The sequence below is a fragment of the Candoia aspera genome, chromosome 7, assembly GCF_035149785.1.
Source record: "Candoia aspera isolate rCanAsp1 chromosome 7, rCanAsp1.hap2, whole genome shotgun sequence".
NCBI classification, from domain to species: Eukaryota; Metazoa; Chordata; class Lepidosauria; order Squamata; family Boidae; genus Candoia; species Candoia aspera.
The window spans coordinates 18,809,665-18,881,753 of record NC_086159.1 but is presented as its reverse complement, the minus strand read 5'-3'; the positions used below and the strand labels follow the sequence as shown (position 1 = coordinate 18,881,753).

General features: G+C 40.2%; 1 protein-coding gene across 1 annotated transcript; it reads left to right on the top strand.

Annotated features, from left to right (window-relative positions):
* The first annotated feature begins 46,874 nt into the window (after positions 1 to 46,874).
* FAM180A (family with sequence similarity 180 member A) lies at positions 46,875 to 62,745 on the top strand. Its single transcript, XM_063308670.1, has 3 exons — positions 46,875 to 47,125; positions 60,422 to 60,522; positions 61,817 to 62,745. Exons 1-3 carry the CDS (start codon positions 47,050 to 47,052, stop codon positions 62,144 to 62,146), a joined length of 507 nt encoding a protein of 168 aa, XP_063164740.1. The 5' UTR covers positions 46,875 to 47,049; the 3' UTR covers positions 62,147 to 62,745.
* The last annotated feature ends 9,344 nt before the right edge of the window (positions 62,746 to 72,089 follow it).

The window sequence follows — 72,089 nt, the reverse complement described above, 5'->3', positions numbered from 1 at the left end:
ATGTATTTTGTTGCCACCTCCTGAACAATGTTGCGAACTTCTGTCCATAGTTGTTCCGGGACCCTATCTACTAAGTCCAGTCCCTTAAATCGATTTTTCACCTCCATTGCATATTCCTTAGGAATATTAGTGAGCTCATATCTAGCTGATCTGTGGGTCTTCCCTAATCTCTTGAGTCTGATCCTAAATTGTGCAATAAGATATGGCTTACTCCCAGCACTAATTTAGGACTGGCTCACCAAAACCACTCATATTTTAAGTGAAGTTTTTTTCAAATATTTCAAGTTTCTTTCAGTTAAAATTTCTCTTTTATAGTTAACCCTGTCATTTATTTTACCCCCTTTCATTTTATCCTTACTGTTAAGGGAAACTTTTTATCTTTAAAATTTCTTTTGTTTAAAACTGCTGTTATATACTTATCTTCTGTCACTTATTTTAATCCTTTTACACTCATATTTAGACCTATTGTTTTATCTGCTTTGGGCTGGTTAATAAAGATTGATTTCAATTCCTAAGAGACTAGTCCTTCAACACTGAAAAAAAAAACCAAATTTACGGCCCCAATTACTCAGTGGATTGACGATTTGATGTTATTTCCAACTCATGAACAAGTTGCTTATAGACGTAGATTGTGTATGGATGATTAGTTATTTATATAAAATTTATAAGGCTGACTGACTCTATGAAGACTCTTGGTGGCTTATAGTAAAATAACAACAGTACAGAAACCATGTAACAAAGGAGAATGACTGACGCATGTCTGGAAGAGAAAAACATCCAGCCTACTCTAATAATCCGATAAGAGGCTCACTATCTACCCTAAGTCTTGGGGGAAAGGCCATGATTTCAATGACCTTTTAAATGTGATCAGGGTAGGTCCCATTCAGATCTCTCAGGGAATGCTGGGAATGCTGTTGCAGAAGGCAAGCATGGTGATGAGGAATGTCTTATCAGATCCCATTGTTTAATCAATGGGATCTGGAACACGTCAACTCTGTGCAATTTAGGAAGACACTAGATGGTTCCTCAGATAGCCTAGCCCTATGCCATGAAGGGTTTTAGAGTTGGTAACCAGCATCTTGAATTGCCCCCAGAAACTCACTGGCAACCAGTACAGCTCATGAAGCAGAGGTGTTGCATGAGCATGCTGTAACATGTGTTACTGCCCATGCTGCTGTGTGGCGGACCAGCTACAGCTTCTGAGTGGAGAAAAATTGAGTTCATTCCCTTTTTCCACTGGCCTTTCTGGGGTTCCCACTGCCTCTAATTGCTGGGTATTCCTGGAGAACCTGGAGGACCAGCATAGTTGGTAAGCAAGCCTGTCTCCTCCTAGGAGGGCCCCCTCATCAGTGAAGTGAAGTGAGGTGAGAGGCTAGACAGAACACACTGGCAAACTTGGCTGCTTCTGGACATGTCTCAGAAGAATGAAAAATGATTTGCCCTTGTGGGACAGTGTAACTTGGCTGTTTTTGATTGTGAAGTGGTTTGGGGTACCAGGAGTGTCCTAACAGCCAGGAACCATGCTGAGACAAGGAACTGGTCTCTAGTGTTTTATTGCTTGTACATAACAGGAATCCTAACAAACTGAAGAAGCGTGGGAAAAACCCAGACATATAAACCCCAAAGGTTAAGGCGGTCCCGATCTGTGTCTCTTTGAATGGCTGCCCAATTCCTCAGTGCTACGCATGCGCTTGACAGCCTGGATGGGAGCCCCCTGCTGGCCATCCTTACTCATGACAGGAGGGTTAGCAAAGTTGTTTGGTAAGCTGTAAAAGGACCCCTCACTGCTGGAAAGAATTTGTTGTGTCAGGGTGTGGTTAGCTAGCAATACTCAGGAGGGGTAGCAGAAGCAGGATATATACATATATAAATATACTGTATGTATGAAGTTTTATATATTATTTTCAGTAAAGGATAACCATATTTCAGGCATTTTGAACTTTCCTCTTTAGAGTTGCTGGCTGAACCTTTCTAAACAACCAGAACTTGAATTTCGAAATAGTTTGAATCAGACTGGGCTGCCATCAAATCTCAGTTAATGAACTCAAACTGATCTATGCCTTCTTCAAAACTCAAATTTCCAATTGAAATCAGATCAGGGCTGTTTCCCACATCCTTACAACATCCCCATTTTTTTGGGGGGGGGGGTCATGCAAACCTTTGAAAAGATGCTTTGCTTTCAGTCAAGATTCACCTGACATGTCCCTTTCGAAGCAGGGACCCCTGTTCTGGGCAGCAGAACAACTGCAACCCTTTGCAGGAGAAGCAATAGCTTTGGGGCATGAAGAACTCTGCGTTGGTTTACAACAGCATTTCAAAGTAAAAGAACTCTGGGTTTTGTCACTTTCCTAGTACCTAGCCAAAGAAGTCCTCAAGACTTCATGAAGGCATTCTTCAATTCCAACTACGGCACATTCAGAGCAACAGATTATCCAACATGACTCTAATGATCTCCAGCAAGGACTGGTTACAAGCAAATTGTTCTAACTGAGCAGCTTAAACTGGTAACTTCCCTGTAAAGCTGAGAACACTATGCCACCTCGTGGAGAACAGAAAATATCGGTCTTCTGATTAATGCCATAGCACATGCCAATTGATCCGTGTGCCCTCAGGTTAATATTTAATTATGTTGTGCAAAATGCATTGAGAATAATTGCAGGTTGTGAGTATCAGTCAGCATTACCTCCTTTCTAGAGAATTTATTTTTATAACCTGCCCTATTACAGAAATGTATGAAACTGAGCACAGGACCCAAAAGTCCTTCTCTAAGGAGAGATAAATTGTCAGAGCCACATTGGCTTCCCTGTGGATTTAAAGTAGAATATATGATTAGGAACATTGTGTTTCAAGATTTTTAACGTGGATTCATTCATATCATGGGAGAAGGGAAAGATTAATGAACTGAATCAATGTAATGTCACGCTTAATTAATATTACATCCAACATGTATTATTAATTGATATTAATGTGCTTTAATTTTGGGTTATGGCTATATTCACTTTTGGGGGCTATGCTCCATAGAGTGCCACTGAAATGCCGGTGTGACCTATGACCTGACAAAAACTGTGCATCCTTGCATCTGAGCATGATAAACAGGCAGACCAGTGGTTCATCTAGTTTGGAACTGTCTATATACACAGATCAGCTGGAACCCTTTAGGGATTCAGATACAGGTATTTCCAGCTGTTTGATTGGGGTTATTACACCTGGGCTGCAAAATTAATTGACTACTAGGTGGCACCAGAGTTGGGTGTTTCTGTTCCTCTCTCTCTTTGCTGCCATCTAATGGTTACCCAGATTTTTCCAACTTGGGTATGGCAATTCTTCTTGAGTTTGAGCCTAAGACATTTTGCAAGGAATGTGTTATACCACTTGGCTATAACCTTTCACTTCTAGAATCCCCTCAAAGCACTTTCAAATATTACACTGCATAATCTTGGTCAGCTAAGACAAACCTATCCTTTTCCTGGATAATACAACATGAATGTTTCGGAATATGCATTTTATCACACACTCACTGATGCTGCGAAGCTCAGACAATAGGACTATAGATCTAGAGCAGTGTTTTTCAAACTTGGCAACTTTAAAATGTATGGACTTCAATTCCCAGAATTCCCCAGCCAGCATGATGGTAATGCCAGAACAAAATATATCTGCCACCTCTTAAGTTTGGCCTTGCAGTCCAGTCTAGACTGTATTCATGCCTGTTTAGGGCATTTGTTAGAAAACTATTTTACAGCAAGCTCGATTCAGTATAGGTATATCTCTATGCAACTGCCTTAGAGCCAATTCAGATAATGTTTTTCCCCATTTGTGTGAGCTTCTGGACCTACGTGGCATGTAACCTTTTCCAGCAAAGGCAGAGCTATAGGCTGGCCTACTGGTGGGTCACAGCAGGTGACAGAACCTCTCTGATCTTATCCAGGCTTGGAAGCTAAGCACAGTTTGGCTGGTTTGTATCTGGAGATCTAGGGAGATCTAGGGCTGCAAGGCTGAAAAACATCTAAGACGAAAGAAATGGCAGAGGACTATAGGGATGCATTTTTGAAACCACCAGGAGCCAAGTTCATTTCCAAAGAGACCTGATCATTTTTTGTGGGCTTCTGAGAGGCACTGCCTTGGATGGCAAATGACTAGTGACTTTAAGACAAGCGAAGATAAAGACAAGAAAGGATGTCTGCAGATTTAGGGACAAGCTGGAAAAATCTAGCAAAGGTTTGCTATGAGGTTGATTTTGATGATGATGGGGATGATGATGTTGATGATGATGATGAGTATGGGGATGTTGATGATGATGAGATGATGATGATGATGATATGTACTCAGCTTTGTTTTCATTCCCAAAAGTTCACACAAGCCAATGTTACGCTATAAGGGGCATTCTTTAGAACATAGTTTTGCTAATGATGTGTCTTTTTCTGACTCTGAGCTATTGTGCCCTGCATGAAAGGAGAGATTTGCAGATATTGCTTTCTGCTGAGGTCTCCTAAGGACAAAACGTAATACTGTTCTGCTTTCTGTCCTCCTTTGGCCATCTTTTACTTTTGGAATTCATTAAAGGCTGGAAAAATAGTTTTATTTTTTTTAAAAACCGTATCATTTCTCCCTTTTCTTTACTTTAGTTTTCAGGGAAATGATTCTTCAGGCTGTGCTGGATATTTTTGTAGACCAGAGAGAGAACATCCAAATTTTCTGCACAATCCAATAAGTGTATATTAAGAGGTCTTGAATTTACTAGGGGTCATTCCCAGGGAAGTGGACACAGCCTTAAACTGATTTTACAGACGTTCTGTAGTTCTTTTCTCACTTCTTTCTTCAAGTAATCATGGGTAAATTAGTTTATTCCTACCCCAGATTTATGTTTATTTTTCAAATGCCATTTTAATAATAATTGCATGCACGTGTTTGCACACACCCACAACCCACCCACTCAAACATACTTACGTCTTTATGGAAATATTTTCTCAAAATGATATAATCCTCTATGCATTTTCCATGACTATTTATCTCAGTTTGATCTTTATCTTGGCCACCAGGAATCTGGAAAATTCCAAAATATTCTTTATCCAAATCTTCATGTTTTGAATAACTGCAGAACATTGTCTAGAAGAGTGCAGATTGGTTCCTAAGAGAAAAAGGCCTGTAAATGGCTTGAGTCCATATCAAGGAATCCATAACAGCCACACAGGAACTATGGTAAGGATATTAAGGTCTAATATCACAATTTTGTAAAATCATAATATAGTCAGATAGGCTTCAGCAAAGGATCATTACCTTGTCGTGGTGCTGGAACTTGAGCACTTCAATGATGCCATGAGCTAAACCGTGAAGGGCCACCTAAGACGGGAAGGTCATGACAGAGAGGTCAGACTAAATGCGATCCCTGGGGAAGGTAATGGCAACCCACCCCAGTATTCTTGCCGTGAAAACTAAATGGATCAGTACAACCAGAGATATGTCGGTATACCATCAGAAGATGAGACCCCCAGGTCGGAAGATGGTCAAAATGCTACTGGGGAGGAACAGAGGATGAGTTCAACTAACCCCAGACGTGATGACGCAGCTAGCTCAAAGCTGAAAGGACGGTTAGCGGCCGACGGTGCTGGTGGTGAACGGCGAATCTGATGTTCTAAGGATCAACACACCACTGGAACCTGGAATGTAAGATCTATGAGCCAGGGCAAATTGGATGTGGTTATTGGTGAGATGTCAAGATTAAAGATAGACATTTTGGGCATCAGTGAACTGAAATGGACTGGAATGGGCCACTTCACATCAAATGACCACCAGATCTACTACTGTGGACAAGAGGACCACAGAAGAAATGGAGTAGCCTTCATAATTAATAGTAAAGTGACTAAAGCAGTGCTTGGATACAATCCAAAAAACGATAGAATGATCTCAATTCGAATTCAGGGCAAGCCATCTAACACCACAGTGATCCAAATATACGCCCCAACCACAGATGCTGAAGAAGCTGAAGTAGAGCAGTTCTATGAGGATCTGCAGTACCTACTGGATAACACGCCTAAAATAGATGTTATTTTCATCACGGGAGACTGGGATGCTAAGGTGGGCAGTCAAATGACACCTGGAATTACAGGTAAGCATGGCCTGGGAGAACAAAATGAAGCAGGACATAGGCTGATAGAATTTTGCCAAGACAACTCACTCTGCATAACAAACACTCTCTTCCAACAACCTAAAGGATGGCTTTATACATGGACTTCCCCATATGGACAACACCGAAATCAGATCGACTACAGCCTTTGCAGCCAAAGGTGGCGGACATCTATACAGTCGGTAAAAACAAGACCTGGAGCTGACTGTAGTTCAGATCACGAACTTCTTATTGCACAATTTAGGATCAGACTAAAGAGATTAGGGAAGACCCACAGATCAGCTAGATATGAGCTCACTAATATTCCTAAGGAATATGCAATGGAGGTGAAGAATAGATTTAAGACTGGATTTAGTAGATAGGGTCCTGGAAGAACTATGGACAGAAGTTCGCAACATTGTTGAGGAGGCAGCAACAAAATACAACCCAAAGAAAGAGAAAACCAAGAAGGCAAAATGGCTGTCTGCTGAGACACTAGAAGTAGCCCAAGAAAGAAGGAAAGCAAAAGGCAACAGTGATAGGGGGAGATATGCCCAATTAAATGCAAAATTCCAGAGGTTAGCCAGAAGAGATAAGCAATTATTTTTAAACAAGCAATGCGCGGAAGTGGAAGAAGACAATAGAATAGGAAGGACAAGAGATGTCTTCCAGAAAATTAGAAACATCAGAGGTAAATTCCAGGCCAAAATGGGTATGATCAAAAACAAAGATGGCAAGGGCCTAACAGAAGAAGAAGAGATCAAGAAAAGGTGGCAAGAATATACAGAAGACCTGTATAGGAAGGTTAACAATATTGGGGATAGCTTTGACGGTGTGGTCAGTGAGCTAGAGCCAGACATCCTGAAGAGTGAGGTTGAATGGGCCTTAAGAAGCATTGCTAATAACAAGGCAGCAGGAGATGATGGCATCACAGCTGAACTGTTCAAAATCTTGCAAGATGATGCTGTCAAGGTAATGCATGCTATATGCCAGCGAATTTGGAAAACACAAGAATGGCCATCAGACTGGAAAAAATCAACTTATATCCCCATACCAAAAAAGGGAAACACTAAAGAATGTGCAAACTATCGAACAGTGGCACTCATTTCACATGCCAGTAAGGTAACACTCAAGATCCTGCAAGGTAGACTTCAGCAATTCATGGAGCAAGAATTGCCAGATGCACAAGCTGAGTTTAGAAAAGGCAGAGGAACTAGGGACCAAATTGCCAGTATCCGCTGGATCATGGAAAAAGCCAGGGAGTTTCAGAAAAGCATCTATTTCTGTTTTATTGACTATTCTAAAGCCTTTGACTGTGTGGACCATAACAAATTGTGGCAAGTTCTTAGCGGTATGGGGATACCAAGTCATCTTGTCTGCCTCCTGAAGAATCTGTATAATGACCAAGTAGCAACGGTAAGAACAGACCATGGAACAACGGACTGGTTTAAGATTGGGAAAGGAGTACGGCAGGGCTGTATACTCTCACCCTACCTATTCAACTTGTACGCAGAACACATCATGCAACATGCTGGGCTTGAGGAATCCAAGGCTGGAGTTAAAATCGCTGGAGGAAACATTAACAATCTCAGACATGCAGATGATACCACTTTGATGGCTGAAAGCGAAGAGGAACTGAGGAGCCTTATGATGAAAGTGAAAGAAGAAAGTGCAAAAGCTGGCTTGCAGCTAAACCTCAAAAAAACCAAGATTATGGCAACCAGCTTGATTGAGAACTGGCAAATAGAGGGAGACAATGTAGAAGCAGTGAAAGACTTTGTATTTCTAGGTGCGAAGATTACTGCAGATGCTGACCGCAGTCAGGAAATCAGAAGACGCTTAATTCTTGGGAGAAGAGCAATGACCAATCTCGATAAAATAGTTAAGAGCAGAGACATCACATTGACAACAAAGGTCCGCATAGTTAAAGCAATGGTGTTCCCCATAGTAACATATGGCTGCGAGAGCTGGACCATAAGGAACGCTGAGAGAAGGAAGATCGATGCTTTTGAACTGTGGTGTTGGAGGAACATTCTGAGAGTGGCTTGGACTGCAAGAAGATCAAACCAGTCCATCCTCCAGGAAATAAAGCCAGACCGCTCACTTGAGGGAATGACATTAAAGGCAAAACTGAAATACTTTGGCCACATAATGAGAAGACAGGACAGCCTGGAGAAGATGTTGATGCTAGGGAGAGTGGAAGGCAAAAGGAAGAGGGGCCGACCAAGGGCAAGGTGGATGGATGATATTCTAGAGGTGATGGATTTGTCCCTGGGGGAGCTGGGGGTGTTGACGACCGACAGGAAGCTCTGTCGTGGGCTGGTCCATGAAGTCACAAAGAGTCGGAAGCGACTAAACGAATAAACAACGAAGTCAGATAGGACAGCAGCTGCTTCTCAAAGTAGTGGGTTCTCAATTCTATCCGTCCAGTCTGCAATGGACAGGGCTTAAGTCCCACTGACAAAAAGGAGTATTCTCTTCCAGCATCAGTACTGGGGAGATAAAAAGGACAGGCAGAGAAATCAAAACAAAACAGTGGTTTAGATCAGTCAAACAGGTTTTAATAAACCACAAAAGAAAAACCCAAAGGCTTTCAAAACAAGAAAGGAATAAGGGAATGAACAAGGTGGAGTTCCCTGGTCAGTGAGTTCCAGAGTTCCAGGACTTTGTCTTTCATCTTTCTTGTTACCAATTCTAGACACAAACAACATCAATTTTTGCTATAACAGTCAAAGTTCTAACAATAGGAATATTCACAAACCACGTTGCAGAATCTAGCTTTAAGTGGCAGTATTAATATTTCCCCAAATTACCGTTCTTCCTTGGTTGCTCATCTGAACTTTCCAGATGTTCCAAAGTATATAGGATTTTATATGCAGTGTCAGAGCATAGGGAGCAAAGGTCCCACCAACCAAGCCAGGAACATGATCAATCATCTTCTAGCAACTTTCTTAGAGCATATTCTACAACCACATACACGTGTCCATTTGCATGCATATAATATACATACCAAAAAGGAAGTAAAGAAGAGAGTACTCTTCTCCTCCACCAGACCAGTGGAAGATGGAAATTTGGGAGATTCCAAAAAGCTTCTTATGGGAGAATTGCAGCATTTCAATAAGACATTCTATCTTTTATACTTCAATTGTTGTGAGGATAAGCACGGGTCTGTGCTTATCCTCGCAACAATTTTTCACCTTTCGTTCTCTACTTTTCCTTCTTCTTTTGATGTGTCAGTTCCTTCCTTAAAGAAATAAAGACTGGTTTATTAGTTCCAGCTGTGCAATCATAACAAACAGATATTTTCTTTAGTACTATGTTTCTATTTATCAGCTCTAATTGGCCACCAGTTGATGGCTTAGTCTGTATTTTTGAGCTTTCTTATATTGTTTCTTCCTTTGCTCCCTTTTTATGATCAGCCAGTAATAGAAGAGCATTGTAGGACTCAGAGAGAATGTAACAGAATATACAGCATAGAATAAAGAATGAAAATATGATATGATATATGTTATAAGAATATTATATATATGCCATATCTTAGCCTTCTGTTTCAATTCCGTATCAGTCCTCTTCAGGCACTCAGTTTTAAACAATCCTGTAGATAGGTAGAGGGGCACCTGCAAGATCTCCATGGGTATGAAAAAAGTGTGGAAGTGTAATTGTATTTGTCTGAATGTTGTTCTAAAGCTCCACAGGACAGAGAACACTGGATGCTGCTTTAATGGACATTTTATTTTTTGTTTCATTTCTTTTCACACTGTTCACATTTGTTTTACCCTTCACGCTGCTGAGAACATAGAATCACAGAGTGAAGGGTTAAATAGTTCTTACCAATAGGAAATTGTTCCTGATGTCTAACCAAAATCGGCTCTATTGTAATTTAAAGCTATTGCTTCTTTTTCTGCCTTCTATAGGACAACCTTTCAAATATTGAAAGATAACTATCGTACATCATGTTTCTTCTGTTCTCCAGGCTAAATATATCCAACTTCTCCAATTGTTCCTCATGTATTTTTCCTTCCAGGCCCTTTATCGTGCTGGTTGTTCTTTTCTCTATATTTATGTATTTATTTGTTTGTTTGTTTTTCAAATTTCTATCATTGCCCATCTTTCCTGAAAAGGGGACTCTGGGCAGTTTACAATAAAATCACAATTAAAACATATAAATTACAATATAAATAGATCAGTAAAAAAATAAAATTGATATAAAATATAAAATCCAAGTAGTGCAGATCTTCTTTGCTGGGGAGAGATCTATGATACTAGCCACCCCCAAGATGAACTGGTGCCCCTCCCACCCCAAGCGAGGCAGCAGAACCAGGTTTTTAGGTTCTTCGGGAAGGCCAGGAGCGAATGGGGTTGTCTCACCTCCAGGGGCAGAATATTCCAGAGGGCAGGTGCCACTGCAGAGAAGGCCCACCTCCTGGACCCTGCTAGGTGGAATTCCCTCACTGGCAGGGTTTGTAGCATGCCCTCTCTGCATGACGGGGTGGGCCAGGTCAATGTTAGGGGGGTGAGGCGGTCCCTCAGGTAACCTGGCCCCAGGTTGTCATTGTCTTTCTAAATTATGGTGTATTTCCACTGAGTTATTATATTAATGACATAAATTACTCAGGTGTGTGAGAAGTGAGTAAATTCATAATCCTTCTGTGTTTTAACATACAAGTAAAGATGCCTCACCCAAGGACAATTTCTTGTAACTATATGGACACAACTATGCAGTTTTCTTGGCAACAGCATGAATGAGATTGCCACTACTATTTCCATAATGGTTTTTTTTTTCCCCAGATCTAGCCAACATACCCAGAATTCTATTTTAAAAATAGCCTATGAATCAGACAAGTCTGCTCGACCTGTTGCTTGGATAGCTATAGTTATTATGATAAACATATAAACCCCTTCAATAATTGTTTTTAAAACACAGTTATTTAATCCCACAGTGTTCCCTTCAGTATATTAGGTCTGGCTGTGAATCTGGCCTTCCAAAATGTTCCTGTTGTTTTTTTCCAGGCTCAAACTTACCACTATCCAGCTCTTTAGAACTGAAAGAGGCATCACCTAGGCAGCCACTTTCTCCCAAACCAGAACTTTCCTGAACTGAGGATATCTTGAGTTTGGAGAGCATTAGGCCCAGCCCTGATGCTGTTGAAGTCAGGAGCTGCAGATTAGAGGCTTTCCTTGGGAGCAGACAACTACAGCATGCTGCAGATCTGTCCAAGGTCCAGAAAGACACTGTTTAATACTCCCTTGCCTTGTCTCTTACGTTCCTCCCTCTGCCTCTGTTTGATGGGAAATGAGTCTGATCCAGCTTTACCAGCTTGATGACCTCCAATCATATTAGGCTTCACCTCTCATTGATTCAGCCAGCATGGTCCTTGCCTAGGGGTGATGTAGCTGTAGGAGGGCATGGTTTCATAAAACTGTTCTCCTCTTTAAGATATTATACATGACATTTAGAGATATCATTCCATGAAGAGCAAATACTTCTGCCTGACCCAAGGGTCTTGATCCAAGCTGAGAGAGATGTTTCCCCACTAAAACCTGAAATTAGAACCAATTCTAAGCTGGTGGTGGTGGTGGGGAGTATCTTAGCAAAGTTTCTTCTAGCTGATCAGCTGCCAGTATCAGCGGTCTTCACCATCTTCCCTGTTGGCAGTAGTAACACTGCAAGTGATATCAAATGGCTTGGAGGGAGTTACTATTTTAAATTTCCAGGGTAGTCACTGGGAAATGTCAACTTATCAACAGTGTTCTGGGTCCCACAGCAGCTGTCCAAGCATGCTAGGGCCTGATGGTAGGTCTGTCTGACAATTGTGCTTCACTTTCCCTATTGATTTGGTTTAGTACTGTACTGCAATTTCATTCTTTTTTTCCTGAAAATTTTCTTTTCTTGGAAAAGCAATGTCTGTTTTTCTATCTCATTCCCTGAATCCTATAGACTGTTGATAATATCTCTCAATTTTATTGTAATGTGACAGAGTCTCGCACACTCTTTACCACACAACTAAGGCAAATGCAAGAACTGCATGCTCACACCCATTCCCATTTTTTTTCTACTGTGGAAAAAAAAAATCCCCACAAAATTGAAAGAGGTTGGTAAAACAAACAAACAAACAAGATAGGGAAAGAATGCAAAGCATGATGTTTAGTATTGTTTCTATCCCTTTTACCAGTTGTGGCCATATTTTCTTCTCTGTAATGAAGTAATGTGTTTCTGCTCTCCATTCAAGTTGTATCTCTCTGTATATGTATGTGTGCACTGGGAAGCATAGAATGGGATGCATAGACTCTACTATTGGTCAAATGAAAAGGAGGTAAGAGGGGGGCCTTATTTTCAGAATGGAACAGTCAGCAACATTCTGAGCCACTGCCCAACTCTCTCTCTCATAGGGATATGCTGGGGAATTTTTTCTGCGTTTTTTTCACTGCAGTCCCTGCCTATCTCTGTCTCATTTTCAACCGTAATCTCTCTTTTTCTGGCTTCTCCTTCACTAGCAAATTTGATCCTGTTCTGCCAAGTTTTCAGAGCATTATCCTGCTGACAATTAGACAGATGAGAATTCTGCCCCACTTTGCATAATTTCTTTCCAACATTCCATTGGGTTTGAAGGAATAAAAAGAGCACAAGACTTCATCACAAAACTAGTTTCATTTCTCTTGTCAAAGGAAGAGACAACCTGGCCCACCCTATGAATTTCTTGAAGGACATGGGAAATATAATCAGTTGAAAACCACAGAAATAAATGCAAGATGCAAATAAACAATTTTATTTAAAGTCTATTCATAATTTTGAAAGGATAATGAAAAATATCCAATCAAGTGGAGCAGCTTACTCTTGGATTCAAATAAATCATCTTTTATTAATCATTAAAAAAAAGTTTTTAAAAAGTTTTTAAAAAGTTTGGGCTAGATGCCAAAGATGCTCATTTTGTACACAGTGATGTGAAGTCAATTAAGGCCTGGGCATAGTGTTGCTGCATTATCTCATCCAGGTTTTACCACCAGGGAAAAGTTACTTTTACCAGATCTGGAGAAAATTAGGCCTAGTTCACAGCTGAAGGGTTCTCTTTTACTTTGACAAATGTTCCTGAAAATCTGTGCTAGAGTTATATTTTTAATGAACTGCTAACTTTTAAGAAGGGTAACATTTGTTAAGAAAGGGAGTTAAACCAGCTGCTTCATGGCCAGATCTCCACAAAGGTTAACAGAATCACAGAATTTTAGAATCAACAAAGATTTAGCAAGGAATAAATTCTTGGTTGGATCTGAATCAACAATTACAAGCATCATTATGAATGCTGTTAAAAAATCCTTGAGAGTGCTAAACTGGCTCATAACATTGTTTGTTTTATACATTATTGTAAAAGTTCAATTATTTCATTTTTGCTCATATCCTGGAGTATTATCTCAGTTCAGTTCAGTTCAACATTCTGCAAGCTTTTTTTTAAAGGCTCACCAGACAACTATGGCAAAATCTAAAAACCTGGCAGCTACAGAAGGAAAAGAAGCTAAGCCATCCATATTTATACATTTAATTCTTTCAGAACCTTTTTCCACATTCTGAGCCATTAATGTTCGTATGCCAAGCTTGCCAACAAACTTTGCCAACAAAACCATATAATATGTGTGTATGAAATACATTTATTTTAAATATTTGGCATAAGGAAGTCCAAAGTATCCACCAGTGAAAGAAGCTGTCTGATGTGACCAGTATTTCAGCCCAAACAGGTTCCATTACAGTTACAAAGTCCAAGCAACCTCATGACCTCATGTATTTTACACTACGGCTCCCATACACATTTGGAGGACAGCTGGAGCTTTCACATGACTTAGAGCTTCTAAATTAGTTCTTTGACCTCTGCAGCTTCTGAAACCCTACTGCCACTGTAAATTTTCTGAAGGGGAGGAGTTATAAATGCAAGGAGGTGGGACTGGTCTTTGTCAAGTAGCATTATGGTCAGGAGTTAAGAGCTAAACCCAGACAGTGGAGGACTGGAGCTTGATTTATAATTTTATGAAATGAAGACGTTCGTTGCAGAGTCAGACCAGCCATACCCATACCTACTTCAGTTAGAAATGCTGACACCTGTATTTGTCATGCAGACATTAATCTGATAGGATGGCTTCACTTTATCACTATGTGTAATTAGAACTTCCAAAACCAGGAACTGTAAGTTAGGCTCCAGCTTGTTCCTTCACAAGTTCAGTCTTCAATTTTATAAATGTTCTACTCCAAAATGGAGAAATCTCTGGAGTCTCTTGGGATCTGCTCTGCTATGCTCTGTGGATTTAACAAGCATCTAAGTAGCTGGAAGACTGTGACCATATGCTATTGTGGCAGAAGATTCTGAGGCTCGTATTTCTCAGTTTTTTTTTATGAACAAAATCTGTTCTAACATCTGGAGATTGTGTCAACCATAGTAAACACCGTAACATACACACATATAAAAGTATATTGCTAATTTTGCATTTCTCAATTAGGCTTGCATTGTATAACTCTTGAAAAATACTATTTGTATAAATGCTTTGGGAGTGCATTTAGTTTTTGCCTTTCCTAATGTAATGACAATTTTCCTTTTTGCATGCTAAACTTAAAACATTTGCTACAGCAGTTATCAGTATAAGCTACTAGCTTTTCAAGACAAAAGCTATTTTCTCAATTTACAATTTATGTGGTTTTTTATCCATCTTGGCTTAATGGGGTAAACTAGAACTATAAACTTTAATTGATAGGTTAATCAACCAAAGCATTAAAATAATGATCAGCAAGGATAGCCATTAACTCATGGAACTTTGACTACAGGCTTGGAACTGTGAACACAAACTTATTTTGGTTTGCTTTAAACTATTTTAATTATAGTGTGCTATTATACTAAAAATATTAAATACAGACATTTCTTCTATCAAAGAAGTGGTTTTTGCTTAATTTATTGAAAAGTATTTTTCCCTTGCCATTCCTCTTAACATAAATATGTGAGAATCAATGTGGTTTTTCTCCACAACAACTCTATGAGGTAGACCATGTGGCCTGGTTGCCTGGGATGAGTTTGAGCTTGTTGGTCCTGATGAGGTGGACAGTTTCCTTGAGTCCACTGGAGTGATCACCTGTGTGTTAGATCCATGCCCCTCCTCATTGGTTAAAGTCTTCAAGGTGGGATCATGAGTTGGCTCCAGGCAGTGGTAAACACATCCTTGATAGAGGGAGAGGTTCTGTCAGCTCTTAAAGAGGCAGTGATCCATCCCCTCCTCAAGAAACCACTCTGTCTTCAACAGAATTGGACAATTTTCATCTAGTTTCCAACCATCCCTTTTTAAGAAAGGTTGATGGTTGGCCTGTAGCTCCAAAGAGCCTTGGAGAAAACAGATTGTCTAGACCCCTTTTAGTCTAGTTTCAGGCTGGATCAGCATTGGTCATACTGGATGACATATGGAAGGCATGGGATGGAGATACTGCAACCATCCTGGCCCTCCTTAATGTCTCAGTGGCTTTCAATACAATTGGCTATGGTAACCTTCTGGACCAACTCAGGGAATTGGAAGTGGGAGACACTGTCAGTGTTACAGTGGTTCTCCTCCTTTCCTGGGGTCAGTTCCAGTTAATATTGGTGGAGGATGAGCAGTCTAATTCTTGATCCCTGTTTTGTGAGGTGCCTCAGAGCTCCACTCTCTCCCCAATTTTGTTTAACATCTATGTGAAACCACTGGGAGAGGTCATCTAGCAGCGTGAGGTGAAGTACAACTTCATGATGATCCTGTCATGAGTAAGGATGGCGAGCAGGGGGCTCCCATCCAGACTGTTAAGCGCATGCATAGCACTGAGGAATTGGGCAGCCATTCAAAGAGACACAGATCGGGACCGCCTTAACCTTTGGGGTTTATATGTTTGGGTTTTTCCCACGCTTCTTCAGTTTGTTAGGATTCCTGTTATGTACAAGCAATAAAACATTAGAGACCAGTTCCTTGTCTCAGCGTGGTTCCTGGCTGTTAGGACAGATCCTCAGTTCAACTTCATGATGATCCTCAGTTCAACTTCAATGATGTTACTCAGTTGTACATCTCTGCCCCTGGCCGTCCGAGTGATGCTGTCAATGTTCTGTCCCAGTTCTGTCCTTTGGGGGCCTGGATGGGGAATAATAGGCTTGGGTTCAACCCTGACAAGACTGAATGGTTGTGAGTCTTGTCTTCTCCCCTCCCAAATCTGGGAACTGTAAATTTACATCTTTGGCTCAGGAGGAGGTTGCATTCCCCTAATCAGACTTCCCACCACAGAGATCTTGGGGGAAAGATGTGGTATATAGTTAAAATATTGGAATGGCACCAGAAGACCCAGGTTTTAGTCTACCTTCAGCCATGGAAGCTCACTGGGGGACTTTGGGCCAGTTACTCTCTCACCCTAGTCTTTATTTATTTATTTATTTATTTATCTATCTATTTATTTATTTTTAAAGTATTTGTATGGGCACTCAACTCACAAAAATGCAACTCCTGATGGTATACAGCAATAAAAACAAAAATACAACAGACCCCATGAAAACAACCAGAAATCACAACAAGACTGTAATGGAATGCAAGAATCACCTTCAGACAGAGAGAAGAGAGGCTGCCTAGGAACGATCAGATAAAATGGGGAGGAGCCCACAACTGAGTAATGGGAAGAGGAAGAAACTTAGAAAGGATCTGCCCTAACTGATCAGGCGATAAAAAGGGGTGGTGGGAGATTTGTACTTTCAGACTTGCAAGATTCTGTTAATGTAGCCTAACAATAAAATAGAAGTAGCTCATCTGGTCATGTTTCCTGTCTGGTTTACCTGGGAAGGCTGACAAAGACATACCAGTCAGGGTACACCAACATACATTGCACCTCTGTCTAACATCCTGGCCCAAATGCCCAAGGGACCATCTAGATATTCAAAGCCTCCCTAAAGACTAACAGGGTCAGGGCTAGTTCAATCCCAGTGGAGAAATAGTTCACAGGGCAGGCACCACATCAGAAAAGGCATACTGTACCTTCTAGGTTCCATCCATTGACATTATTTCAAGGAAGAGACCAGGAACATGCCCACTCTGTTGGAGTGTGTGGTATGGGGAGAAACAACCAGAAGCAGGTGGTCCCACACATGTAGGACTTTATAAGTGATTACCATTTTGGTATGCTTGAATGAGGAGATGGAAAGCCTGGTGTATCTCATTGCAGTGATTGGTCTATGTGATCTACTGGGCAGATTTTTTCTCCTTGTTATTGTAAATTCTCATAAGACAGAATGTCAGGCCTGCTGGATTGGGCAAAGGTTGATCATAGTGGAGTATTTAGTTTTTCACAGTGGCCAACTAGATGCTTGGGTGGTGCCTGCAAGCAGGAGAAGGAATGGCCCTTCTCTTCTGTCCCTCTGATTCTCTTTTCACAAAAACCCCCTCCAAGTCACTCTTTTGAAATATAGTAGGATTTATCCCCCCATACAAATAACCAATCCTGAAGTTGTTGTTTTATTCTGTTCCAAAATCTAATGTTATGTTTTTCTTTTTTAAAAATTAGAATCTAAAGGAGAGTAACCTGAAACTATTTATCTGAAATGCAAAGGTCTTCAACTGTTCATAAGTGTCTACAAGATGTTAAACAATTACAGCATTCTGTATGGTTGCATGAAAACCTGTTTCATGCATGATTTTTGCTTTGTATTGGACTCCAAGTCAAAGAATCAGTTTCTTCCCCTGATTCCCTCTGAGTTCAAGTATTTCCTGTTTTGAAGGACCAAATCACTCCCAAGCTGTATCTTGCTGAGTGAATCTCCTTAATATATATACTTCACAGACACTGCAAATAACACTGCAAACATATTATTTCATATAATGTTATCAAAACTATTACTCAGTATAATTCCGTTTTTAAGGCAAGGAACAATGTTGATTAATTCTTATCTGTAATGTCCCTGAAAAGACAATTTTAAGGTCACCCCTGAATTTCAATCTGCATCAAACTCAGAGGGCGTTGCTATGTGGTACAACCTAAGAAACAGACACAGAAAATCTTTTTTCCAAATGATCAGCTTTGGAGGCCCCAACACAGTCTTGTTTCCTGGAAACAAGGTACCTTGAAGAAAGCAGTATTTGAGGCTTAACCTGAAGCCCTAAATATTTCTTTGCTATATGTCAATTTTATCCCTAACAGTACCTATTTGCTCAGTTATATAAATGGCTACTTTAAGTGAAATAATTCCTACAGGAACAAATGGATGGGACTTTCCAAGCATTAAAAAAAAAAAAACAGCTCCATGGAGAAGCTTAATCCTTCAGTCTAATACAGTGTTTTTCAAACTTGGTAATTTTAAGATGTGTGGACTTCAACTCCCAGAATTCTCCAGCCAGCACTGAAAAACACTGGTCTAATATACTATCTAAAAATGAATGGACTAGGCCATGGGGGCTCAGCTTCCATTTACAACCCATACACAAATGAAGGAATGTTTGCAGGAACAATGCATTGCTACAGTATAAATAAAGTTGGCTGCCAGAAACTGATAATTATAGTGTATTTGCTCTGTATTTCCTTGTATTTATTCTAATATTGGCTACAAAGTTTAGTTAAGCAACCTTTTTCTATAATTGTGCCAACAGCCATTTAAAACACAAAGTGTAATTTATAAAATTCTACATAACCATATCACTGCTTTTCATTTTGTCACCTAAAATATTCCATACTGTCTTAAGTAGACCTGCTATAAGCTAGCCCAAATGAAACAGACTTTAAGCCCTCTTTCCGGTACTAAGACCTGAAGTCAGTTTAAAGCCCAGTCCTAAATGGATCATCTGCCATAGTGCCAGAGTCTGGGAAGGAAGGCAGGCAGGCAGGCAGGCAGGCAGGCAGGCAGGCATAACACTTGCATATATATTAAATCAGCTTAGTGGTTAGGAGTATGCAGATTGTGAGTAATCCATCTCATGGAAGTGTATAGCACTGCAAAAATGGATGGTTCTCTGCCATGAATGAGTCAGCTTGGGCTGGTCCACCTTCTTGACTGAATGCACTGTGTATGCACAGAAGCAATGTCACTATTCTGCTGATTAGAAGTGGAGTACTGTTTTCCTTCCAAGGGACATCTCACCTGTATTGCCAATGAAGTGAAGTGGCCTTTCAAAGACCCATGGTCCAGTTCCGGTCTTCATTAACTACACACACATGCAAACACATTCTCATCTTATGATCTACATTTCAGACCCTGATAAAACTGGCTAGAACCATGGCTGAACTGTTTGCTATGAACACATGTGGCGGTGGTTGTTGTTCAGTCATTAAGTCATGTCCGACTCTTTGTGACCCCATGGACCATAGCACGCTAGGCCTTCCTGTCCTCCACTGTCTCTCAGAGTTTACTCAAATTCATGTTCATTGCATTGATGATGCTATCTAACCATCTCATCCTCTGCAGTCCCCTTCTCCTGTTGCCTTCGGTCTTTCCCAGCATCAGGGTCTTTTCCAATGAGTCCTCTCTTTGCATTAGGTGGCCAAAATATTTGAGCTTCAGCTTCAGTATCTGTCCTTCCAATGAGCAGTCAGGGTTGATTTCCTGTAGGATTGACTGATTTGACCTCCTTGCAGTCCAAGGGACTCTTAAGATTCTTCTCCACGACCACAGTTTGAAAGCATCAGTTCTTTAGAGCTCAGCCTTCCTTATATGAACACATATTAGGATATTGCAAATTGCTTTGGGTCCCTGATATTTTTTTTTCTTTTTCCTTCATTTTACCAGGAAACAAATCACCAGCACTAATATTAACAGAACGATTTATAGTTTGATTCCTGTCTGTTTGGCTTAGAAATAAAACTGATATAATAGTCTCATTCAAATGTATTCAGGATATCAAATAAAAACAGCAGAGGAAATGTCTGTTATCTTGTCTGTGGCAATCTGTTTTCTGTCCAAGGATGGTTTTGTTCTTGCTCTGAGAAGTTTTCCTTTGGGTCAGAGGTTGGATTTAATCTAGCATTCTCTAACTTGTAGTTTATAAAGCAACTCAAAATGTGCATCTTCCCATGAAATTAATTGTAAGGTCAGGCAACAAGAGAAGCCTTCATCTTGAATTGCCTTGGCTTCTCTGGAATTTTCTTCTATTTTTTTCAATTTTCAATCCCATTCTCACTTATTATAATACCATTGATATGGATCTTACCATGAAGTCTTGCTTGTTACTCTATGTTTTTTAAAAGAAAAACAGAGACTAGTTTGATTTGGCTTGCATTATTCCAAATAATACTATGCTAAAATCTGATTCTAATTTTTCACAAGTTTATTCCCTCAAGCAAGGGACCTTCTGGTTGCTAATTTGGAAGGATCCTTTTTAAGACCTTCACTACTATGTCAGGTTCAAAGGAAACCGAATTCACCATTTGAAACAATCTCACAGTATCATGTTTCTGGAGGGAGGCAGCGTGCTGGGAGAGAAGGTCTGATTTTGGCTGGCAAAAGTAAATAAAGGTCTTGGTCTCATGGAACTTTGTTTATATGTATGACAACTGCAGCAAGACTAGTATATGCTCAAAAATGGAAAGATTCGATACAACCCACAATGGAGGAATGGCTGGTGAAGGTGATGGAACTCGCAGAGATGGCCAAATTGGCTTCTTTGATTAGAGAAAAGACAATATCTATATTTATGGTTGACTTTGACTGGAAACCCCTTCTAGACTTTTTGCATGAAATGGAACAAAATGCACTTATGATTTGTGGTTTTGATGATCAGAAAAAACAGCAACTGGATAATAGAAAAAAGTGAGCTTTTTTGGTAATCATAGAATAAGAGTTAATTTTATAATTGTACTTACATTTGCTGCAGAAGAAATCAGATGCTTCTTTCTATTTCTTTTTGTTCCTTCTTTTTGCGCTTTTTCTTTTTACTTTATTGTTTCCTCTCTTTGTTCTTTCTACTTTTTCTTAGTTTGCATTAGTTTTTATGTTCTTTGTAAAACTTTTAATAAAGTTTATTTTAAAAAACCCAATTGGTCTTGGTCCCAAAGTCTTCTTTCTGCAAAACAAAGCTGCCACTCTCATTTTTGCTCTTCTTCCTTGTTTCTTCCTTCCACCTCTTTCAATGCTGCTGAAAAAATAATAATAATTGTGGAATGTAGGAGGTGAGCAGCCAATGAAGCGAAAGTCCACTTTGTAGTAGACTGACCAATCACAGGAATACAAGAATTTATCTTGGCATCTTCTGTGCATCATAACATGCAGATTGGAGGTGATGAAGGAGCAGATGAGATGTGGGATGAATTCTGAAGTTGGAGGATGATTGTTCCCACTGTCCCAAACACTGTTTCAGCCCCCGTTTGCTCTCATTCCTTATTTAGTCCCATTTCTCAGTCTGTTTTAGGGAAAGACTGCTTCCACAGTGCCATACAGTGCTTCAGCCCTGGTTTATTTATTTATTTTTATTTGTTAAACAAATTTATATGGCTGCCCAACTCACACACAGTGACTCCAGGTGGCTTATAGAATTAAAATCCATAAAAACAAAACACACACCCCACGGTGGCAGCAAACACATTCAAGTTAACCACTTGATCAGCTCCGAAGTGACCTGACTTCTGAAAGGGGACTCTTTCCCTCACTCTCATTCTTTCTATTCATCTGCATGTGTGTGGAATGATGGATGGATGGAGTGATAGAGATGATAGATTAGATAGACAGACAGACGAACAGACAATGGACAGTGCATTGCAATAACTGTGTTCCTATTTCTGATCCTGATATGTTGGCAGGTATAATTTGAGGCTGGCATCCTCTTATTATTTAGAAGGTGGCTTAATATATCGATCTAGGCCTTTTACAACTGTATGTTCTTATGTAGCTGGTTTTGATTGATTGAACTGAATTTTAATCTTCTCCCACTTTTGGCTCTGCTTTGCCCATTCCTTGTGGGATTCTGGCTGATCACTGCAAGAATATGCTAGATAGACCCAGCATGGCTTTTCTTATAGTACTTAAGACATAAGAAAGCAAGTCCTACTGCTTGGGTTCACACAGTGCAGTAGTATAGCTAAAGTAAGATGCAGCAGTTTGTGGTTCAGCATGGTGCATGAAGCTATGTATTATTTTTGCATATTGTATGAAGCAGGACACATGGTGGTCCATAATATACAGTAGTTTATTGGCAAAGTATGCTATGTGAACACAGCAATTGTGTTTTGTTAACAAATGTTTAGGGTTTAGTGTATTGTGTGAACTCAGTTACTATATGTTGTTTAATATGACCGATCAAATACTGTGCATAAATGCATTAACTAGGAAACAGCTTTTAGATTGCACTACCTCAAGTCTAACCCTGTTATTGTACTGCAGACTTTTATATGCTATCCTTCACTTTAATGAAGTTTTATGTATGGGTGTAATGAAGGCAACTATGGAGAAGTTGGAATTGGAAAGTGCAACCCTAATTAAAATGTAACAGCACAACTCAGAATTCAATCTTTTCAAGTTAAATGAAACATACACTGTAGGAAATATGAGCCTCAAGGTATTCCCAATGAGAATATTTGTGATATTTCATAACAGCAGTAATGGGTAGTAATAGAATCATTTTAATGTTATTAAGTAAATTGACACCTTTTGTGGGATGGACAATCATTGGACTGAATCCAAAGTAGGAACCAAGTAAACCCAGTGCACTCAATGGGATTTTAGACATAGTTTCAATGAGTCTAATCTAAGCATAGAGAGCCAGTTAAGGCACCAGGCTAGGAACCAGGAGACCTGGAATTCTAGGCTTGCCTTAGACATGAAGCCAGCTGGGTGACCTTGGGCCAGTCACACTCTCTCAGCCCCAGGAAGGAGGCAATGGCAAACCACTGCTGAAAAACCTTGCAAAGAAAACTGAAGGGACTTGCCCAGGCAGTCTCTGAGAATCAGACATGACTGAATGGAGAAAAAAAAATCTAAGGATGGTGAAGTATGTCCATTATGTCTATTCAGACTCAGATTTTAAAAAATCAAACTTTGCTTAATTTTATTTTGTTACCTGTGTATTACATTTGTAACCCTACATGTAAGGAGATCAACACAAATCCCTTCTCCTCACTTTCATTTTACTTCATAATAACTCTATGGGAAAAGTTAAGTTGAAAGATAAAGACTGCCCCAGTGTCTCCTAGTGAGTGTTAGAGCTACAGTATGTGGGTATTTGAACTGGGGACTTTGGACCACAGTCCATCATTCTTGGTGAAGTCTCTCTTTGAAATTATGTCCCGTAAGTTCAAAACTCCTTTAAAATAGTGGGGAAAGTTCTCTTAAGAAATTTGTTGATGCTCTTTAAAGGAGAAATTGTCCCTCTTTGCCATGTTAAATTTCAGTCTTTTGTTCATACTAGGATACTGGGACCACTTTGTGCCTTCTGAATGTGGATTTGCTTACCGTTAAGAGTTGAGAGGTGGAATGATGGGTTTTACATTTGTTACTTACTGTTATTATTTTAGGGCTCTGCTTGGACTTTCTGCTGATAGCTGGATTGGAGAAGACATTACTTACTGGATTTGCCTACTGTATAGTTAGGAGTTGAGTTATGGGAGAAAGGGATTTGTATCTGCGAATTAAGAGGAGGTGGAGAGATTGTGAAATTGTTTATACTTGTCCTGACAAGGGAGGGCAGTCACTTTCTCAGGGGTTTTTTTCCCCTTCCTCCTTCTATTTTTTTTATTTCTTTTTTGTTTTCTTGCACCTTTTATTCTTTTTCTCCTTTTTCTTTTCTTTTGTAGTTTGTATCACCTTTCACGATTGTAATTAAACCTTTTAACGCAATTATCTTTTTAAAAAAGAAATTTGTTGATGAGAACAAGGTAGAAAAAGCACGCAGAGCATGAATTCTGGACTTCAATAAACCTTTCAATAGTAGCTCTGCTCTGTTCACGCGATGGGTAGGGAACAGGGAGGGAGGGCTGCTAACTTTCTGAGCCTCTGCCAAACTGCCTGTGCCATAATAATATGTCTTCAGTCTCTGGTTTTCTTTTGCCAGCTTCGCTTCCATATCACACTTAGTCCTATTTTGTGTACTTTTCAGGGAGTTATCTTGCTGACAGACAGGTGGACAGAACCCTGATCTCTTGTACATAATTTTTTTCCAACATTCCATTGGGTTGCAAAGAATAAAAACAACATTCCCTGAAATACCACTCAGAAGAACATTTTGCAATTTGTAGAACTTTCAAGACATGTTATAATTTATAATGAATAGATCAGCATTTCCTGAACAACAACATTTTTTAGCTGGAAAACATGATCTACCCTTTGTCATTCAGGATGCTAGAAAACAAATTACTGCAGTAAAATTTATCTTATCTTGTTGACAAACAGCACAATGAGACAAAAAGTCACCTTAAAGTGCTATGTGGTGAGACAAGACAATAGTGAAGAGAATAAATTATTTGTTCTCTGGAACTTCTTAAACTTTACAAATAGTACCATTTACAGAAATGTTTAGTCAAAACAACTAATCAAGATGCCATTGAAAGGAGAGGGATTAATTCCTTTCGTTGATTAGAGAAAAGACAGTATTTACATTTATGGCTGACTGGAAACCCCTTACAGATGTTTTGCATGACACAGAAGAAAATGCCCTTATAATTTGTGGTTTTGAGGATTAGGAAAAAAAACTAGATAATAGAAAAAGTGAGCTTTTCTTTTTGTAATCATAGAGTAAGGGAGAACTTTGTAATCATAGCTCTATTTGCTGCAAAGAAAATCAGAAGCTCCTTCTTTCTATTTCTTATCTTTTTTTCCTGCACTTTTGTCTTTTTCTTTTCTTTTTCTTTCTTTATATTAGTTTTTGTTAGTTTTTAATCTTCTTTTGAAAACTTTTAACAAAATTTATATTAAAAACCTAAAGGCTTAATTCATGTATTTTGCAGGGGGATTTCTCTATGTATGATGCTCTATCACCCTAGGTAATAAGGCAGCAGAGGACAATCCTTAGCTTAGAAGGCCACATGTATCCCTGAGACCCATTTCTTGGTCTCTGTGACCTCCCCTCACCCAAAGATACAGTAGCATCACCAAAATGATTGCAAATCATGGATTGTGGTTTTCTTCTTCAAAAAAAAAGAAAGGCAAAATAGGGTATGTTTGGTCCTGGGGAGAAAAAAGAAGAAACTAATATCTAAGTAGAGGAAAGTAGACCATCTCAAGTAAGTTGGGATATATTATTACAGAAGTGTGGAACACTCTAGTAATAACAGTGCTACTGTTGTTGAGACAGTATGTTCATTAGCAAAGAGAGACAGAATGAGACAAATGAGACAGAATGTTCATTAGCAAAGGACAGGCTTTGGCATTCCTGAGTTCCTGCCAAGGGATACTTGCCAATTAGATGGTCTGCAATCAATTATTGAGGCCTTTTGGCCCTATATCATAGCTTGGCCATGGGTATCTATCTGAAATGGGAGCCTAGACTGAACTGGAATTAGGATCCAACCAAAAGGCCAAACCAGAAGCCACACCAGAAACTGGGTTTGAACAGATAGATCCAAAACACAGCTAAGATAAAACTTGTTCTCAAGTAAAGTTCCACTGAGATTGTAAGGCCAGCTATGTGCCTTTTTCAGCTCAGAAAATGGTCAACCTGAGCAAATTCTTAGTGATGAAATTGCAATACCATGGTTTGCCATGTGGGGAAGCAGTTTTTCACATTGTATCAAGTTGCAGAGACTTGCAACTGTGCGGTGTGCAGTCCTCAATCTCGGACACCCTCCTGCTCTTCCTCCCTGCTTTTACAGCCTGCCTATCTGCCACTGATCAGGAATTTCCTTTGCTCATCCAAGTCAGCTTTCAGAATTAAGAGGTCATTAAAAAATATGCAAGACAAATAACAATGAGGGGGGGAGGGTTTTTAGCAGCAAACAGCATGGGTGGAAAATTTAGCCCACCCTCAGCTGTGATACTGATCAGCTTACTTTTATAAATGTAATTTCTAATTGTTGTATCTGCCTGTGTATCTATCATGGGTTATTTACCACCAAAAGAACCTCTCACTGATGGAGGAGCATCCATTGGGAGAATGGATTTCTTTTCTACATGCAAGATTTCTCCACCCTGAATCTCTCCTAGGTAAGGGCAGGACAAAATGGTCTTGATCATGTCAGCAATTAATTAGAGTTAATATGAATACTCGTTATGCATTTAATCATTTACCTCTTCAGTCACAATAAACATGGCAATTTGGCTTCAGTCTTTAAAGGGCTCCAATGTTTAAAGCTGCATCCAAGACTTTGGCTGAGCGAGATACAAAGCGATGAAGGGGGAACAGGGGAGGAAGCCTTGTGTATGTTTTTCCTATGTTGTCATTTTTTATTTTTTTATTATGACTAGAAGCCTCAAACACTGGAAGCGGTTCAGGCCTTGTCCAGTCTCCGAAAAGGCCTGACTTTATAGGAATTTGGGAGTACAAATGGGGTCCACCTTTGGTAAACTTTCCAACCTTTCTCATTTAATTATTTGCATGGGCTCCTTTCATTCTATGTTGCTCAGAAGGCAATTCTTTTTTCAATAAGAACATTTTTACAAATGAAAGGCTTCAGTAGCAATGATCCATATTTTGTCTGGAGAAAATGTCAACATTTGCTTGAAGTGTTCCTTTTATCTTTTTTTCTTTGCAGTTGTCTGGCTATTAAAAGCAGGAGGAGAGATGCACTCTTCATGGCAAAGGCAAGATAAAATAATGAATGGTTTGGTTTATAATCGGTGGAGCCAGTGAATTTTCCTTCTCATTTGGCCTACAATTGTGGAGAAATAGTTTTATCTGTTGGTGTTTTCCATTGGGCTCACTATCAATATGACATATCAGATGAAATTGAAAGGGAGAGAAAAAATAATTTCCAAGTGATTGAAATTGATCCTTTTTTCCAATTTGCTAATATTTACAGTTAATCTCATTTTCAGACTAGGCAGGATTATATTTTGCATAATCTGTCCCACATTCTCTCACTTCTATTTCAGAGGAGGCTCTGAAATAAAATTGAGGTGCACCTATTTTTGATGCTTCATTTTTTCTTAACAGGTTCCAGGAACAATTTCTGAGGTTACATTTTCATTTGTAAGAAGGTGAAAGCTGGAGTATCAATGAGTATAATAGGGACTCTGCTCAAACTAACATTCCTGAGCAAGATCTCTTGCCTCTTCCTCCAGCTAAAAAATCTAGAATCCTTCAACTTATGATCAAACACAACATCATTTCATTGGAAGTTTCCTTCCATGTGGTAGACTGTGGCACATTGGGGAAAATGTATTGCTAGATTTCTCACCTCAGGGCCAGTCTGCCACATTAACTAAGTTTGTAGCTCATTATTCTGCACAATAAAAGCTGGTTCTTCCAGCCACAGCAAAAGATGATGCATGGAACTTTAACATCTATTTGAAAAACCTAGTATATCCTGTAGCAGTCAAGATTTTTTGCTCAACTATTACTCTTCGCATCCCTCACCATTGACTATTGTTACCAAGGATTCTGGTGGTTATGCCTGGTTGGCCACAGGTTGCCTACCCTGTCCTAGATGCTTGTTTATTTATATATTCTTTTTAAATATCCTTTAGGATACAGAGATTCAAAGTAGGGATTACATTAATCACTTGGCTAGCAATAAAAGAAATAAAATTCCAGGCATAGAGGAGGTCCACTTTTCATTAGGACTGCAGAACACAGGAATGAGAAATTTTATATTTTATCGTTCACAAATATAATGCCAAAAAAAGATCTGTTTCCATCTCAGATGGCATTCAGCAAAAAAAAAAAAAAATCCAATAAGATTCAATAAGATCTCTCTATTTTAAAAGGTCCAGTTATGGTACTGGGAGCTTTCGTATGGATTACACTCTTCTTTGTGTACTATGATCCTGGGGAATACCAGGGGGACCCCGATTCTGCGATCATTTTTTAAAATTATATTGGTTTTTAAGCATGTAGTAAAACAAGATCTGGTTTGTCTCTCAATTCTTCTATTTCTTTGTTTGCAGAATTCAGCATTAGAATGTATGGAATGCAGCAGCCCTGCTGATCAGGTCTTCAGAAACCCCAAATCCTAGTCGGAAATGCTTCTCCTGCAAAATGTCTACATATGAAGTGAGAGCTGCAAGGTTGGGGTGGTGGTGGTGACATTTGAGGTCTTGGGGACTTGAGAGCTCTACTTGCAACATCGTGTTCCATAACAGAAATTCTATTATGGCAAATAGAAGTATGGTGTGGGGCTGAAAGTTCATTGACTAGTTCTGGTGTGACTTTATGGTGGAATTTCTTCATTACAGGGAGTTTCTGTTGTGAGGCTTATAGAAAGGAATGCTGCACATCAAGGTCAGTAAACATAAGTAAGAGTTTACAAAACAGCATGTAAGGGTTGGAAAGGACAGTAGGAATTGTTCCTCAGGGATTCCTGAGGAACTGACTCAGGGGTGATGAATTATAGAATGATGATGATGCCTTCTTTTTGAAGAGAGTGTTGAGGAAGAGGGAGACAGGGAGTTTGAGGAATAAGAAATCTTGATTAACAAAGAAACTATAGTTTTGTTCAATATGATTGATTCTCAGTTGGTAAGATATTGCTTGCAACATACCAAATGTTCCTGTATGTATGCATGCTTGCTCAGCTTTGTGGAACATGGTGTTGGAAGTAAAGAGCTGATGTTGTGGTACTGTCAACCCATTCAGTTCAGATTGTTTTGAGAGTTGGATGAGAAGGGGAGAAAGCCCATACACAGTTGCCTCCATGGATCCATAAGTCCATGGGAGAAGACAGTAGATGTCAGCATCCCAAGAAGACCAGACAGGAAACACCACAAGATGAACTAATTCTTCTTTATTGTAAGGCTACATTAACAGAATCTTGCAAGTCTGAAAGTACAATCCCCTGCTATCTCATTTTTCCACCTGCCAAGTTAGGGCGGATCCTTTCTAAGTTTCTTTCTCTGCCTGTTACTCAGTTGCAGGCTCCTCCCCCTTTTATCATTCCCTAGGCAGCATCCCCTCCCCCCTCTCAATCTTCCAAGGTCATTCTCACATTCCTTTACAGCAGGATTCTTCTTGGCTGGGAAATTGTAGCTTCTTCTCAACCATGTTCCAAATCTTTAAAGAAACATGGTTTCTTTAGAGAAGGACTTTTAGAGAAGGACTGGCAATGTAGAAGAGTTCAGCTAGTGAAGGGATGAGCCAAATGAAAAGCTGGATCCCTGGACTAAGACAAGCAAATGTAGTGAAATAAATTAGATTCCAAAATCAAGATGAGAACAATACATTCCAATATAGGCCAACTGGAAAGTTCGAAATACTGTGGAATCTTTGGAGTTCTCCAGAAGATTTCATCAAGCAAAATGGTAAATAAAGACAAAGAAGGAGGCAAGGGAGGGGGAAAGGTGTCTGGTATTTGATCAGTCTACACTTAGTTATAGAGCATGTCATGAGAGGAGACTTCAAATATTCAGTTATATCCTGAGATCATTTCAAAAGTTCTTCCTGTAGTGGCAATGCGGAAGACTTTTGTTATTTTGAGGAGTTAAGTGACATATGTTGATTTTCTCCCTCACACAAAGAAGATTAGTTTATGTTGAGTTATGCTGATGTTTAATTGGCTTGTTTTTATTTCGGTTTGGCATGAGGAGTGGGGAGAGAAAACCACAAGATTGTTTTTTGTAAGAATAATCCCACTCCTCCAACAGCCCTCGAGAGAGTGTGAAGTAGGAGGGGAGAGATGCAAGAACGCCCCCCCCCCATTGTTTTTGTAAATCTGTAAAACTTCCCAGGCTCTTGTAGACAGGTGTTTTTGGCCTGAGAAATGGTCAGTCAAAGTCAGGTCTCATAGCCTGCAACCATGGAAACATGTTCACGAGGTTTGAGGGCCAGACTTTGATAAAAACTCCTGGAAGTGTTTTGAATTTTGGGAGCTTCTGTAGAGACCCAGTGCACTGGGTGCTGTAGAGCAATTGCCACCCTCGGGGGGTCCCTGTTGCCTTGGTCAGGAGGCTCCTGGCAACATAAAAGGGATTGGGTATCAACATGCTTAGGTATATTATGATTTCTTTCTTTCTGCTATGCTTTTTATGCTTTTGTTTAATCTGCCTAAACTGTGTTTCTGGTTTAAACTATGTTTCTGTTTAACTTTGTTTGCTTAAGTTTATAATAAAGCTTAAAGTTTCTTTATCCACTGGCGTGCGTATTGTCTCTGGATCTAAAAGAACCAATTGTGTGAGCACCTGATCACTGCTTGGACACTTGGCAGAACACTTCCAGATCATGGCTTTGTTGCACAGCTGCCCCTCTTCATCCAATTGACAGGTACCATCCATTTGTAAACCTACTCATCCAGCATTTAGAGCAAATTATTTCCAATCCTCAAGGCTTAGGCTTTCAAAATAAACTTAAATTATTGGTGGGCCTTTGAGACTCACAGGAACCTATAGCTAATATTATAATGCTAATGGCACAAATAATGGCTGCTTCTCTGGGCTTTACTTGTTCAGTATATGCCTGCCCCAAAGTATCACAGCTCTACCCTGGAAGTGTAGCATTATTGTACTTTGGGTTTGTCATGTTCTCTCCATCAAGCCTTTTCTCTGCTCCAGAACATGGCATCAATTTTATTCTTGGTTGATATGATTAAATCTTACTTTCTTTTGGGTTTCCCTTTTCCTTCAGACTTTCTTTAAAAGTATAAATGACTCTGTGAAGTCATGTTTACTGAAAAGACACAGTGGTCCTGTTCTGAAGGACTAATCATAACTCCCCTTTCTGAGGACATCTGGCATGGCAGTTGCTGACTTAATGGGCAGGAAAGCAGGAAATGCTTTGCATTGTTGACCTTGCTTCATGGTTTTAGCAGCGGTTTGTGGTATGGAGCTACTATCTGATTCATTCTGGAACACAGATGCTTTGTAAGATCCAACTAGCAGCACTGACTTTTATTTAGCAGTCAGGGGCATGGATTTTGCATGCGGATTGGCTTGCCATCCTGGGATTCTTCCTTAGGATTCAAAATAGCGAGCGTTGGCTTCAATTCTCTACATATCCCCGGGCAAGGATACTGCTGCCTCCTTGCTGGATAAAAATGTCACAGATCACAAAGGCATCGGTGATCTTTACAGAGTGCAAGATCTAGCTCAGCAACAACATCTAAACAAAATTTAGAACAGAGTGACCCCTTCCAGTTATATACCTAAGGTGGTGTCAGAGTAATGTTATTTGTGATGTGATTAAATAGTCCATGGGGGATAGGTGTGATAATTGTAACGACCAAGGTTGCAGCATGGGCTTCTGGGGCAAAACCTTGTTGATTGCATGCATGAAATGGGTAGTGAATATGTGGGTGTGGGTGTGGGTGTGGGTGTGGGTGTGGGTGTGGGTGTGGAGAGAGAGAGAGAGAGAGAGAGAGAGAGAGAGAGAGAGAGAGAGAGAGAGAGAGAGAGAGAGAGAGAGAGTTTGGTCTAGTGGTTAAGGTGCTGGGCTAGAAACCAGGAGGCTGTGAGTTCTAGTCCCGCCTTTGGCCTGAAAGCTGGCTGGGTGACCTTGGGCCAGTCACTTTCTCTCAGCCCAGCTCACCTCACAGGGTTGCTGTTGTGGGGAAAATAGGAGGAGGAAGGAGTATCAGGTATGTTCGCTGCCTTGAGTTATTTATAAACATAATAAAGGCAGGATATAAATAAATAAATATGCGTGTCAGTGTTTCTACCGTAGTTCTTCAGATAACTTTTAGCATCCTCAGCTTTGGTCAATCAGGTTAGAATGCTGGGAATGTAAGCAGTTAATATCATTATTATGATTATGACTTGTCCTAAAAGAATAACAGGGTGGCTTACAAATTAAGATAATTTAGAGGAGAAAGAGAGTCAATGTAGCGATTAACCATGGAAATCATCCAAGAGGACTGAAAGACTGGAAAAAGGAATGTATTTTAAACAGAATCAAACTACAAGACTAAGGATGAACATCCCCTTAAGCTTTGAATCTTTGAATCTTATACAGGAACAGTTACTTTTCAGACTGTGGAGTCCTTGGTGCCCTCTGAGCTTGGTTGTTTGCTTACAGACATTTCATTACCCAATTTGGTAACATCATCACTGCTGGTAGGTGTGGGGTTTGCCTCCTGTTTATATAAAGTAGCTTGTCCTGCCAGTGTTGGTGGGGGTGTGGCTTTCTCCTCAGTAGTTCCTTGATTAGGGTATTGTTTTCTGCTTGATTGTTTGCGTTAATCCCTGCTTATCAGGGTGTTGACTCCTGGAGATGATGTGTTCTAGTCTTTTTGTTTCCTTCTTGGCTTTTTTAAATTGCTTCTTCTGAATGGTGTGTAAGTGTGGTTCATCTCTGTGTGTCCAGTGACAGCTGATTTGTCTGAATGCCAGTTTTCAGGAATTCTATAGCATTTTTTGGATTTAGCTTGGTCTAGGATGCTCATCTTCAGCAAAGGATCGTTACCTTGTCGTGGGGCTGGAGCTTGAGCACCTCAATGATGCCATGAGCTAAACCATGAAGGGCCACCCAAGACGGGAAGGTTATGACAGAGAGGTCAGACTAAATGCGATCCCTGGGGAAGGTAATGGCAACCCACCTCAGTATTCTTGCCGTGAAAACTAAATGGATCAGTACAACCAGAGATATGTCGGTATACCATCGGAAGATGAGACCCTCAGGTCGGAAGATGGTCAAAATGCTACTGGGGAGGAACAGAGGATGAGTTCAACTAGCCCCAGACGTGATGACACAGCTAGCTCAAAGCCAAAAGGACAGCTAGCGGCCGACGGTGCTGGTGGTGAAGGGCGAATCCGATGTTCTAAGGATCAACACACCATTGGAACCTGGAATGTAAGATCTATGAGCCAGGGCAAATTGGATGTGGTTATTGGTGAGATGTCAAGATTAAAGATAGACATTTTGGGCGTCAGTGAACTGAAATGGACTGGAATGGGTCACTTCACATCAAATGACCACCAGATCTACTACTGTGGACAAGAGGACCACAGAAGAAATGCAGTAGCCTTCATAATTAATAGTAAAGTGGCTAAAGCAGTGCTTGGATACAATCCAAAAAACGATAGAATGATCTCAATTCGAATTCAGGGCAAGCCATCTAACATCACAGTGATCCAAATATACGCCCCAACCACAGATGCTGAAGAAGCTGAAGTAGAGCAGTTCTATGAGATTCTGCAGCACCTACTGGACAACACGCCTAAAACCTAAGAGACGGCTTTATCCATGGACTTCACCAGATGGACAACACCGAAATCACATTGACTACATCCTTTGCAGCCAAAGGTGGCGGACATCTATACAGTCAGTAGAAACAAGACCTGGAGCTGACTGTAGTTCCGATCACGAACTTCTTGCACAATTTAGGATCAGACTAAAGAGATTAGGGAAGACCCACAGATCAGCTAGATATGAGCTCACTAATATTCCTAAGGAATATGCAGTGGAGGTGAAGAATAGATTTAAGGGACTGGACTTAGTAGATAGGGTCCCGGAAGAACTATGGACAGAAGTTTGCAACATTGTTCAGGAGGCGGCAACAAAATACATCCCAAAGAAAGAGAAAACCAAGAAGGCAAAATGGCTGTCTGCTGAGACACTAGAAGTAGCCCAAGAAAGAAGGAAAGCAAAAGGCAACAGTGATAGGGGGAGATATGCCCAATTAAATGCAAAATTCCAGAGGTTAGCCAGAAGAGATAAGGAATTATTTTTAAACAAGCAATGTGTGGAAGGGGAAGAAGACAATAGAATAGGAAGGACAAGAGACCTCTTCCAGAAAATTAGAAATATCGGAGGTAAATTCCAGGCCAAAATGGGTATGATCAAAATCAAAGATGGCAAGGACCTAACAGAAGAAGAAGAGATCAAGAAAAGGTGGCAAGAATATACAGAAGACCTGTATAGGAAGGATAACAATATCGGGGATAGCTTTGACGGTGTGGTCAGTCAGCTAGAGCCAGACATCCTGAAGAGTGAGGTTGAATGGGCCTTAAGAAGCATTGCTAATAACAAGGCAGCAGGAGACGACGGCATCCCAGCTGAACTGTTCAAAATCTTGCAAGATGATGCTGTCAAGGTAATGCATGCTATATGCCAGCAAATTTGGAAAACACAAGAATGGCCATCAGACTGGAAAAAATCAACGTATATACCCATACCAAAGAAGGGAAACACTAAAGAATGTGCAAACTATCAAACTGTGGCACTCATTTCACATGCCAGTAAGGTAACACTCAAGATCCTGCAAGGTAGATTTCAGCAATTCATGGAGCAAGAATTGCCAGATGCACAAGCTGGGTTTAGAAAAGGCAGAGGAACTAGGGACCAAATTGCCAATATCCGATGGATAATGGAAAAAGCCAGGGAGTTTCAGAAAAACATCTATTTCTGTTTTATCGACTATTCTAAAGCCTTTGACTGTGTGGACCATAACAAATTGTGGCAAGTTCTTAGTGGTATGGGGATACCAAGTCATCTTGTCTGCCTCCTGAAGAATCTGTATAACGACCAAGTAGCAACAGTAAGAACAGACCATGGAACAACGGACTGGTTTAAGATTGGGAAAGAAGTACGGCAGGGCTGTATAGTCTCACCCTACCTGTTCAACTTGTATGCAGAACACATCATGCAACAAGCTGGGCTTGAGGAATCCAAGGCTGGAGTTAAAATCGCTGGAAGAAACATTAACAATCTCAGATATGCTGATGATACCACTTTGATGGCTGAAAGCGAAGAGGAACTGAGGAGCCTTATGATGAAGGTGAAAGAAGAAAGTGCAAAAGCTGGCTTGCAGCTAAACCTCAAAAAACCCAAGATTATGGCAACCAGCTTGATTGAGAACTGGCAAATAGAGAGAGAAAATGTAGAAGCAGTGAAAGACTTTGTATTTCTAGGTGCGAAGATTACTGCAGATGCTGACCGCAGTCAGGAAATCAGAAGACGCTTAATCCTTGGGAGAAGAGCAATGTCAAATCTCAATAAAATAGTTAAGAGCAGAGACATCACACTGACAACAAAGGTCCGCATAGTTAAAGCAATGGTGTTCCCCGTAGTAACATATGGCTGCGAGAGCTGGACCATAAGGAAGGCTGAGAGAAGGAAGATAGATGCTTTTGAACTGTGGTGTTGGAGGAACATTCTGAGAGTGCCTTGGACTGCAAGAAGATCAAACCAGTCCATCCTCCAGGAAATAAAGCCAGACTGCTCACTTCAGGGAATGATATTAAAGGCAAAACTGAAATATTTTGGCTACATAATGAGAAGAAAGGACACCCTGGAGAAGATGCTGATGCTAGGGAGAGTGGAAGGCAAAAGAAAGAGGGGCCGACCAAGGGAAAGGTGGATGAATGATATTCTAGAGGTGACGGACTCGTCCCTGGAGGAGCGGGGGTGTTGATGACCGACAGGAAGCTCTGGCGTGGGCTGGTCCATGAAGTCACGAAGAGTCAGAAGCGACTAAACGAATAAACAACAAACAGGATGCTCGTAATTTCCCAGTTAAAACTATGGTTGAACCTCTCCATGTGTTGTGAGATTAAGGAGTTTTCATAGTTTCTTCTGATTGCTAGTTGGTGTTCATGGTTATGCTCTGCTAGTTGTCTGTCTGTCCTACATGGTGGCTGTTACAGTCCCTACACTGTATGTTGTAGATGACTCCTGTTTTTTCTTCTTGGGCTACTGGGTCTGTTGGTTTACTTAAGATGTTTTGGAGTGCTTTAGTTGTTTGTGTGCTCCAGGGATGCTGTGTGGTTATAATAATCTGTTGGTTATTTCTGAGATGTTTTTGATGTCTGGTAGCGTTATCCTTTTCAATAGCCTGTGTTGGTTGTGCTGTAGTGGGTTGAGTGGTCGGACACTTTTTGATAAATTCTCTTCTGCTGGAATTTTCAAGACTGTTTAAGCCGTACCCCACAGGCAGCACTGACAAATTTCCTGTTCTAGACAGAGAAGGACATTCCAGGCCACTGGATATCATAAAGGTTTTTGGCCTGCCTTCAGTATAATCTTTATTTCAAGCAGCTGTATGCAGGGAGAAAATAGTCGAGTAGAACTGTTAGTAAATAAATGTGATTCTACAGACATCTATCTATTTTCCGAACAACTGTGATTTCTTTGGAAATATGTGAATCATATTTCCAAAGAAGTGAAAAAACAGCCTTTTGGCTACAATAACACATTGAAGTAAGACTGGGAATCTTCTTCCCCCTGCCTAATTTGTTAGTATTTTCGCCAAACTGCTGGTAAGTATTGAAAGAAATATAGTTGTATCAAGAAAGTATACACATACATATACAGGATCTGTTGACTGAGATCTGTATCTTCACATTATCAAGGCTTCATCTTTTATCCAGTAAGGGGGTCTCAGTACCTATTATCTTAACTACTAACTGTTAAATATACTAAAGAGAGCCAGTTTGGTGTAGTGGTTAAGGTACCAGGCTAGAAACCAGGAGTCTGTGAGTTCTAGTCCTGCCTTAGGCATGAAAGCCAGCTGGGTGACTTTGGGCCAATCAGCTCTCTCTCAGCTCAATCCACTTCACAGGGTTGTTGTTGTGGGGAAAATAGGAGGAGGAAGGACTACTAGTTATGTTTGCCACCTTGAGTTATCTATAAAAGTGATAAAGGCAGGATAAAAACATTAAAAAAAATTCACCACGGAGCCAATCCTCACGCACCCGGACCCAGAACGGCCGTTCGTGGTCCAAGCCGACGCCTCAGACTTCTCCCTGGGGGCCATACTCCTCCAAAAGGACCCCACAGGAATCCTGAAGCCATGCGCCTACCTGTCGAGGAAATTCTCGGAGACGGAAAGGCGCTGGCACGTGTGGGAGAAGGAAGCCTTCGCAGTAAAATCGGCGCTAGAAACATGGAGGCATCTACTGGAAGGAGCCACCCAACCATTCAAGGTCTGGACAGACCACCGGAACCTCGAGGCCCTCCGGATGCCCAGATGCCTCAGCCCAAAACAGGTCAGATGGGCCCAATTCTTCAGCCGCTTTAACTTTCAACTGAAGTTCATGCCGGGCAAAAAGAACTTCCTGGCTGACGCCCTCTCCCGACTGCCCCAAGACGAAGAGCCCGTCCCAGATATGATCGGGACGGTCCTATCCGCCTCCCAGCTGGGGATGGCTGTGACCACCCGGAGCAGCGCTCAGAAGCAGCCCAACCCCACGTCGCAACCGACGGCAGGGCAACCAGCGACCAGACGGCGCCACCCGTGACTGCCAGGAGGTATACGCGCGGACCTCACTGCTGCCCTCAAAACCGACCCCTGGCTACTAACAAACCCCGACAAGGTGACGATGGCACAGGACCTAGCATGGGGGGAAGGCAGAATATATGTCCCGGACTCGCAACGCCAGGCGATCTTGCGCAGATCACACGACATCAAGCAAGCAGGACACTTCGGGTTCCTAAAGACCCTGCATCTAACACGACGACAATTCTGGTGGCCCGCGCTGAGACGGGACATGAAGGCCTATGTAGCGTCCTGCCCGACATGCGCCATGGCCAAACGGGCACCAGGTAAGCCCCCGGGACTTCTACAAACGGTGGCGGAGCCCTCCCGCCCATGGGAGGAAATCTCCATGGATTTTATAGTAGACCTCCCACCCAGCCAGAAGAAAACGACCATTTGGGTGGTGAAGGACTACTTTTCGAAACAGGCCCACTTCATCCCCTGCTCATCGGTCCCGTCCGCCCAGCAACTGGCCAAACTCTTCCTTATACACGTGTACAGGTTACACGGATGTCCCGCACGTGTGGTGACCGACAGGGGCACACAATTCACCTCGAAATTCTGGCGGGCCTTCCTAAAACTGACTGGGACCCAACAGGCCCTATCCACGGCCTGGCATCCCCAGACAGACGGAGCCACAGAAATTCTCAATGCCACCCTGGAACAATTCATACGCTCATACACCAACTACCACCAAGACGACTGGGTCGAACTGCTTCCGTTCGCAGAAGTCGCATACAATAACGCCGTCCACACGAGCACGGGGAAAACCCCGTTCGAAGTAGTCTCTGGGCGCGACTTCATACCCATACTGGAGCTACCGCAACCCCCGGGACCCCAAGTGGACGCTAGCGACTGGGGACGGAAGATAGCGGAATCGTGGCCAATAATCACGGCAGCGCTGAAGGAAGCACAGGCGGCCTACAAAGAACAGGCCGACAAGCACCGGCGCCAGCAACCAACATTCCAGGCAGGGGATATGGTCTACCTATCCACCAAATTCCTGAAATCACCTCAACCCTCGAAGAAACTGGGGCCTAAGTATATCGGGCCGCTTCGAGTGACACAGATAGTGAACCCGGTGGCAGTACGCCTGGACCTGCCACACAATCTAAGGAGACTCCACCCGGTATTTCACACCAGCCTCCTGGAACCTGCAACCACCTCTCGATGGCACCCAAGCACGCCGCGGCCCTCCCCAGTGATGATCGATGGCCAACAACACTTTGAAGTAAGAGAAATACTCGACTCTCGCCATCAACGGGGAACACTACACTACCTGGTGAGGTGGAAACACTTCCCCCACCCAGAATGGGTGGTGGCGCAACATGTCAAGGCGCCAGACCTGACCCGGGCATTCCACAGGACGTACCCCGACAAGCCAAAGGGGCGCCAAGCTGAACCGGCCTCTTGAACGCCCTTCCCCCCTCGGGCCTCCCCCCCCCACCCACCGCGCCCCCAGGGGAAAGGGCCCCCCAAGCCTGCGACTTGAGTAGACCTCCTCCCCCCCGGGACTCACCCTCCCCCCCGCCCCGGGCCCACTAGGGAGGGACGATTGGTCACAAGTGCATCGCCAGGGGGCAAACGCCCAGGATGCACACATGACAAATACGAACGCACAATACAAAAAGATAAGGTTCCTACCTGGAGCTGATAAGCACCCGACCAGCCACGCCTCTACCCACGATGAACTGAGCACAAACAAGCAGGGTGTGGTCGGGGCATGCGCACTCCCAGGGTGTGGTCGAGGCATGCGCACTCGACACACACCCCAAGATGGACACGAGGTAGAGGGCGGAACAGGGGGAGGGGCGAAAACACTCCGGCGGGAAATTAAAAAAAAAAAAAAAAATTGACAGCTCTCCCGGGGAAAACCGGAATGCCGGGGGGGGGGCACTATTCGAACGGGGTGCAGTATGTCATGAGTGCCGTTGAGCTGAAGGCATCAGCACAACGGCACACATGACAATACCTAGGAAGCAGAGGAAGGGATTTAAGATAAGCAAAGCACGCACAACAACAGACACAGACCCCGAGGAGAAGGGAATGACCCCGGCCGGATGACCCAGCCATCAAGACACAAAAGAGGAAGAAGGAAAGACAAAGACAGGGCGGATCACGAGGCTCACCTGAAGCTGTCAGCAAAGCGCAACGGAGATCGCCCAGCTGACAGCAATCACCAGCCGGAGAAAGAAACCGATTATGGGCGAAGCCCGGGGCACCAGCAGGGGCCCTGCAACCCTTCACCTACCGGCACGGAAGTATGCAGGACAAAGGGGGAATGACGCAACCCAAAGTGGGGGGGGGCGCTGACCGGCGCAGGCTATTTAAACCCCGCACCGGCGTGCTCCCTTCACTCTCAGCTTTTTTCTCGTTTAGCACTACGCTGTAATAAACCTGAACCTGCTCTTCCCTGAATCAGTGTCTGTGTTTCACTCAGCGGTAGGCAGCGCATGACAATTCCCATGACTAATCAGCACATGGCATCTCAGATTTAAATGTGTGAAGTGACTTTTGAAAATATCACCTCCAGATATGTCAGATTCCATGAACATCACCCAATCATATTGGAAGTTATGGAAGTTGTAGCCCAACACATCTGAAGGTACAGATATTGGGGAAGACTGGTTCAGTTCTTTAAAAAAATGTCTGGTGACCATATGGAAGAAACATATGAATTTCTTCCACTGATTCTTCAGGATGATATGGCTACCATGAATCATTTGGTCAACAGGGAGAGATTAAACAGGCCTTAATATTATTGAATATACAAGTCATATTTGATAGGAGGAGTTCTGGTAACTCCTTGAAATCTTCAGGGAGTCTAGCTTAGACAGCCAGCTACAATAATACCAGTACACCTAAATGGTAGCTGCCTCCCATTTACTAAGGGAGAGGTTGTGTTAATGGCTTCCATGCTGACCACTAGCAGCAATCCTGGGTGTGTAGTTTACCATCACAACTTTAGGAAGGGCCTATTTAAAAGTAGGTAGCTAGTATGTGAGTCTTTTGTAATCTGGCACAGTGGAATGTTTCCTTTTCCATCATACAGATTTAGCATGCATGTTTATGTATGTATGTATGTATGTATGTATATGTGTGTGTGTGTGTGTGTGTGTGTGTGTGTGTGTGTGTAAAAAGTCATTCTTACAGATATCCAAGTTCAGGTCACCAAAATATTTTAATACCAAAACCTTAAAGTTAAAAAAAAAATAGCAGATCCATAGCTGGTGCAGTTTCTTCACCAGGGGTATTACCTATATGGCAGGGGTTAGGCATACCCCACCAGAGCTGTTACTTCTGGGGTATGCATAATGACTGCCCCATACTGAAAACATTATAGTAATATCTGATTACCAGTGCATAGTCACTACAATTAAGCTATCTCTGTCCAGAATCTTTGCTTTTTTGCAAATATTTTGCAAAATATTTGTTGAACCTCAATATTTTATTTTAATTTGCAGAACAATTTCTATTCATGTAACAATTTTTCCAAATAATTTCCCCTTCCATAATCATTTTTCTAGATAAGTGTTTCTGAAGCTTTCAGTAGACATACTTCCTAAACAAGCATTTGAAAAATGCAGGGACCAATTAAGTAAACAGTTTTTCCCATGTTTCCAACTTTAAGAGAAGGGGTACACCACATTTTCGGAAAAAGGATGTTCATAGTTGCATTTGGGCATGTTTTGCCATCCCTCCATACCTGAAGACCTTTTGAACTAACTTTTGTACCCAAAATCAATCATAGCTTAAGTATTTATGTTTATATAAATATTGTATTTAGTATTTAGTATGCGATCACAGTTCTACTTACCATAGTACATACTATGGATTTACAACTGATAACTGCACAAACCTGCCAGTTTTTTTAATGTTGCTTTTGTTGCTACTTGTATTATCATTTGTATGATACAATCAGCTATGTTTGGTTAGCTGCCTGAACCAAAATGATTCTTTTTCACTCACGATTCTCAAGGTTCTATTTGCACCCTTGATTTAAAACAAACAAACAAATGCTGCTGAAATCTCTGTGTTGTGTGTTTTTGTGTTTATTTATATTGTTATTTTAATCTTTAAACTCTGTTTGACACCCAGAATGGCTTTGGCAAGAGGGGTGGACATAAAAATCAAATAAAATAAATATGGCCATTTGGTCATTGCAGTGGTGCAATTTGAAGGACCTGTTGTGGGCATGCAGCTTGCAAGACAAGGGGTTATCCACTTCTACCATACAGGTTACCCACAGAATTAAATCTATTAATTCCATATTCAAGTTCCAACCAAATGAACATTTTCACCATCCCTAATTTGTCATCGCAGTGATGGGTCTATGTATCTGCTCCTTAGGAAAGAGCACCATCATAATTACAATTGAAATATATTAGAGTGTAATTGATGCAGAAGAAAGGTGTCCCCATGAAGGATGATACCAAAAAAACTGAGACTTTTCAACTTTTTTTTTAATGAAAGCCAGTTCCTCCCAAATATATTAGCCTTTCCAAGCCGATTAAGGGCTGTACTTTTGTTTCTCTAACTTGGTCAAATCACAGTGTGCTTCCTAATTTTCAAACATCTGGGAAAATGTTCAGACACAGAGAAAGAAACGCCAATGCTCTGTCTTTGGTAGGTGCTATCAAATGTCTAAAGTAGCAATCCTTGGGGGACCTTAGAAATTTATCCCCAGTTTCCAAATAATTGTCAACTTTGATTTAGGATGTCCATTTTTTATATACAATGCCAGTACTCTTAAACATTTTGCAGGTACATTGCCATTCCAATATCATCTATTGGGGCAACAGAGGAATTTACATATTATGTATTATATTTCCAAAGAGCTACTGTTTATTTATCTTTAAGACCACAATACCGAAGCACGAAGAATGAACATGTGTTTGTACCATTATTGTTTTCATAACAGTTACTTGTGATTGAAAGCCTGTACAAAATCCTCTTAGGCTTTTGTTTAAAGAAAACAGTTGACAACTTATTTAAAGAGATGCCAGCTGAAATTCAAAATGGCAGGTGGCTCAGGGAAAGTGAATTGAAAATGAAATTCCACCATGACCAACTGCAGTATAAAATTAACTGCTTCTTTCTAATAAGGAAATGATGAAGCACACTTCTGAAAAACAAACAGAAGAGGGGGTGGCTTTAATATTTTGCCAGTGAGCTCAGAAAAACTTAGAAAGAGGCACTACATTTCGGTGCTGGAGATCTTACTTTGCATGAAAAGGTCCAAGGTTTGAAAACTTTTTCTTCTTCTTCTTCTTCCAAACACTATGAATAGGGGCCATCCAATGAAACTGACTGGAAGGAGATTTAGAACAATCAAAAGAAAACATTGCTTTGCACACCACAAAACTAACTTGTGGAATTCTTTATTACACAATATCAAAAGTGGTTTGGGTTCACTGGATTGGTTTAGAGAACTCTGTTACCTCTGGCTTGGAACTGGCTTGCCTTCAAATTCCAGGCCAATAATCACTGGAGAAGGGTACATCTGTCTACTGCTTACAAGTGCCTAAGAAGGATTTGGTTGGCCACCATGAAAAACAAAATGGTAGACCTAGGATGGGTCTTGCCCTGATCCAGCAAGATTGTTCTTTTGTTCGCTCCAGATTTCAGGTGGGAAAGATCTTTGCCCAGATCCTGCAAAGTTGCTCCAGTTATACTAGATAATACTGTATTAGGCGGATGAATAATCTGACTTGATATAAACCAACTTCCTGGTGGGTTTCATGAAACATGCTAGGCCCTATGGTGCTGGCCACTGTGCTTTGTAACACATGGTTTTTGAATTAGCATCTTTTGTTAATGCAGGACATAATAAACCATTATTAAAAAACCATGGCTTTACATGTTCTGTGAACCCAGCCAGGTGTGGTTTATTCAGTAAACCATAATTAAGAAAGCTATGGCTTAAGGGTGTTGCACAAGCACAACCCCTGTGTATGAAGGGCTTCAAATGGCATCCAGAAAATTTATAGACCTCAAACCTGATTAGATTAGCAGCAGAACTGAGGTGTCTCAGTAGGTATGTTTTCTGGGTTTGATATGGTATATCCTGCACTACTAACAAAGGACTTTCAGGGCCAATCACTCAGATTGGATAAATTTTGGAAGGATAAATGTTTCCTTTGTGATATTTTTAGCATCATATTTCCAGTACTTCATTTAATTATTCCCCAACAGTTCCCTTAATAGAATTGCCCTTCGAGGTTGTATATTGAGCAGAGTAGCCATGCGATGGCTGCACTGACAGACTGAAGGCTCATTCACATCTTTTTTTGGAAGAGTTATTTTGCGTCTTTCCATGGCATTGTCCACACCCTTCCAGCTACGTGCAGAGTATGTGCTGTCAGCATCTGGAAGACAGGAGTGAAAGGCAGCACACATTTTCCTGCACAAGGTAACCAGTGTTAGTTGTTCAAACCTCTGGAAACAAGTGGAAGGGGGCTGAGAGGGATATGTAAGAAGTCTTTCCATCATTCAAAGCCTGGGATGGAATTAAACACCAGACTAAATCTGCCACCTTGTTCACTCTGTCAATGTAGGCTGTACTTGAATGGTTTGAGAAGAGAATACTTTAAGGGAAAACGTTGTGTTGGCTTTGCTTCCCCCTTTTTTAAATAATTAAAGGGGGTTTTTTTTTCCGTTTTTAACTTTTCGATGTTGCAACTCTAAAAGTTCTTCGGAATTTGGCATGTATCCATAGGTCCAAGAAAATAGACTGATTTTGACTTCCCTTCTTGGCAATTGTAGTCATGCTGCATCATTAATTCTGAAGTTTTAAAATTGTAAAGAAAGTTTGATGTAGAACCAGCTGTGTCAGGCGGAGTGGAAGTTAAAATAATATGAAGGTATTATCCATTGAAAGATGAAGATGAAGATGCTCTTGGGTTGTGCTTGACTCTTGGCAACTACATGAACACATCCATGCAGTTTTCTTGGCAACAGTACTATAGCCTTCTTCTAGGATGTTTCCCAATGTCCCAGTTCATCCTACAATGAAGGGATTTCCTAGTGGTCTCCCATCCAAGTACAAAACCACACCTACCTCTTCCTCAGAGTCCAGACAAGTCCAGCCCAGGTACTACCATTGGCTTAAGCATTTATAGTCCAGTAGTCATCAACCTTGTAGTGTTTAAACCCTTAGTGCTATTCCTCTGTGGTGTGGAATTAGGTTTAAGAAGTGAGGCTCCTCTACCAGAAACAATTCAGACCACATTTCCAAGGAAAGGGTCCAAGTGCTGTGCTGTGTTCCATATGAAGCACTCTACTTAGAGACGGGACTAATAAAGATTAAAACAAGGGCTTGTATGAAGATATTTAACCCTGGATTCAAACTGAGTTTCTCATCATTAGCCGCCTTTCAATATCAGCATCTCCTGGAAATGAAGAATGCTGCAGAGTGGGCTTTCTCCCTAGGTGTTGCTGGGAATGGCCGTAGATACGCAGGAAGATTAGGACAGACCACTCAGAATGGTCTTGTTAACACTTTTTAACATCCTCCACCAGCAGTTGTTGCAGGGAGATATAAGAATCTTCTGTTCACTGAAAGAATCTGACCATATGTTGAATGTACAATAGAAACACTTGGCCATGTTTTTCTATACTGTATTGCCTCTTCTGTGGAAGGAAAGAGAAGAGGAGGATGACCAGCAGCAAGGTGGATGGACTCAGTTACAGTGGCGATGAGTGCACCGTTGGAAGACCTGAAGGACCAGATTACGGATAGAGTGTCATGGAGAAGATCTATCTGTGTGGTTGCTTGGAATCAAAAACAACTTGATGGCACATAATCAATCAATTGCCTCTTCTATAGGTGCAAGCAGAGCATCACGATAGCCCTATAATACAAACATTTGGATGGATGACTCTGGAAGGCTGGATGACTTTTTTTGTAAACTAACTATCTGCAAAGAAAGACTCCAAAATCATGTGTCAGGCACCAAAATTTTGTTTAGCAACTTACCTGGCACAATGTCATTGCAAGGAGGAACAGAATGTGTGAAGATAGAAAGTATTGATCTTCCTTTTTATTACTGTATCTTATTGCAGTTTACATTGATTTTAGGATATGTGATTCAGTTCATATCTTTTACACCGTATTCTTTTCTTTTTTAGATTTTTTTATCCCACCTTTATTATTTTTATTTTATTTTATTTATTTATTTCTCACTTTTCTGCACCACCCATCTCACAAGCAACTCTGGGCAGTTTACAAATTAATTAAAATAACAAGAGATTAAAATCATAAAAACAAATACATCATAAAAATATAAATATAAGATATAGAAAATATTTAAAATGTATAAAAAATATAAATGCCTTGGGGCCACATCACAGCACCAACCACCCCCACGATTGACTATCTCCCCTCCCACCCCAAGTGAGGTGGCAAAGCCAGGTTTTCACTCCCTTTCAGGAGTTATTTATAAATAACTCAAAGTGGAGAACATACCTAGTACTGCTTTCTCCTCCTATTTCCCCACAACAACAACCCTGTGAGATTTGGGCTGAGAGAGAGTGACTGGCCCAAAGTCACCCAGCCAGCTTTCATGCCTAAGGTGGGACTAGAACTCTCCGTCTCCTGGTTTCTAGCCTGGTGCCTTAACCACTAGACCAAACTGGAAAGGATGAAATGAAATGAATCTTAGGAGCTGGTCTGAGACCTAACACAGTTTACTGACTGCTTGATTGATGGTATTGAAATGATATTCACAAATACCCTTGCCTTTCTTTTCCATTTTCCCTCACAACAACAAACTGGTAGGCTGGGCTGAGACAGTGTTTTGCTCAAAATTGCCAGCTGAACAGCCAAGACTAAGGGTAGGCTTGAACTTTGGTCTCTCTTGTTCTTTAACCTCTTTAACCACTATATATCACTGCTTTCTGCACTTTTCTTTGATTTTGAACTCAAAATAAACAAGTCCTACTGAATGTAATGGGAAGGAATTAAGCATTCCTTTAAATATGTCTTTGACATGAAATCACTTGAGGCTTAAAAATGTATAACTGGATCGTTTCCATTCTTTGGATTACATGTAGTAAGAATGCCAAAGTGATCTTGGTTAATCGATGGCTTAGTTTTCCATCCACAGCTAAAGCTAAATCTATGTCAAGGATTTACTTTTTTGTATCATCCACCCGATTTTGACCTGCTTGACAAAGTTGCCCCATCATGTGCTCAGTAAAACAAATTGGTCCTGTAAGTACACAGCATTCTTTCAATGAATATGCTCCAGTCTCTTCCTGGTTTGGCATCCAGAACTGTCAATGCCTCATTCAAAAAGCACAAGCTTGGTTTGATCACCCAGAAATATGTGATAGGAGGTAGTGGCCTTGAAGATTTAATAGTGTTCTTTTATACAGCTACTTCTGTCTGTTGACACAAGGGAAATTTCCAGCTGGCTCAACTACTGAATGGAACTGAACTACTAAAAAAATAACCCAAAACAAAAATGTAATATTTATACCACTAGAGCTGCCAACAAGCTTGCATGCGTCATGAGTCACTCCAGATGTGGATATAAAATAGAGCCCTTCTGTGCAAATGAATTCCCTGACCCCATTGAAAATTAGTCTGGAGTGAGGTGCTGCTACTTCACCCCAATATACTCATTACATCTTGCAAAAGGAGGAGAGAAGAAAGTTTAGCCAGCTGTCCCCAGGCATACAAGAAATCGGAGAGAAGCAGAGAAATCTCTGCTTTGGGGAACTTGCAATGCACTGGAAGATGCTGTTCCTGTTCTTGCTGTATTATAATGCTCATGGCACTGTGCCACCCAGGTGGAACCGAGGTAAGGGTTATAAACACGTTTTTGCTCAAAATCAGGCATGCAACGCTGATATTCTATCAAACAAGTTTTTTTTTCCAAACTATGTCTACCGCTTTTCTAGATTCTTTTATTACTTTCAGCCATTCAATTTGATACTTTTCTTTTCTTTATTTTCTGCAAATGAATACATAAATAAGACAGCAATGAATGTTTTTTTTTCCTCAATTGCCATGAAAGTTGGGGATTAAAACGATTGGGTGTGGACTGCAATTTTATGTCAAATGTTGTGATGGACATTCAGGACTGATTCATACAGACAGAAGCTCTGCTGGCTGTGGAACTGAATTCGCTCCTTGCTGAGCCTAAACACATTGAACAGCTGTTTAAGATGGCTTATTTTTAAACACATTGCATTGAAATGTGTACGGCGGTTCTGCTTTCATTGAGGAATATATATCTGGATATGGGTTTATATCAGTGTATATACAGTTGTAGATTAGATTAGAGATTAGATTAGAGGGAGCCATCTTGGTCTAGTGGTTAAAATGCTGGACGAGGGGAAACCTGAGTAAGCATGCAAACTAACTGGGTGACTTGAGGCTAGTCAGTCTCTCTCAGACTAGGAAGAATGCATTTGTAAACCATTTTTGGAAATGTTGCCTAGAAAACTACGTGAACTTGGCTTTGTAGTCACCAGGAGTCAAGTCTGACTTAAGTGTGTTTGTGTGTGTACTAGGCCTGCAGATTTTCAGATAGTGTCCTTTCTTGATGTTAGCTTCAGCAAGATTGTTATATTAAGTTCCTTCACACCAGAGGTAGGAAATCTCTGGCATACTGGATACCTGTAGACCTGTAGACCACTCATCCAGGCCTCTGATTTCCATAGACTATGCCTATTACTTCCCCAATCACACACCCTCCTTAGCATAACTCCAACATTTACCTTCTCTATCTTGCTGGGTTTGCCAGCCACAAAGGTACAGGAAGGAACCTAGATGGACTAGATGCTGGTTTCAGCTGTTATTGCTGCTGATTCCACCCAACAGAACAGTTATTGATCACGTTAATATTGAAATTAATACACAATAGTGTTCTCATCTTTTCTTTAAACCAAATGTAACTGGAATTCTTCGTTCCTTCCCTGAGATGCTGCAGAATGGAGAAGGTGGTGTCCTGCACTATGTACTATCAGGGGCATAATCGTCTAGCCCAGATGATAATGTTACTGGTGGTGTACCATGAGTTATGCCATCTTCTCTGTACTGTGCCTAAGCCTGGGATTCATCTTATAAGAGCTAAAAGTGTCAATATGCCTTACAAGAGGAGAGAATATGCTTACTCTATAGCAGTGTTTTTCAAACTTCGCAACTTTAGGATGTGTGGACTTCAACTCCCAAAATTCCCCAGCCAGCATACTGATTTGTATTTCCCTAGAAGAGCCACTGAACTACAGTGCTGTAGCCTGATCTCATATGGCAGAGGAACTGGATGGGCAGGAAAAACAGGCAAAACTAAAGTGGAGCTATCCTTCTTACTGTCAGAACGCTTCTAGGATGATGGAGTATGACATAAAGGTTGCTTTGTGCAGCTACACATTCCTGGATCAGTTTAGAGTCTAAAATAAAAATATGGCCTTTCCTTTTAATCAGGAATGGATTGGTCAGAGCCAATGGATGTATTAGGACATTTGGATAAACCTGTCCTTAGAGAAAGATCTATTTCAGGAGTTATTTTCTGTGTTCTACCAGTGAGAAAGGTAACATATAAGGGATTGGGACTATATTGACTATATATATATATATGGTTTGCATATATTATGATGGTATGCATGTAGTTATTGTGCTCTAAAAAGCTATGAGATTACAGAAAAATGTTGTAGGTAAGTAAGGAGATGACAGACAGACTTTTGCTACAGTAGTCCAGAATTGTATCTCATGTCTCTGTGTTGGTGCTTTTTCAGTGATAGGCCCAAGGTTGTGCAGGGAGGGAGGGAGGGAGAGATTATAGAAATAAAGCATATATACTTCTTTGTTAGCCAAATAAAAATAATATAGTGACTTGATAGTGTGTTCCTTACTATGCTTGTAGCCCAGAATCTAATCACTTGGTTGTATAGTCTACAGAAGGAAAAGATATTGCATGACTAAATGGCTAGAGAATCATCTTTGTTGTATGGAAATCCCTGTAGCACTGGGATCTCTTCCAACTCTTATGGAATGGTATATCTATGATTGATTTGATTTAATAGATAGATAGAGATCCAATTAATTGACTAGTGACTCAAGGCCAGTTACAAGAGGGTTATCAATCTAGTAGTTTTGTAAAGCTTTCACTAGTTATGCTTTTTTAATGTGTTTTCCTTTAATATATGATCTTTCAGCAATATCTTTCACCATTCTGTCTGCAATTTTTAAATCAAGCACTGTGTTACAACGTATAGGAAAGTTCATAACCCAAAAGATAATTTCATTTTGATTTGCTTATTAGTTCAGGAGGTGTGAATTTGTGAAAGTTGTCAGTTGCATAAAAATACAGACCTGATAAAATACACTAAATTAGATAACACTTGATGCAGCTTTTGTCTTAGGTAAGAAAAACTGGAACTTGATGGAAATGCACATTTCCATTTGTACTAAAAGAGTCATTTAGGTCATTGATTGGGAATCAACATAATTCCATGTTCATGATTGCCTTTGGAGAAATGGAGTAAGGCATTTCGTTTTTAATTTCTGGTGAGGTTCAACTGAACCATGAAATCAAACAAGCTTTCCTGTAATGTTTAGAATATGGTATTGAAAAGGGTAATCCCTGATCATTCATTTTGCTGATCATTAATAGGAAAATCCATTTCATACACTGGGCATGTTGATGAGTTTGAGGTTCCTTTGGTTAAACCAACCTGCCCAGTTTTTCATAAGGTCCTGGCATAATTTCATCTTTTTGGCTTTGGCTCTGTGTTTGCTATTGCGGAACTTCCTACAATGAAGAAGGAAAACATTTCTTAGCAGAATGTTTAAGACCAATCCACAGAGTTGTCAAGGGAATGTTGGCATAGGGTAAAACCTATATTTGTCCTCCTTTTTTAAAAGCCACTTTTGCTTCACTTGAATCTCTGAAGACGATCTGCTCACAGAATTACAGAGTTAAAGGGGATTTATGAGGCATCTTATCCAAAACATCATATGTCATATCTCTTGGATTTTTTTTTTAATCCATTCAGTCATTTCTGATTCTCAGAGACTACCTGGACAAGTCCCTGCAGTTTTCTTGGCAAGGTTTTTCAGAAGTGGTTTACCATTGCCTCCTTCCTAGGGCTGAGAGAGAGGGACTGGCCCAAGGTCACCCAGCTGGGTTTGTGCCGAAGGCGGGACTAGAACTCACGGTCTCCCAGTTTCTAGCCTGGTGCCTTAACCTCTACACCAAACTGGCTCTTCTCTCTTGGATAGCCATAGATTTTTGTTTGGTTTTAGCTAAATGTGATATATGAAACAAGCTCAGTTTGTTTCTAAACCATGGCTTCTGATTTGGTATAACTTTGCCCAATATGGGCAACCTCCACCTCTCTTTACTTCAGTATCCATGATTTTCCATCCAGCAAGGCCAAGTTTAGTGAAGGCTGGCTATCATAACTGACGAAACCAGAAATTGAAATTGGTTTCTCCAACCCATTTTTATGCAAACCATGGCGTAGTACAATATGTGAAGTCAGTTCTTGGGAGAATAGTGATCTAATGATATTATTTCTTGAGCTGGTCCTGTCCAGTACCTCAGACTATAGAAACACATTAAGTGGGCTGTTTTTTAAAATATTTTTTTATCCTGCCTTTATTATTTTTATAAATAACTCAAGGCGGCAAACATACCTAATACTCCTTCCTCCTCCTATTTTCCCCACAACAACAACCTTGTGAGGTGAGTTGGGCTGAGAGAGAGTGACTGGCCCAAAGTCATCCAGCCAACTTTCATGCCTAAGGTGGAGCTAGAACTCACAATCTCCTGGTTTCTAGCCTGGAGCCTTAATCACTAAACCAAACTGGCTCTCCTAGACCAAACTGTTTTGACCCTTCTGTTGAACAACTCCTTAAGTATCTGCCTTAGAGATTGCAGCCATGTTTCTCTCAGACGTATCCTTCTCAGGCTAACTATACCAAAGTCCTTCAAGCTTTCTTTTAATTCTTGTTTTCCTTACAGCTGGTCATCTTAATTGGCCTCCATTTTTTTATTATTTATTTGTGTATATTTTTTAAACTACACAATCTTTTGTTGGTGGTTTATTATGGGAAACCACACTATTTTAGTGCTAAATATCAGATGGAGCACTTGTAACAGGTATTTTTAAGGGAATTGGCTGAATCATTGTAATTTAGATTAAGGACAGATGTCTTTCATGATCAGCATGAAGTATTCTTTGTGGAATGATGACAAATGACAGTGACAGTTTTTTTTTAAAAAATCAGATTATATGAATGCTGCAAAAACAACCAATCATTAAATCTGAAGATTGGATATGAATACACTGTGAATCCAAAATATTCTACAACTCTCTCTCCTTTCATGTATGTTTGTTTATACGTGTAACATTCTTGATCTGTTAATGTAGCTTCCTTCCATGCTAGTGTTGGCACCAGAAAATAAATATATCAGGAAAGGGTGCATAATGGGTAAAATACTTTCTGGGTAGATTTTATAATTTAGAAATAGTAGTATGTTTCACATTCACTTCAAGGGGTTGTTTTTTTCCTTCCAAAAGAAAAGCAAAGGGATATAGTAGGTCTAAGCACAACCACGGGGGAATAATATTGGTTCCAGTAGGAGAGCTGAACAAATGTGCTTGAGTTTCATAAAGCATCTTGGCTTGAACTGTTGCTGTCAGTTCAGCCATATCCATCAGGCTCTACTTCTGACTTGTCAAGGAATGTCATAGGCATTTCTAATTCCTTATCTTCCCTATCAGGCATGATCTCTCTGAACTCTTGACCTTCTTCTCCAGATGTAAGCCTCAGGACCTTATTCCAACGTCATCCTGCCTTCTTAGGTCATCTAAATATTACTAAATATTACCCTTTCACCGATCATCATGGCAGTTTATGAGTCATGTATGGGCTTTGCCACTGAGTAGAGAAAGACGCAGCAAGTTAGGGTCATCATATGCAATGGATTGCTAGATGATTCAGGAGGCGCACAAAGTCTGCAATGAACTTATTGGATTCCCTGATGCAATATGATAATAACCAATTTTAAATAATATTAGAAATAGATTAAATAACTATGTGGGGTTTTGTTTTGTTTTTTGGTCTTATCAATAGCTACTAGTCATCATGGCTGCAGGGAGCTTTAATCATGATGGGCAATTACCACTGAAAACCTGCTGTTTAACATAATACAATAAAATTAGGGTGCTACTATTCTTATGTTCTGTTGATAGGATTTCCAAGGTAATCACATTGGCCTGTTTCAGAAATAGGAAGTTGGACTTCTTTTATTCTTAATAGGTATTTCAGAACGGATTACAAGAAGTAAAATTTATTGGAAGTGGAAAACAAAACTGTACAAACAAGACTGGGAAATAAATCTTACTTTCTGAACCAACAAGTTTTATAGTAGTAACCACTGAATTGGAATGACAGCTTGGATGCTTTGCACTCAGCATTTCAGAGCAGAAAAACACCTGAGAATTAAGAATTACCAATTGCATGGCAGGTTTTATGTGAACTTTGGCATCAAACAAGAATTTCAAGGATGTCTAAGTAGAACTAATGTACTTACTCCAATTTTATTTAACTTGTATTTAGCTGTACTGAGGTCCCATTGAAGTCATTCAGAAAAGTTGGTAATTTTCATAATTGATATTAAGCAAAATTCAGTGTAATTAACTGCTGCATACCTTTAAAAATATGACATACCACACCATTACAGAAGATTTTTGCCTACTGGGTCATAGTTTTAGCTTGTCCAAGCCTATAATGATCTTTTCTATAGGTCTGTTTCAAGACAGGAGATAAAAATGAATTAGAAACACAACAACACCCAGCCAAATTTGGGCTTCAGCAAAGCATCATTACTGAGATACATTTTTTAATATTAGAAAATATAAAACTATGAAGAAGCTGATTTCTCATAAACATTCTTCAGCAGATTACTTCCAAAACTGATGGAATGTTCTTTTTTAGTTTATAGAATTCATTGGGCTTTCCTTGCATGGGGAAAAATAGGACTGATTGTCCTTGAATCAGACTAAACAGGACTTTTAGTCTGCTGACAATTCTCCTTCTGAAACCGCAGAGCAGAAAAGAAGATTGGGTGGAACAACAGGGCAGAGAAAAAACTCCTGCTCTGCTCTCTATAGTTTAATGTCTCTGAAGAGATTAGTTGCTGCTTCACTTCCTCTTTTTCTACCAAGACAGCCTGGAAAATGGCACACCCTTTATTTCCATAATGGTGAGATTTGAAATGGAGCAAAATGCCCTGTAACTTTGGTAGTTTCCACCTCCTTGAATTAGATTTCTTGCAGCACACCTATTTCTTACCCAGTACATCCAAGATGAGTTGGCTATTTTAAAGGTTTAGAAAGTTCTATTTCAAATTATTTCTCCAAATTGCAGCAATGCTTACATTTGAGAATGTGGAGCAGTTCTCTCTCACTCCTCCCCTCCTTCTTTCTTCCATTCTTTCTCTTTCTTTTCAAATAGTCCCCTCTCCCACTCCCCTGAATTGCAAAACCCATCAGTGAATACTTCTGTAATAACCAATAGGAAGTAGATTTCACTCATCTATTTATTTAGTCCAAATCTTTCTTTATAATATTTAAGTATTACTATATGAGCATACCATTTCCCATTTATATGTCTCTCAAAAGGCTCCCTGTGATGAGCTGGAATCTTTCGGGATATGCAGCTGGAAGTCTGAAGGAAAGACACACACATGCGCATGCACACACACAACACACACCCATCACTGAAAATGCAGGCATTGCTTCTATTGCCCTTCCCTTTAAATATCATCTTTTGAACTGCTTGTCTTCAGATTCTTCTTCTTTTCTGCTCTTACTTAATTCTCTTCTTTTGCTCACCACAATTAGTTTACCATAGATGTCCTTGAGGAAGTTCATTAGAATTCTATTTTTGTCCTGTTGTTGCAGACAGTGTCCTCTGTGTAGCTTTTGACTGTCCAGTTCACAGCTCTATTTCTGTGTTTCCTGCAACTTTCCTGTATAAATATCATGCATGCAGTCCTGGTGGAACCAATATGGCTGCACCTAGTCTGACTACTGTCAAAAACCAACCATCAATACCTTTACCTGTCTCACCACTTCATAACATTTTATCATTATTAGTCATTCTGTTACAGAAACAGGCAACTGCAACTCCAATGGCAGACCTTGAGTCACTCATCTGGGGCCCTCAGAACCCTCTCTAAAGCCTAATGGTACAACTGCCTAATCTTTAACCCATAAAAGCTGTGGATTACCCTTAAAACAAGCACAGGAGTATTAAACAAAAAGTGCTCAGAACGCATCCTGCAGGATCCTGTTCATCCACACTGTGGCTCTCAGCCCCTCAAAAAACTTGAATATGGCCTTTAGCCAACAAATGATAATTCACCCCTATTCTAACAGGATCTCCTCCCTGGCTCATAGATCTTAATGCTACCATCGAGATAAAGCAAGCACATTCTTCCAAACTATTTTAAAATATTTACTTATTTGCTTACCTTGGTTAATGAAGGCTCTGAGTAACTTTAACCAACAAGGGTTAAAAAACCACAGTAAAATCACTCACTATAGTATTACAAACAGTGTTCAAAAAGATGGAGTGAAGGGCATAACACAATTCATTCATCTGCTGTTTTCTCCTGTCCCTCGTCCTTTCTTTTCAGCTATGTGACCATTGGGACATGAGCTGGTTGCTTCCTTGCTTGTTCATGAGTTTTCCTTTTCCTGATCATTCTTTTGATCATATGCATAGTTGCATGCCTAGCAACACACGCATAGTTACCCTCTCAGCTTTCTAAAACCCCTTCTGCAATGTCGAGATCCATCCATACCCATGGCTATCTCCCTCTGGCCCATCAGGCATGTATAAATCTACCAGTATGTAAGGACCATGTCCAGCATTAGAGGGAATGATTATTTTTATTATCTGTAGTTCACCTTCCCTCAAAGCAGGACCCAACATGACTGATGCAATTGGTCAAACTAAAATACAAGAAAACCTAGTGCTGTGTCATTACACTCCCTATTCCTGTTGGAATTTATGTGAAGTTAGGCTTAGAATTAAGGTTAGGGTTAGAGTTCCAGTGCATTGAAATCTTGGGTTAAAATGAATGTCATTATAGGAATTAGGGTTCACTTTTAAGATTAGTGGCAGTCTCACATTTCTGTTCTGGTTACTTTTTGTTAAGGATTAGTATAATATTATGTATTCCTATTGCAATTTGTATGAAGTTAGGGTTAGGGTTGGGTTCTGGTTCAGTGAAAACCCTGGTTAAAATTATTGCCACACTGGGAATTAGGGCAATCAGTCTCAGTTTTCTGTTCTGGTTGACTTTTTTTATGGAGTTTAGTTAACAGTACATATTCAGCCATACAATTACATATTCAACCATTCAATTCTTTTTTCTTTTGAAATCAATTGAGAAAGCAAATCCTTTTTCCACCGGTAGAATAGCAACCAATGGGGGAAAAGGCAAGACATTATTTCTACATAGCATTAACACAAATTACAAAATAATTAGAGTATTGTGGGACTACCACTGTAAAAACATCAAGGAGAAGTAGCATTATTGTTCATCTGGTACAGCACATGTTTTATCTTAACTGAGATTCTGTTTCTGTCTTTTCCAATTAAAAAAAAAATCTATATGATGGGGTCAGGAAACTAAGCAGCAGGAGATTGAATAAACTCTGCCTGAGATTCTGGAAAAGCCACTACAACTCCCAATAGACAAAAACTAGATCCTATCCACTGTGGTTCCTAAGGAGCCTCCATTGATTCCACTGATCAAGGACTGCAGCTCTAGAGTCTGGAACTAGCTGCACGTGAAATCCAGCCTTATAATGGATCAGAATCTTCTGTTTCCAAGCAGTCATAATTATTGTACCTAACAGAAATCAGATGCATCATTAAAATAAATTAGCATACCCTGAGATGAAATAATTGTTTTATGTAAACTTCTCCAGGGGGAGAAGAATGGGATAGCAAATCCCATTAATACAGCCATGTTCTTCTTTGATACTGAATAAACATTTCATGTTGCCATGTAGGAGGGAGCTGAGTCAGCAGAAGAGTTTGTGCATGAATGTATAAACACTTGGCCAAGTAGTGGCTGCACATCTTTCTCCATTTCAGGGTTGGGTTTTGTTTTTGGTTTTTGGTTTTTTTGCCTCAATTCAGTGAAAAGTAAAGTGAGGGGCATAAAGCAAGCAGGCAAACTAAACCAGAAAGCTTATGCATAAATGGGAAACAAAAATCAGGGAGAAGGTGGCTATATCAGAGTACTGCATGACTTGGACCAGAAGAGCAAAATCTTTCAAAGACCAGTTTTGAATGACCCTGAAATATAAAAAAGGGTGAGTAAATTATTGGAAGCCCAGTGTGGCCTAAACTGTTGGATGTAGCCCAAGAAGGCAGTGGCTATTTTTGTACAATGCATTTGGGGCAGGGGGGAGGGTGTTACTGAATAAGCCTCTTGGGCTAGGTAGATGAACACAATGTCATAAATCATGGTTTGTAAGCCACATTAGTGAGCTTACATAACATGCTAAGCCAAAACTAAAAAAAACATTATAATTTAATATGCATTGTTTAGCATGTTAGGCTGAAAATGAAGGATCAAGGCTAGGTTCACACACCTTGCAACTTTTAAATGTGATTTATCTGTTTTAGCTTAGCCTGTTATATCCACCCAGTCCTAGATTCTCTCCCTTTCCCAATTCTATGAAGCCTACCTAGAGTTGTTGGAGTTTTAGGACTGAGGTATTCCAAAGCCAAAGGTTATTATTTGAAAGCCAATTCTAGAAAGACAAAGCTCTGATACTGGCTTTGCTTTGTTTTGCTTTAGTTCAAAGTAGCAGCAGAACTAGTGCAAACCTGCTGAGGAGAAGGGAGAATCAACTCTTTTTCTGACATCATTTTCTTAATCTAAACCATCCTCTTTATCCCTGTAGCTGTTAAAGTGGGCCATATGCAGGAACAAAACTGACTTTAACAGCAAGAAAGGTGATTTAGCTGAAGGCATGCTGAAAGAGAATGACTATTCTCTGTGGGCATCAATAGAGCCATCTTCTTTAAACAAAGTGAACAGAAACAGGAAGGAAGGAAGGAAGGAAGGAAGGAAGGAAGGAAGGAAGGAAGGAAGGAAGGAAGGAAGGAAGGACGGACGTTTTGCTGACCACGAGAGCAAAAATTCCCAAATTTCTATTAAGACATTGTGTTTACTTGACCTGTTGAAGGTTTACAAAATAGTGTGCAGACTTTTGAATTTCCAAGTACTCTTTATCTTGCTTAAGGAAGAATTCCTGGAAACTTCCAACTTTGTACACTGTTCTAATTAAAGCGATAGTGAAGTCTATATTATGTGGCCAGCACAAGGAAAAGATCTCACCACAGCATTCCCTTTCAAAACAGTAAAGAATTATGTCAGATGGTAAAGACTAACACATAAATTACTGTGGAGAAGAGCTTTGTCAGATGCCTATGAAAGTGGATGCCAAGATGGTTGCTAGGCTCGGCCATATATTTGCATGAAAGGGTGTTTGAAAAATTATTAATGTGATCACTGTTGTCTGGATCACTGCCAGCAATTGTTTAGTAAATAAACATTGTAACTGCTGGGTGATTGAAGTTTTAATTGCCAAGCAATTAGCACTTGGAGATTTCAGTGCAGAGTTTCCTATGCTGATTTGCAAGGTAGAAGGTTGTCACAGGCAGAAGGAACTGAATGTAGGCAAAGATGAAAGCAGTGCTGAAAGAAATATAGGAATGGGGATTCTAGACTTGGGTGACAAGTCTACATTATAGGGATGTTGTGAGAATAAAATGAGGAATTACCTGCGATACACATACACATGTTATCTTGAACACTTTGCTTTAAAGGACAAGGACAGGAGTAGCCAACCAATGAATTTCAGTGGGGAATTGGCCAGATTTCAGCTTTGCAAATAGCTGGACTTTTTTTTCAGTTTTTTTTTCAATGTTTGAAATGAGAGTATTCTGCCTCTGGGAGTCTCCCACTTCTATTCCTACCCTTAACCCCCCAAAGACCAAAAAGTGCCCCCAGATGTCTTCTTCTAGCCCTTAATAAGATCAGGAGGCAGCAGCATTAATGTTTATTTAGTCAATGCCTGGGTCAGGATATAAGAAGTGCCCAAGCATGTGAAATGTTGCCCACTCCTGGGCCAAGAAATTAGGTTGTGGGGAGCTACATGCCCTGTCCAAGCTTGATTCAGGATACCAAGGAGAATTGTCTGAAACAATGAAAGGGCAATTGGAAGGGCAAACTCCTTTAAATTGCAAAAGACAATGGCTATTAGGTTATTAGCATAACTGCATTTGGGTGGACCTATTTACATGGGGTCACAAAGAGTCAGACATGACTTAACGACTGAACAACAACAACAAATTTAAGAACACAGTATTGGACTTAATAGCCTTTGATCAGTTCAAGAGTGTTCTACTTCAGACAGTCCATCAGAACTTGAGAAGGATAATGGTGGAAGTTGGTTGGTTGGAGCTGATTCAGGAAGAGAGACTGAAATTTCTGATGACTTGCTGGTTTGGATCCACTGTCTGTCTCGCCCCCTCTGAGGAACTCCCTTTGTTCCCTGAAGGGGTATTGATTCTTTATAGAACAGCTGAGAGTAGAGTGAGAAAGGAATTTGATCACATCATGTTATCTAGTAAAGAAGATGCTGCTACAGTAGATGACTTCCCACTCTAGGTCCTCCGCTGGGTCAGAGTGAGGATTTAGACCAGTGAACATGCCATTATATAATGAACAAATTGTCAAAGATCTATTGGCTTATTACAGGAAGGATCAGCATTATCTTTGTTATATATTTTATCTTGTTGAAACCAATGAAAAATTATTAGGACACTGCACACTTTAAAAATAATTATGAAGTACTTCGAATAGAGGTGCAAGGACTACTATTCGTTAAGGAAGTCATGCCTTTTTTTTTTTAGTCTTTAGTGCAAATCATTAAACTACAACATTTTAAATACAACTTTCTTATAAAGAAGCAGGAGTTTTTTTTTAAGGCTTATATGGGAGCCCAAATGAAGGATATATGTGCTTTAATGAATAGCAGAAAGGTTGCATACTCACTTATGGTCCAAAGCATTTCTTTCAATCATGTTTATACATGCACAGCCCTAAAAATTACTATGTCTGTAGTATAACCTGGTAGATCTAAGGTAAATTGTAATTTGTGGATCTTATCCAAGGTTGTGCCAGAGGAATGAAGTGGCTTTGGATCCATGGCCACCTCCAATGTACACGTGGAATATCCTGTTCCCCTTCTGCTCTGAAGAACATCATCAGGACTTTCCACAGCCATACCAAGCATTCAAGCAGTTGGTAGCAAAATCCAGTGTAGTGTAAAGTTTAGAAGTGAGGGGGTTTTGTTGCTTCAATCATTCCTTTATCAAAAGCAAACTCCCTCTATGAAGATCTATATTACCCTGGACACATCTAATGAGTCTGGCAAATATTGAGTTTATAATGTTTTCATGCATTTCTTAATATTCACAACTAGAAGAAAATAGATCAGATATCATGAGACTCTAAGAATATGAGAATATGCCTGCTAGAGCCCTTTTAGCTATATCACATGGAGACATCTAAGAAATCAAGGCTGCCCTCCTCTCCTATTGTTGCTTCCTTGTACTTAATGTATAGAAGTGGACTGCCTCCATGCCACTAGTAGCCCTTGATAGATATGCCTTCTAAAAATTTGTCTAGTATCCTTTCAAAGCCAACTAAACTGATGGACAATATTACTTCTTGGGGCAATATATTCTACAGGTCATTTATATGCTATATGTTGAAATAGTTATCTGTTTTAAGTCTTCTGTCAGTTTCACTGGATTGCTTTTAATTCTAGTATCATGGGAGATGGTGTCAGCTGATGAGAGAATGAAACTGCTAGAAACTGGAAAAATAATTTTAGGAGACAGGTGGGCTGTAGCTTGAGCTAAGGCTAAGGCTCAACAGCTTTTTTCTTATTTCAAGTTCTGAAAGGCACAGAAGTTCTGTTCTGCTCCTATTATACTGCATCCATTAACAGCTTCTTTCCCATCCTCTTCTTTTCTTCCTCAGCTATGATTTTTCCATCAGCTCAGCGTGTGAAGAGATCCTCAGCAGCTCTTCTCAACCCGGTGCTTCAGAAGTCTCAGGATGATGTAGATCTTCTATTTGAGGTTTCGTATGAGCAAAAGTACACTTTCAAATCCAACCCTTTTGGGGAAGGGACCATAGTAATGGCTCAAGAAGACGACACAACTTCATGGCAACAAAGAATGAGAAAGATGTTGCAACAGATGTTGCAACCTTGTGGTGTTACTATGCAGGTTTCTGATGTCATTCTAAAACAAAGTCCCCCAGTTTCAGAGGTGTGAGATGTTTGGGCTCATCTGAAGCAAAATCATTACTCCCCTCTTTATCTTGATTCTAGTATTGTACTTTTAAAAAATAAAAATAAAAATTAATCAATAAATTAGATGTATGCCTTGCCCTTCAGCTAGATTATCAGGGTGGCTTATAAAAAAAAATCAATGAACCATATTCTACAATAAGAAAACCTGAATTCTGCATTCTTTGAATACTAAGCAAAACTAGAAAGTTACACAATTCCCTTTGTTAAGTATAATTTATTCTGCTATTTTATTTAGTTATCTCATTGGTTAGATCATATCTTTCTATAACAATGTACATGTAACATACAGAATAAATGAACTATTTTTAATAGAACACAATCCAAACAATACACAAATGATTTTAACAAAATACCATAAAACATATTAGTAAACAGTAAATATAATAATGATATCTAAAAGGTGATCAGATGTTAAAGAAAATCTGCTGGAACAGATGAACTTGAAAATTGCCTGGAACAGGAAAAGAAAGGGCCAGCTATATAGTTCTTGGAAACAGTCACTTTCCCCATCGTTTATTCTGCTTCCGTAAGCTTTTGGGAGTGCCACAAAGCTACCTAAGACACTAAGATCCTGCCTTCTAACAAGAGAAATTCCCATTCTGCAGTGTTGGACAAAGATTAACATAGATAGCATAGAGATACCTGATTCAACAGAATGCAGCTTTCTAAATAGGTAGGTTCCGACTCTAATCCGTGACATCTAGTTTTCTATGTATATCTGTTTTCCTCCTTGGAGAAAGCATTGCATCTGATGATTCTTCCAGGGTTCTCCAAAGTGGTCAATATCAACCCCCAAGGGTCAGTGGGACTATCCAAGGGGTTGTTGTTGTTATTATTTGTAGTACTATTAGTTAAAGTAGTATTGATTAAATTATTTTCATATAATAAATGTTTGAGTATTGATGAACAATCTGAAACTTCATGAAGGGGTTGATGAGCTGTAGAGGTTGCGGACCCCTGCTCTATACAATCCAGACAGCATTTTATCACTTCATCTATTGTGTATAAGGACTAAACCAGAACCAGTCTGAAGTATTTTTCCTGTGCTTTCATCCCAGTTTCTTCTAGGTGAGCTGGACATCGGTGAGGATCTAAAAATCACTGTCAAAGATGAGGAACTCGCTTCAACCAGGAAGGCAATGACTTTTGACACACTGTGTAATGATGTTATCCCAAAAAGTATTACAGAAATACGCAGATTAAGCTCCAGGCTGTTAGGCTACCCTGGGATGCTAAAGAAAGAAGATTTTGAAAGGACGGTATTGACCATGGTCTACACAGCATACAGGACAGCTCAGTCCCAAGGTCATCAGAAAGACACCTGGGCAGAATCCTTTGTAAAACTTTACAAGGTTCTGATGCATGACTTGAAGTTGCCATCCAGCTAAGCTCCAACATCTCAGAGAACTTGATGCACCAGGAACTTACTGTGATTATAGGAAGGATATCTGCTTCTCCCTTTTGATAAGTAATAAAGGAAACAAACTTTAGAGCTGCAGTCTTGAACATATTCCTGATTCTCTAGCTCCTCCTAGAGGGAATCTGTTGTAAAATCTTCTGTATTGTATATTACAGATTATATTAATTCCTGCTAGAGAAGTTTTCCAAATCATCTGGTCTTGTTTTTGAAGTGTAACCAATGGATTAAGAATCCTCTCTCGTGTTTTTATTTTATTTCCATCACTGTCTTTCCCATGTTTGTATAGATTATCACTCACACAAATTTTAACCCCAGCTTTTAACTGAAACAGTTAAACTCAGCAAAGCTCATCTCATCCTCGGTTGGGAATTAACCAAGTTTTCCAGGATATGGGGGAATCAGAAAACTTGCATATATATTTTTTTTACCTCTTCTAAAAGCTCAGGAAAAAAAATGCTGATCCCAATCCTTTTGGAAACTCCCTCTTGCTATTTCCTCCAAATACATTCTTTCTCCCCTTTTCTGTTGAGAAGCGTTGATAGGAGATGAAGCAATGGGTTCAATCAAAAGAAAGGAGAGGACTAAACTTTCTCCTTCTCTGAGCTTCTTCCCTTGTGGCTGATACATTAGTAGCAGCACAGTGGAAACAAAGCTCCTGAGAACATAAAAGAGGCGATTCTTCTGAAGTTTGCTGCCACTGCATCGGGAAATCTGGAGGTTTACTGTATAACTGTATTCTGATTAAGCTATTATTATCTTAGGTTCATTTTTAAAAAAACTTCATCTGTTTCCACATTTCTTTAAAAACAGTAAAGTGCTGGATGTTTTTCTCTGTGGGAAGACAATAAAGAATACTCTGAAGAAGAAATGTGCTATAGGATTGCAAAGTAGATTACTCTTACTTCCAGTCCAAATGCTCTACTTCTGTGTTTGTGAAAATGCAAGCAGAGCAGGATCACTGTTTAGATACAAATACACCAGGCATAAGGCCTTGATGAGAGTTTGCCTGATTGATCCCAGCCTTGCAGAAAGATTCTGCTGATTTAAAATCAAGTCCCATTAGATTCTAGGGGTCTTACTTCTTACTTCCAACTAAGTTACACCCGGGTTTGCAACCTCAATTAAACTGTATTAGTTCTTGATTTGACTTTCTCTGAGATGAAATTTGCAATCTCAGATGGGAAAAATATCATTCCAGACTGATAACCTGATAAATTCAAGTATTTATTTTTAGTGTAACCTGTTTGGGAGATCACAACATAATTACTTTTACAATGAGAAAAAAAAACTGAGTTGTAGTTCACCGTGATTAGAGATCAGAGTTATTATTAAAAGAAAAAAAAATCCCATCTTCACAATAGGGACTATTCTAAACAATTTTTAAGGCTAATCCTACCAGGTGCTGAGGGAAGGAGTACCAACAAGGACAAAGCTGTCTGTATCTTGCACTTTTCAGTTAGCCTTTATCTCTCATGTGCCATATGAACATTATCCAGTTATCAGTGTTGATTTAAGACTGATTTCTTAGTCATGTGGGAGCCAAACAATAAAATAACTTGGGACAGCCCTGGTTTTCAACAAATAGTGGAGAGTCAGCTTTCATTTTCTAAAAAAATCATTTGGAAGGTCTAGAGCTAATATTTATAAATATTTCCAAAACAATGCATCAAGCTGAGCCAGTGTCTTGGTATGGTATCAAGCCTAGCACTGACGCTATGTGAGCTCAGACATCTGCAAAACAATGGTAGATCAAAGCCTCCACTGGCTGTGAAATGACACTTTTCCCGCTCTTTGAGTCTTGTGATTGAATAAGGCATGACTTGGGTCAGATGCCTGATGAGCTTCCTGCATCACTCATAGATTAGTCTGGGGTCTTATCAGGTCACTCAAAGAACCAACAAATGGCAGTTGATCTGTTTGGTTGACAAGAAAAAAAAGAAAATAAAGCTGGATTGCTACTGGGCCAAAATCACTGTGGGATGTCAAAGGGGAAAATCTTTGGAAACAGGAGGTATCTTCCCCCACTGTGCATATATTTAAGGTAGAAACTTTCAGTTGGATTTTTATGGTCCATCAAGACAACCCTGACTCCTGGTGATTACAGAAACAAGTCCTTGAAGTTTCTTGGTAACATTTTCAGAAGCAGCTTGCCAGTATCTTCTTCCTAGGTCTGAGAGCAAGTGACTAGCCAAAAGTCACCAAGTTGGCTTCCATGTTAAAGGCAGGACAAGTTTCATAGTCTTCTGGCTTCTAATGAAGTGCCTTAACCACTAGACAAAACTGTCTTACTTGAATCAAATGACCTTAAATTGGTTTTTCTTAGGATAGCCATTTACAAAGCCATGCAGGAAAAGAAAAATGACTACAAGGATCAGAGCAGGAAGAGGAAGGAGACTACTTGAGACACGTTTAGTATGACAGCCTTATTTTCATTAATGTTCTTTATAACTATAAGAATATTCTTCCAATGCTGTGGGCAGTTATCACTGAACTTCAACCACTAGTTGACTGGCATTTACCATAGACAGTGTCACAAAACCATATATACTGACTTGGTCTTGGAAAGCTATATGATGTTCTATCACAGAAGTAAAGTTATGAATGCAAATTGAATCTGTCTAATAATATGAAGTAAGCCTCAGTGGCAGAGTCTTTATGCAATGGCATTTTATTAGAACCTCGGCGTTCTCTAGTTTTTTTTGGCAGTGAAGGTGAGGTAGAGATGCTTCAAAGTTTATGAGCCAGCCTCACTGAACAGAAATTGTCAACTCAGAGATGGGGAAGGTGGAAATTTTATGTCTGGATGCAAGAAAGATTTTTGTCCTTACTGGCAAACGGAGTGATGATGCAAGAGATGGAGGCTTAGAAAAGTTGTATTGGAACCTCTCCCTTCTCATTCTCCCAGTAGAAACAACCTAAGCCAAATGAGAGGACAATCAATATTTGATCTTATTCCTTCATGCTGTCAAGAAGAATCAGAGGATGTTTCTAGCCACTTACTGAAATGTCCTAATCCAGAATACTATAGTACTGGAGGAGGCAAAGTTCCTTGACCAGCCCCATCTTCCCATGTAAGACCAATTCCAAAATTTCATGAAGAAAATTGAGAGTATGCCCAGATATACACATTACAATTGTTAATTAATAAGATAATTTTAACCTGTCTCACATGCAACCTGCATCTGCATAACCAACCCAACTTCTCCTCCATTCTTCCCCTTCCACCTCACTCCTATTTAAGTCCTACATCTGTCTAGCCACTCTATGCATCTGATGAAGTGAGCTGCAGCTCATAAAAGCTTATACTTTTTAATAAAATGTGTTAGGAAAGTTGCTACCAGATCAAGATTAGAGACACAGTGCTGAGGCTAGAAATACATTACGTAACTGAGTCATATTGATGAGAAGCCAAGAAAGGTGGAACAAAAACTTTACCTATAAAACTAGGTTGGACCCTACTCATTGCTGAAGCAACTTCTTCTTGTTGGACAGCTGTTCTATTACCCTGGATGTACTGTGACCCCATAGTAAAGCAGGTTAAGCTTTACTTAGGAATGAAGGCCGTGGAATCTACTGAGTAGATTCAGCCATCATTGTTGGGGCAAGCTAACTACCAGCCAATAGCCTCAAAGTTTCCTTCCTCCCTCTGTTCCTCCCTCTTATTCTCTCTCTTTCTTTTTAGAAATTTTCCTTTATTCAAGGAGGTTTTGAGAAACTGGAGACCCAAGTCTAAGCTTCCAAGAAAAGAGGCCAACCCACAAAAAGTTTCAGCCATGTTTCAGTTGAGGAGCACTGAATAAAGTGTATTTGTCTTTTTCATTTTTTTCTCACATTCATGCAAGGAAGCTAATATTTGAGAAACTTTGTCCAAAGAGAATATATTTGTGAAAGTTCATTGTGTAAAATAAAGATTAGGGAAATTTGGATGCAATACTGCATATGTTAGAGAAAATCTATTCAATTCGATTTATTTATTACGGTCATAGATCAGTACAGGCTAGGGAAATCTAAAATAACACATATTAGATTAGATTATCCAAGCTAAGGAAAGGTGTGAATAATGAATGGATGTCTTCATCCAACAACCATTAGTGCATACCCTTGAGCATTACTCCCTTCCATAGCTTTCATTTTTTTCACTATTTACCCTTAGCCCAATTTTGCCTCCATTTCCAGATTAGTAGCTGTATCCTGTAGACATATAGCTAGCAATGCTATATCATCTGTGAATTCCAGATCCATAAGCCTACAGTGACTTGTCTAAGGGATGCCTAAATTTCTTCTTATCATAGCTTTCCTCCTTATGAAGTCCATAGGCAGAAGGAACAGGAATGGTGGAAGAATGCAACCTTGCCATACCCCAGGGCTGATGGTGAAGAAGTCTGTGATACCATGATCAGTTTTCATGCAGCACCTGAGGTTCAGGAACAGATTTTGGAAAAATATTAAGAAAGCATTGGAGCATGCCATGACTTTTTACTATGTCCCATTATGCAACCTATCAAACGCTTTTTTGAAATGGATGCGGTTTATTAACAGTGGCCACTGGAATTCAATGATCTGTTCAATGATGTTTAGTAGTGTAAAGATTTGTTCACTACATGAGCATCTACTGTAGTTGCTTGTTCATTGCATCTGGCAGTTGCCTAAGTAGGATGATGCATAAGACCTTGTCAGAGTCTGAACAGACAATGGTGTCTATCCAATTGTTACACTTGGTGGTATTTGCTCTTCTTCAGTAGTTTGATGATTGCTCCCTTTCACTACCCACCTGGGACACATTCTGTTCACCAATGTTCATTCGTCATATGTGTTAGTTCTTGAATGTGCAAAACAGTAAATGTGCAACAATGAATGTGCAAAAAAAAAAAAAAAATAGGAGGGAATAAGATTTTGAAAAATTTTGACACTGACCAGAGTTAGACTGATCTGTGGATCCATCTTCCAGCTCTGTTGCTGTGTTTACATGACACTGGAAGCGAACAAGCATGCACACACTGTGATCTTGGCTTTAATTATGTATAACTTTTTAATTGAGTTTTAGACTTACCTTGTGAAGTTTGAACGTAAAGTGGCAGTCACCTTGCATTTGCTTGTCGCAGGTTAAAAAAAGAGACTGTTCTCTGAAAATCTAAACTGATGGTTACTTGGGGGGTTAGATAAGATGTATATCCTGAGAAGAGACAATTAGATGGTAGCACATGCCCACTACCCCATCAAGTTTATAGACTTATCATGTCATCTGAACACAGCCTGTGAATCTTTCATAAGAGAGCCTTTTAGCAAGACCTTAGCTAAACTTTAAAGCAGATTTCACAGCACTGTGTGGCTTCTCCCACCGTCAAAATGAAGTGTTGTTGATTTAACGCTGAGCCTTGGCTTACTCTCTGAATAATACATATACAAACAAAGCATAAAATACTGTGCAACTCCCTGTAGAGCAATGAACTTAGAAATAACTCTTTACAGTCCAGAACTTCCAGCTTGTAAAATACAGTCTTTCCAGCTTTCTGGTTTCCATCTACCTCTTTTATTGTGGATAATGTCAGAAGCCACAAAATATAACTATGGCTTCCCAATCATTCTATTTTATTTAGTAAAGGATTTCATAATGAAGAAATAAAGCAGCCATGTTCCAAGATATATTTGGATTTGGGGTTCATTTATTACAGGAAATATATAAAAGACTAGCAAACGGGCTGGGGAGAGATGGAAAGAAGAGAGGAAATAGCTTAACTGTAAACCTTTACATCAGAATCAGAACTGGCTGCTGTCTTTTTTTTTATTTGAAAATACAAAATTCTTCCAAATAATTAAATCAGTGAACCAAGTTGGGATCCAAAATCCTGAATGTGCCTTTATGGAGTAAAAGGTGATGTTCTTTGTATATGTACATGAAGGATTCCAATAAAGTTAGTTTTTTTAAGAAATAATGTACCCTCAGCTTAAAAGAGCTTTAAATCACCAAATATGGACTGGTCTGTCAAAACTACCTTATACCAGGACTAAGGTCAGCTGCTGTGCTATTCATAAAAAAAAGCTTGACTTTTTTCAGGCTTCTGTATCACCCTGAAATGCTCTCAGAAGATGTCAGTCAAAACAGAGGGGCTGTGCTTGAGTGAGATCCAACAGTCCTTCTGCATTGTTTTCAAAGTGTGCCCAGTCCTAGAAAATATAATCCTCTTGTATAAATAGCCAGAAAAAAAAATCAGTATAAAATCAAGCCTCAATAATGGGACTCCTAAATTGATCAGTTTCAAGTGGGCCCTTGGTGAAATTTTAAACATATATATTTGCCCCCAAGATAAACAGAGAAGTTTTGCTTTTTGCCATCAATCACATCAGCAGCACTCTCTGTCCCTTTGTAGCAACAAAGTCTTCAGGAAAATCATTCAAAGGAAGTTTCATGACATGTCTAAGCAGAGAAATAAAGGTTTTTGAGAAGCTGGCAGAGAAAATGCAAACTGATTTGACCTTAGTCCTGGTAGAAGGTGATCTTGACAGACCAGACCAGTCCATATTTGGTGATTTAAAGTGCTTTTAAGCTTAGGATAGATGGACAGGTATCAAGTGAAGCTTTTTCCAGCAGTAAGTTTAGGGGGAAAGCTTCAGTTAATCAGGTAACAGGATCTGCCTCATGAATATCATTGTGGCTCAAAAGAGAATTTGGCCTCTGTCATTGGGTTGGATTTCTACAATGTGCTAAGGGGAAAACCTTACATAATGAAGCAGCCCTGGATTAACCATTAAGCAAAATAAGCATGGGTTTAGGGCACCAAGGGAAGAGGGGCATCACAAAGTTTTGGCCCCTAGCTATCATTCCTTTAACTCGCTCACTGCCACATTTGACTTTAATCACAGTTTTTGCAATTGTCCTTATCTGCTCTGTTCAACTTTAATCTGCATTGTTAATTCCCCCCCCCCCCCATCCTTTGGCATGGTGAGTGACTGAAATTTAAAAGTTTGGTTTGAAGGGGTTCTCAGATACCACATTTTTTTCCTTCTCATGGCATGAGAGTTTTGCTTCCATCAAGGGGCACCATGTTGGGCTGTACTTAGAGCATCGGTTGGCCTTAATCTGGCCCTGTAATGACTGCATGCGTGGCACCATCTTCATGTGCCATGTTTTGCCCATGCTATCAGACTTGCCATATCATGCAAACTCAAAATGACTGCCATCTTTAAATATTTTAACAGATGCTGTGTGTTAGAGTGCTACATCCTCTCTTGTCACCAAAGGTTTTTCCTTTGTGCACGAACAAGCCCGTACAATGCACTGTAATTCTTGCTGCTACTAAAGCAAACAGGACTTTTATTTTTCCCCACCATGAAAGGAGGGAAGCAGCATGGCAGAGTAGCAAAATCCTCCAGTCCAGAGCTATTTAATGAATGCCTTTCTGTATGTCATGCCACTAAACCTAGTTAGAGACCCACCAAGAAAAATATAGTATGGAACCCAAATGATTTGGAAATGTGAGCACACCAGCAGAAGTGCAATGTGACCAGTTAATGCAATGTGACTATGCCTGGTCACACTTTTCCTCCAGCCTGGATCAGGGTGGTGGGAAATTCCTGGAATTGTGTAAGATTGTGAGAAGCTGCAAGTGCTTGCAGCCAGGTTGTCTTTGTGCAGCCATATACTGCTGGTGTCCAGCACTAGATGCATCCTCCATGTGAATAGCTTCCACCATTCAGTTTAGTCGCCACAAATGTGTGCATTCTTCAAAAACAAAGCAGCTGGGGGAAAGTGAAGGAAAGAAATGAATTATTTTGTACTGACAACAGGGATTCATATTTTCACAGCAGTTCCCTGACCTTGAAATTGCCACACTGTCCAGCATCTGGGGTTGGAACTGGAGAAGCAGCAGGGGTGGTTGGGTGGGAATAGCCTGTTCTATGGAAGAGCATTGATTTCTTTCCCAGAAAGTTCCTCAAGTTTTGCCGAAAGGGGAGAAGACTCTTCCATCCTGCTTGTTGTGAGCTGTGGTAGGCTGAGACTCAGTTTCTATCTGAAAGTCAAGGTAATCTTTGCAAGAATTGCTACCCTGTGAAATTCCTAGCAGAGGGGGGTGAAAAAGAAAGTACAAGAAAATTAATCTCTAAGCAGTTAAGAAAGGAAAAACCACAACACAGCACAAAGGAGGAGGAGGAGGAGGAAGCAAATTTGAGGAACTGTGAGTTTTCTTCAGAGTTCTAATTAGCACTATGCAGTGAATACCCAGTTGGGACACACCTGGCAGTGTGTGACCAGGGCAACAAAGTAGTTGTGTCTTAGGGTTTTGTAGGTGTACTTCACATTCCTTAAACAAGTGATGGAAGGTGGAAAGACATTCTGCATCACGGAAGTAGCCTGGAGATTTTCCTGATCACCATAAGGCCAAAGAGCACTATGTTCTTCAGGTACTTACAGTGCGAAGGTTGTGAAGAACCATTAGTCGGCCCTACCTAAAAATCACAGACATCTTAATGCATTGAATAAGGTGTTTTTGAAAGGAAGGAAATTCTTCAGTGGAAGGAAGAAACCATTGACCTAGAGCTGGAGGAGTCCATCTGGGACCCGGAAATCAACAAGATAACAATATGCGCTGTGAGATGACAGTAGCCAAGGAATTTCTCCAGGCCAGAAACCTACTACTGGTTATTTTAATTCCAATTTTGCTGCTTCCATTGCCGCTCTTGTACCCAACAAGCGTAAGTACCTTGATATGTGATTCATTGTAACTTTACTTGGGGACTGAGATGGATTATGGAAGGCCCACTAGATGAAGACAGGCTATTGATCAATTAAGTTAAATGAATAACCAAATGTTAGCATATCTATATCTTAATATAGATGTAGGGGAAGGGAGAATTTTCCTGGCTTGGAGATACCTAGAGAAAAAACTAGTCTCTGTTCAAAGCCTTTTTTTAGGGAATGAGGAAAATTCAAAAGGTTCCCCCTCCCACAAATTTGGGTTCACTATTTGAAATGATCTGGCAGATGAAAATTTTCAGGCAGTAAAAATAATCAGTGTAAATATAATTCCTAAAGTTATTCCAGGAATTGGGGTTTGGGCACACATTGTCTTTTACTGGACTGAATTACTTCAGTGGATGAAAAACAATGGAGAATGATTTCTTGAATCTGATGGACATGCAGGCTTGGGATGACAGGAGTTAAATGTAACACCCCAGGAAAGCACTAGATTCAGGAAGCCTGGTATAGGAGTGGGAACCCAAGGAGAACAAGAGGTCTGCTTGAAACAGTTTCTTCTCACAAACTGAAATGAAACTAGCAGCCCTAAGACACCATGGAAGACAACATACATTGAGCTTTCTCAGCATCTGCCCTATTCCCTTCCAGCCTTTCAACCTGATTTGGCTATTAACATCTAACATCTAAATTGAACATCAATGTCCAGAGGCAGTATACCAGACACAGAGACAAAAAGATAAAGGGTAAAAAATGGAGGATTTGTCATCTTCAGGAGTGCTGTGAGCTACTGGCTATTGTCAAAAAATGAAATGGAGGGAAGGACAGAAGAAAAATTACCTCAGGAAGAAGATACACTGTAGTGTGGCAGACCTAAGATAACATGGTTTTGAGTAATATACTGCAATAGCCACATCATGTTAGAGTCCATGTTAATTATCTCAACTAAACCCTACAAGATATAGAAGTGATCCTGGATTTAGTCTTTATTAAGCCTCCAATAGGTTGTTATCACCATTTTTTAGGCAGAAGCCATAACTGCATGCTGAGAAAAAAATTAAAAGAGAGGCACAGAGATGCTGTGCAAGCTGCAAGCCACGTGTTCCAATTTTAGGACCAGATCTTTTACACAGGATCTGGCAGAGGTTATTCAGTGAAGAAGATATTTCACTCTTTACAGTCTTGCATTCTAGGTTGCAATGTGCAGTTGTATATACAC

Excerpts from the sequence above, each read along its gene's own strand:
- FAM180A (XM_063308670.1), top strand. The coding sequence starts at position 47,050 with ATGCACTGGAAGATGCTGTTCCTGTTCTTGCTGTATTATAATGCTCAT. Across the intron at positions 47,126-60,421 it reads GCCACCCAGGTGGAACCGAG|CTATGATTTTTCCATCAGCT; the intron begins GTAAGGGTTATA and ends TTTCTTCCTCAG. Across the intron at positions 60,523-61,816 it reads ATGTAGATCTTCTATTTGAG|TTTCTTCTAGGTGAGCTGGA; the intron begins GTTTCGTATGAG and ends CTTTCATCCCAG.